Source organism: Nomascus leucogenys, chromosome 10 (genome assembly GCF_006542625.1).
Source record: "Nomascus leucogenys isolate Asia chromosome 10, Asia_NLE_v1, whole genome shotgun sequence".
NCBI lineage: Eukaryota > Metazoa > Chordata > Mammalia > Primates > Hylobatidae > Nomascus > Nomascus leucogenys.
Genome location: NC_044390.1, coordinates 42,879,885 through 42,951,973, shown reverse-complemented (window position 1 = coordinate 42,951,973; position 72,089 = coordinate 42,879,885).

The window sequence follows — 72,089 nt, the reverse complement described above, 5'->3', positions numbered from 1 at the left end:
CTGTGTTGTTTTTTTTCCTTTCAACTCTTCACTTTCTTGTAACTCATGCTACTGAAGCAAATTACTTGTTAAAGAAACACAGCCTAGCACCGAGGCATTCTTTAAATGCAGTGGGACACAGGTTTTAGGCTGAGCACCAATCCCCTGGAAGAGGCCCCAGCCACATGACCCTTCTGGAGGTGCTTCTCTGAGGTGCACTGGGGCTGTGAGTGATCGTGTCAGTGCCCGGCATGCTGCCTGGCATACATAGGTGATGGCTGAATGAATCTTGAAGGATTAGAGATGCTACACATTTTGGGTATTTGACCTTCCAAACCTCATGTTGAAATGCAATCCCCAATGCTGGAGGTGGGGCCTGGAGGGAGGTGTTTGGGTCATGGGGGCAGATCCCTCATGGATAGATTAATGCGCTCCCAGAGGGGTGAGTAAGTTCTCACTCTTCTTAGCTCCTGAGAGAGCTGGGATCATTTGAGGTCAGGAGTTCGAGACCAGCCTGGCCTACTAAAAATATAAAAATTAGCTGGGCATGGTGGCAGGTGCCTGTAATCCCAGCTACTTGGGAGACTAAGGCAGGAGAATCACTTGAACACAGGAGGCAGAGATTACAGTGAGCCGAGATCGTGCCACTGCACTCCAGCCTGGGCAACAGAGCGAGACTCCATCCCCCCCAAAAAAACTCAAAACAAACAAACAAAGAAAATATCCTAACATCTTTCCCCTCTCTCTCCCTTCTTCTCTTGCCCTATGATCTCTGCACACTAGCTCCTCTTTCCCTTCCACCATGGGTGGAAGCTTCTTAAAGTCCTTGCCAGAAGCAAATGCTGGCACCATGCTTCTTATACAAGCTGCAGAACCATGAGTCAAATAAACCTGCTTTTTTTTTTTTAAGAGACAGTGTCTTGCTCTTTTGCCCCAGCTAGAGTACAGTAGAGTGATCATAGTTCACTGTAGCTTCCACCTCCTGAGCTCAAGCAATCCTTCTGCCTCAGACTCCCAACTAGCTGAGCCTACAGGTGTGCACCACCATGCCCAGCTAATTTTGTTTTTACTTTTGTAGCGATGGGGGTCTTGCTATGTTGCCCAGGCTGGTCTGGAATTCTTGGCCTCAAGTGATCCTCCTGACTTGGCCTGGAAAAGTGCTGGGATTATAGGCGTGAGCCACCACACTCAGCTCTCTTTTCTTTAAAAATGACCCAAACTCAGATATTTGTTTATAGCAACATAAACAGACTAAGACAACAGATTACATCCAAGCTTCTTCTCTAACTGAAAACAGCAAAGCTTAATGCTGGTTGTGACCACCATGGAGACAGAGTAGAGCCTTGACCTCTCTTGACCTTTCCTAGGGAGAAGAGACTAAGCAGATTATTTGAGGGCTGCTGGCATCCACTAAGTCAATATTTAGACATCATATTGAGCCTCTCTCTGTGATCTGGAAAGCTCCCTCCACAGACAGGACTTGTCTGAAAAGGAGAAGGTGGTTTCACTTCCATGGAGGTGCCCCAGGGGTCCCTGAGTTAGAAAGGGGCCTGGCTCTGTGTCCCCTGGCAGCCTCTCCCTCATGCTTGGTACAAGCTGGACCAGTCACCATAACAAAGAGGGACTTGCTTTAAAAAAAAAAAAAGGTGGGAGACACACCATATGAAATTGATGGGGATGCCACAGTTTGCAACTGCCATTTCACAACCACTTTAGAAGAAGCAGTGTGTTCTGGTGGTAATGAATTCATCATCGTATTCAGCACCACTTGGACGGTGGGTGGGAATGTGGCTGGATTTTCCATTTCCATGGCTGTAAACCACTAAGCTGTGAAGCAGGAAGTCTCACATAGCTACAAGATGGCAACTGCTAGACTCTAGAATAGAAGGGTATTAATTCACTATTATGCTGTCTCCTGAGCTGGAAGCTTCCTCGTGGATAGCCCTCACCTCTCACGACTCAGAGACCTCAGAATCTTCCCTCAGGCTGCGCTGGTTCAGGCCCTGGTGAGATCTTGCCTGGTTGGTAAAATAACCTGTACCATGGCATTGCACAAAGCCTTAGAAAATAATGTGAAAAGCGCCCCTGGCATTGTACAGCTGCAGTCAGCAGAAGTCTCTTTTATAAATTCAAATCCAAACCTGTTTATACTTGGCCCTAAATGCTGCAGTCCTCATTGCCCTGGGCCCTAACGCACACCCTCCAGGCTCATTCTCTGGGTCAGAACCTTAGTGAGTCCCTGAGCACACCATGCACATTCACCTGGCCTTGCTCTTGAACTTGCTGCTCTTTGTCCAGAGAACCCTTGCCCTCCATTCTGGTCTAATAAGCCCCTATTCATTCTGTAAAACTCAATGCCAGTGCCACGTTTCTCCACAATGCCCCCTGCTCCTGGCTGCTGCTTTCACACTTAACAATGAGTTATCTATCTCTGCAAACATGCATTGCTTCTGCCTGGCTCTTGCAAGCTTCTTACAGGCAGGAGATGGTGTCTTTTTCACCTTTGTAACCCTGGCTATTTGCAACGACTCTAGCAAAGGGCAGGTGCCAGATCATGTTGGAGGAGCTGAACTAGTGTTTGGAAGTGCTGCATGAGGGCCTGTGGTTACAACCTGGATCTTCAGTAAAATTCTCAAGGTCAAACAGGTTGAGGGTCTAACAGAGGTGGCTGCTTTTGTCTATGAGATTCCTGGCAGGTCAGTATCTATCCATCATCACCCTCCCGTTTTTTGTTTTGTTTTGTTTTGTTTTGTTTTGTTTTGTTTTTTAGACAAAGTCTTGCTCTGTCGCCCAGGCTGTAGTGCAGTGGCGCAATCTCAGCTCACTGCAACTACTGCCTCCTGGATTCAAGCGATCCTCCCACCTCAGCCTCCCAAGTAGCTGGGACTACAGGCATGCGCCACCACAGCCAGCTAATATTTTTATTTTTAGTAAAGACAGGGTTTTTATTGGCCAGGCTGGTCTCCAACTCCTGACCTCAGGTGATCCGCCTGCCTCAGCCTCCCAAAGTGCTGGGATTACAGGTGTAAGCCACTGCGCCTGGTGGCCTCCCCTCTTTACTCCCTATATCTGCTGGTTCCTGCACTCAGAGCTGGAACTGTGCAGAGGGAAAATGTATCAAAGAAACCCCACACACTCCTGCATCCTCCTAAAGTGTCCCACAGACCTGCCTGGGCTCCTGCTGAGTCAAAAAGTCCATCTGGGGTGCCCACACGTTGACCCCTCTGCCCATCCAGTCAGAGCTCAGCAGTGTACACGCTAAGTACTTCTGCACCCAGAAGCATGACCAGGTCACATTTGGAGGCTGAATTGGCAGCCCTTTGGGACTTGATCCTATCTCCCTGCCTTTGCAGCCATCTCTCCTCTCACTCACCCATTCTGTGGCCTTCCTAAGCTACTCACACCCCAGAATGGACCATGCATTCCCACCAACTGTACCCCATCCTGCAAGGCCTTCTGCACCTGGCAAGCTCTGCCCATTCCCCAGGAGCCCTCACAAGTGTCCCTCCCTCTGTGACTTCTGTCCTGACTCCCCTCCCCTCTGCTGGCATAAGGGCTTTGGAGCACTCACCACCGTATGCTAGTGATTTGCTGCTCCTCCATTGCACAGGGCCCATGAGGCCATGAGGACAGGAATGGTCTCTGTGTCCTGGGTTTCCCTCCAGGCTGGGGTGGTGTTCTGCATGCAGCCAGTGCTCAATTTGTGCTTGTGGGCACCAAATCAGATGCTCAGAATGGTGGAAAGAACATTCTAGAAAACAGCTGCTCTGGTCCATCCATGCCCTTCCCAGGAAGAGAAGATATCCATATAAAATCTTTTCCTTTCTCTAAAGAAATATTTGCAAATCTTTTGCCAAAATCTCTGTGAGTGAGCATGTACAATTACTGCAAACTGCAATGAATGAGCAGAAAGGTTAGTTTTCACTCCCCTGTCTGGTAACAGGGTTATTGAATCAGACTCCTCAGCAGAGATCCTCTGACCACCGGGCTGAGCCCCTCAGCTTTTTTTTTTTTAAATGGGAAAACCACACGTTTAAGGACCATCCTTCTATTCACCAATGAGAAATCTTGAGCCTCTTCCTAGTCTTGTTTCACTAAAACACTTTATTTTAATCAAGTACTTGGAGAGAAAGCCGCTGAAACTTATTTAACTGCAACACTTAATTTTAATCAAGTAGTTGGGGAGAAAGCCAATGAAACTATTTCCAAAGTATCCTATACAGATAGGAAAGAAGGTAACATACTGTTTAGAGCCACTACTGTTTCTGTGACTGGGTCCGTAGTCTAATACAACCAAAATATTATTATTTAAAATTAAGATGTTTTTAAAAAAGACACAAAACATCTAAAGCCTCAATTCCAAAAAGTGGGGATCTCTATTACAAAAGAATATCTCAATCAAAGTTACCTGCTATGCCCTGTCTCTTCTCGAGCAGACAGGCCCCTGGGGGAAGCTGGGGAGAAGGAGATTGTTACAGAGAGCTCCTCTGAGGCCTGGCTTCCAGAAGCTTCCCCCTCCCTCCATGCAAGCAAACAACAAACCACCGGACCAGGCTCCAGCAGCTAAAATAAAACAGCTGTGTTTCTCACTCAACACCCTCTTTTACCAGATGAAGGGCACTGATTCATGGAAAGGAGACAAATATTTCAAGCCATTTTTTCAGACACTGACAAGGAGTAAATTAGGAAATCATGTAAGTACAATGCGCGCGTCATCGCTTCCTATTGATCACATGTAATTTACATCTTACAAAGATGTGAATTCTTGCATTCTCACTCCACAAGGAAAATCTCGATGATTTATTCATTTCAAATGAAAAATAGAAGGTAGATGAGAAGAATGACTTCACAGACTGCATCGTTCTCGGGGCACTGGTGCGAGGCTTTCTCATACACTGCCCGAAGGGCTCCGTGTGCAAGTCCCTCTAATTAACAAGGTGAATCACGCTGCAGCTCTCTAATTAGTGAGCCTGACAAGCCAGCGGAAACAGCCAGGCAGACTGGTATACATCGCTGGCCGACATAGGCACAGCACATTCCAAGTGAAAAATGCAGATTTCTCCGAAATAACTATAAAAAGTAAGATGGTTGGGGAAAAAAAAGACTCACCTAATTTTAATTCTCATGTTTCATGTGCAGTTCTTATTTGCTCTCATGGGTAACCAGCTCCTTGGTAAGACGAGATTTGCCTACGCTCTTTGTACAACCTTTCCAGGGAAACTATCCTTTAAAACAGGCATTTTTAATGTTATTTTATTGTGGTAAGAACACCCAACATGAGATCTGCCCTCTTAACACATTTTTTAAGTGGACAATACAGGATTTTTTACTACAGGCACAATGTTGTGAAGCAGAGCTCTAGAGCTTATTCATCTTGCTTAACTAAAACTTTGCGCTGCTCATGCCTGTAATCCCAGCATTTTGGGAAGTTGAGGCAGGAGGATCGCCTGAGGCCAGGAGTTCGAGACCAGCCTCGGTAAGATAGCAAGACCCAGTCTCTACAAAAAAATTAAATAAAATAATTAGCTGGGTGTGACTGCATGCACATGTAGTCCCAGTTACTTGGGAGGCTGAAGCAGGAGGATCGCTTGAGCCCAGGAGTTGGAGGCTGCAGGGAGCTATGATTGTGCCACTGCACTCCAGCCTGGGAGACAGAGTGAGACTCTGTCTCAGACAAACAACTTTGTGCCTGTTGATTAGTAACTGCCTGTTTCTCCCTCCCCTCAGGCCTGGAAAACACCCCTCCACATTTTGATACTATGAATTTGACAATTTTAGATACCTCATACAAGTGGAATTATGAAGTATTTGTCTTTCTGAAAACACAGGTATTTTGGCTTGATATAAGAATCAGTGTCTCAGTTGGAAATTCATGATCTTCTGTGTGTATTTTTGTCCAATATGCAGTACCTTCTAGAATTATTCCTACTTCTGCCAAAACCAGAGATGTCTGATGTCAAACCCCTTTGTGATGTACTTGGTGCCGTTCAGTCCCACAGCACACCCTACAAGGAGACCTCAAAAGGCAGGAACAGGTAGGAACTTCTACTCTCCAAAGAGGGGTGGTACCCATGGTTCCTGAGTCACCAGCCTGGCTCACGGGTCCCACTGGAGACAGCCCTGGTGCACTGGCCATTTGCTCTGGTTTTACTTGTCTTTGCTCATCTGCCAACCAGAGGCTCTCCTTCTGTATTAGTCAGGGTTCTCTAGAGGGACAGGACTAATAGTATATATATATACACTAGTATATATATACACTATATATATACTATATATATACTATATATATACTATTATATGTATATATACTATTATATATACTATTATATATTATACTATTATATACTATATATGATAGTATATATATATACTATTATATACTATATATGACAGTATATATATATACTATTATATATATGTGTGTGTGTACATATATATATACAGTCCAAGTCCCCAAACTGAAGAACTTGAAGTCTGATGTTCAAGGGCAGGAAGCATCCAGCATGGGAGAAAGATGTAGTCTAGGAGGCTAGTCCAGTCTACTCTTTTCACATTCTTCTGCCAGCTTTTATACTAGCTGCACTGGTAGCTGATTAGATGGTGCCCACCCAGATTGAGGGTGGGTCTGCCTTTCCCAGCCCACTGACTCAAACATTAATCTCCTTTGGCAACATCCTCACAGACACACCCAGGATCAATAGTTTGCATCCTTCAATCCAATCAAGTTGACACTCAGTATTAACCATGACACCTTCCGTGATCATTAGCTAGGCTTTCTGAGTGGGCCCAGCAGCTTGGGAGGTGTCCTGGGGGCAGCTGCCAGGTGACCTCTGATATGGTTTGGCTCTGTGTCCCCACCCAAATCTCATCTTGAATCGTAATCCCCACATGTCAAGGGAGGGATCTGGTGGGAAGTGACTGGATCATGGGGCGATTTCCCCCATGCTGTTCTCATAATAGTGAGTGAGTTCTCACGAGAGAGCTGATGGTTTGTAAGTGGGAGTTTCCCCTGCACACTCTCTCTCTCTCCTGCCACCATGTGAAGAAGGTCCTTGCTTCCCCTTCACCTTCCACCATGATTGTAAGTTTCCTGAGGCCTCCCCAGCCATGCAGAACTGTGAATCAATTAAACTTTTTTCCTTTACAAATTACCTGGTCTCGGGTAGTATCTTTCTTTCTTTCTCTCTTTTTTTTTTTGAGATGAAGTCTCACTCTGTTGCCCAGGCTGGAGTACAACAGTGCAATCTCGTCTCACTACAACCTCTGATTCCCAGGTTCAAGAGATTCTCGTGCCTCAGCCTCCTGAGTAGCTGGGATTGCAAGCATTATCCACCACACCTGGCTAACTTTTGTATTTTTAGTAGAGGCAGGGATTCACCATGTTAACCAGGCTGTTCTTGAACTCCTGACCTCAAGTGATCTGCCTGCCTTGGCCTCCCAAAGTGCTGGGATTACGGACATGAGCCACTGCACCCAGCCATTGGTAGTATCTTTATAGCAGTGTGAAAACGGACTAATAGAAGCTCTCTCCCTGCATCAGCCAAGTTTCACAGGTGTGGCCTGCAGTCACCCACAGCACAGCTCACCATAGCCCACGACGGTGGGGACACCACCGTTCACGTTCACCTCCTGGTCAGTTACTCCAGAGGACATGGCCACGCGGCTCCCTTGCAAGCTGGTGGGCTTGACCTCACTGAGAACTGGGAATGACCTCTGTGTCCTTTACTTTCCAGCAGCTTCCACAGTGGAGCTTGGAAGGTATTTTCTTTTAGCATTGGAGACCAGTTCTTCAATGGACGCCAAAAAATAAAAATAAAAATAAAAAGTCTTGTGAAGGAAAGACTTAGATTCAGATTCAATGCACTTCTATTGAACCCTCCATGCCAGACACCGTGCTGGGAATTTTCTCTGGAGTAGGCATTGATGTTGCTACTGTTTTATAGGCAGAGACACTAGGTGTTGGGAGTGTTTAAAATTGTGCCCAGAGCAGTTAGGAAATGAAGAGAAGAGAAGCAGAACATGAACTCTGGCGTTTAGAACCCAGTCTGCACCCGCACCTCCCTCTTTGTTCTAAGACTCATGTTCCCTGGCTCTAGACTTACAAACCATAGACTGTCACTTCATAAAATTCACTGCTCTTCTCAGCCAAGACCAGTCACAGCAGCACACTCTAATGCCAGTGAGCAACTCAGCAGTTCTTTGCAATGAATGGTCTTCCTGCCTCTCTCTGGGGAGAAATAGGAATGACAGGTTTAGAAATGTGGGGATGCTTTTAAGGACAGCCTTATCCCTGCACCATGACTCTCCCTGAAAGACTGAAACTGGCAAAACATTATTTCAAGGCAAATATGTGTGAAAGAGATCTGAGAAGCATCACCAAGGAGAGGACCAGTCAAAAGAAAAAGCCAAAGGGAAGCTATGGCCACATAGGAGGCCACATTTGCTCCCACTCTGCCACCACCTGGGGCTCTGCCTTCCTGCTGCAGGCCATGAAGCTCCCAGGTTTAAATTTTCTATGAGTTTTTCTCTGCATCCAAGCAAGATCACCACACACCTTCTCTTCCCTTGAACTCTCCATTCAGAATCATACAGTATCTCATCTTCAGCACAAACTTAACATTTAAGAGTTTCCAGGCCAGGTGTGGTGGCTCACACCTGTAATCCCAGTACTTTGGGAGGCCAAGGCAGGAGGATTGCCAGGAGTTTAAGATCAGCCTGGGCAACATGGCAAAAGCCCATCTCTACACAAAATACAAAAATTAGCCAGGTGTGGTGGTCCATGCCTGTAGTCTCAGCTACTTGGGAGGCTGAGGTGGGAGGATGGCTTGAGCCTGGGAGGTTGAGGCTGCAGTGAGCTGTGACAGCACCTATGCACTCCAGTCTGGGTGACAGGAGTGAGACCTCATCTAAAAAATAAATAAAATAAAAGTTTCCAAGCCAGATGAGGTGGCTCACACACGTAATCCCAGCACTTTTTGAGGCTGAGGCAGGAGGATTGCTTGAGGCCAGGAGTTTGAGACAACCTAGTGAGAGCCTGTCTCTACAAAAAATTAAAAAATTAGCTGAGCATGGTGGCATGCACCTGTAGTTCCAGCTACTTGGGAGGCTGAGGTGGGAGGATTGCTTAAGACCAGGAGGTTGAGGCTGCAGTGAGCCATGATCACACTACTGCACTCCAGCTAGGGGAATGGAGCAAGACCCTGTCTCAAGAAAAAAAAGTTTCCAGCACACACTGGCTCACAAGAGCAGCTGTCACTGAGGGGAGATCAAGGGCAAGAATGTCACCCGTGTTTCTCCGTAGTCTTCACACACTTGCTCCACCAGCTCTGCCTGCAGAAGCCTTCCTGGCCCACCTCCACTGTCCAGTCTTCCATGAAGCTGTCCCTGGTCACCCTTATTGCCAACTCCCTGCCAGAGCAACTTCTCCTTCCTCTGGATCCTGTAGGTTTTCAATGGCTCTTTCTTGAGACATTTACCACATTGGCTTTATACTGTTGTATTTGTCTGTTCTCGCACTGTTGATAAAGACATACCTGAGACTGGGTAAATTATGAAGAGAAAGAGGTTTAATGTACTCACAGTTCCACATGGCTGGAGAGGCCTCACAATCATGGCAGAAGGCAAAAGCATGTCTTACATGGTGGCAGACAAGAGAGAATGAGGACCAAGCGAAAAGGGTTTCCCCTTATAAAACCATCAGATCTCGTGAGACTTATTCACTACCAGGAGAACAGTATGGGAGAAACTGCCCCCATGAATCAATTATTGCCCACAGGGTCCCTCCCACAACACGTGGGAATTATGGGAGTTACAACTCAAGATGAGATTTGGGCGAGGACACAGCCAAACCATATCAACCATCATCCGTGTAACAGAACAAAGATGTACTTTCAGACAGCCAGATCTGGGCTCAGATTCTGCCTCTGTCAATTTCTAGCCATGGGACCTTAGTTACAGCCTTGGGTTTCTGTTTTCTTACCTGGAAAAAGTAGAAATAACCCTCCTACCTGGAAAAGTTATGAAAAGGATTAAATGAGAAAAAGCTATGAACTGGCTTCATGTGATGTCTGGCAGAGAGGTGGGTGCTAAGGAATAATTTAACATTTTTTTCCTTATTTCTTTCCTTCCTTCCTTTCTCTCTATTTTGAGATAAGGCCCCTCTCCTTGTCACCCAGGCTGGAGTGTAGTGGCTTAATCATAGTTCATTGCAGCCTCGGACTCCAGAGCTCAAGCGATCTTCCCACCTCAGCCTTCCAAGTAGCTGGGACTACAGGCATGTGCTACCACACCCAGCTAATTTTTTCTATTTTTTTTAAGCCATGGGGTCTCTCTGTGTTGTCCAGGCTGGTCTCAAACTCCTGGGCTCAAGCAGTGCCCCCTCCTCAGCCTCCCAAAGTGCTGGGATTACAGGCTTGAGTCACCACATCCAGCTAAATATTAACTTCATTTTTGGAATTGCATGGCGATATGGTTTGGCTGTTGTCCACCCAAATCTCATCTTGAATTATAGCTCCCACAATTCCTCTCACGACAGGAACTTGGTGGGAGGTAACTGAATCATGCGGCTGGGTCTTTCTTGTGCTGTTCTCATGATAGTGAATAAGTCTCACAAGCTATGATGGTTTTATAAGGGGGAGTTTCCTTGCACAAATTCTCTCTTGTCTGCCACCATGTAAGATGTGCCTTTTGCCTGCTACCATGAGTGTGAGGCCTCCCCAGCCACGTGGAACTGTGAGTCCATTAACTTTATAAATTACCCAGTCTCACGTATGTCTTTATCAGCAGTGTGAAAATGGACTAATAGACATGGTGTAATGAAAAGGTGATATATTGAAACTTCAATTATGTCCGATACCAAACCCGGGTCAGTCATAAACCAGCTGGTGACCTAGTACAGGACACTAAGCCCATCCGAGCCTCAGCTTTCTCATCCAGAAATAGGGCTAACCGTACCCAATCCACAGATGTGCTTTCCTGAAGTAGCAGGTGCCAGAGCCTTTAGCACAGGGGACATCCAGTAAATGTCAGTCAGAAGCAAGGACTTTTGGGCTGGGTGCAATGGCTCATGCCTGTCATCCCAGCACTTTGGGAGGCCGAGGCAGGCGGATCACATGAGGTCAGGAGTTGGAGACCAGCCTGGCCAACATGGCCTACTCTCTACTAAAAATATAAAAATTAGCTGGGCATGGTGGCGGGCACCTGCAGGCCCAGCTACTCGGGAGGCTGAAGCAGGAGAATCATTTGAACCTGGGAGGCGGAGGCTGCAATAAGCGGAGATTGCACCACTGCACTCCAGCCTGGGTGACAGAGCAAGACCCTGTCTCAAATAAATAAATAAGCACAAGACAATACTCATTCAGCCTGCAGAACATCTGTCCTTGCAGGTAGAAATTCCCCAGGGCCTGAAAGTCACCTCAGGCCATGCCAACTCTGCCCAGGGACAGTTCATATTCTTAGGACAGTGCTTTTCTAGTGCTGTTAGGGACCAGGTCAGTTGCAATCAACCTCCTGAATCCAGCATTCCCTGGTGGAAAGTCTGGCATGGGGTGTGTTTGCTTCCTAGGGCTCAAAATCCCACAGACTGGGCAACTTGAACAACAGAAAGTATTGCCTCTTGGTTTGGCGGCTAGGTAGGCAGCTGCAAGTCCAAGACCAAGTTGTCGGCAGGGTGGGTTCCTTCTGAGAGCTGTGAGAAAGATCTTGCATGCCTGGCTCCTTGCTTCTGGTAGCCGCAGGTGTTCTGTGTCTTGTAGATGGCTTTCTTCCTGGTCTTTATGTGGTCTTCCCTGTGTACCTGACTGTCTTCATGTCCAAATTTCCCCTTTGTTTTCTTTCTTTCTTTTTTTTTAAAGACAGGGTCTTGCTCTGTCACCCAGGCTGGAGTATAGTGGTGTGATCAAAACTCACTGTAGCCTCAAGCTCCTAGGCTCCAGTGATCCTCCCACCTCAGCCTCCCAAGTAGCTGGGACTACAGGTACATGCCACCTTGCCTGGTTAATTTTATTTTTACTTTTTTGTAGAGACAGGATGTTGCTATGTTGCCCAGGCTGTCCTAGAACTCCTGGGCTCAAGCAATCTTCCTTCCTTGGCCTCCCCAAATGCTGGGGTTATAGGCATGAGCCCCAGCGCCTGGCCAAAATTTCCCCTTTCTATAAGGACAGCAATCAAATTGACTTAGGACCCACCCTAATGAACTCATCTTAACTTGATCATCTGCAAAGATCCTATTTCCAAACAAGGTCACCTTCACAAGTATTAGGGGTTAGGACTTCAATATCTTTTGGAAGACACAGTTCAACCCATAATACAAGGAAAACTCTGCCCATAGTCATTTGTTTAGAAGCAAACTCTCCAAGGCTCTGGCTGGGCAGGGAGCTGCCCTGTTCAGGGTGACCGAAGCGTGTGGCTGGCATGCTGTCACCACCCACCCACCCTCCTTCTCTCTGATTTTTCCACACACACAATAAAAAATAGTCTTAGTCATGATCAATAACACACATCTCTATGTAAATAAGTTATCTCGGGATAAGAAAGTGTTAATTTCATTGATTGTGCTCCAAGTTAGAAAACCACTTTAAAATCAGCATTCAAAATGGGGATTGTAGACCATGGAAATAAATAACTGCAAATTTCTTATTAAATAGGAAATGAGCTCCCGAATCTAACCTCTGTTTACTCCATGTCTTAATAAGACGGAACATTTTGATCTTTACCGTCTTGCTGAATACAATTAGCACCTGATTCCCACTTTGGAGTTCAGACTAATTTCCCATTTCTATCTCTGACACCTCCCTCAGCCTAGTTGACTGGTCTGACACATTCACCAGATACTAGGAGGACTGCCAAAGAGGGATTTGCCACCCTTACCTTTCGGGGACAGTAATAGGCTTTTCATGAGGCTTGACATGTGTTTAGAATCTTTGGCAAAAAAAGAGAGGTGAAAAGTGCTCAAAACAGAATTATCACTAGTTTTAATTCAATATCTTTTTTTTTTTTTCCAGACAGGGTCTTGCTCTGTCACCCAGGCTGGAGTGCAGTGGCACAATCTCACCTCACTGCAGCCTCCGCCTCCCGGGTTCAAGGGATTCTCATGCCTCAGCCTCCTGAGTAGCTGGGATTACAGATGTGCATGACCACGCTTGGCTAATTTTTGTATTTTCAGTACAGACAGGGTTTTCCCATGTTGGCCAGGCTTGTCTCAAGCTCCTGACCTCAAGTGATCCACTCGCCTCAGCCTCCCAAAGTGGTGGGATTACAGGTATAATCCACCACACCCAGCCAAAAAGGAATATCTTAAGATCTCCCAGATACTGGTACATTTGAAGGTTTAAAAAAGCGTGTCTGTGACGTTTGTGTGGAACAGCAGAAACTGCATGGAAGATAAAGATCCTTTCATCCTGCCCCAAATAAAGAATTCTATGACCAAGACAAAAGATTCAGAACTAAGCATTAGCCTTAGCAATGATAATTGAGAATCCAGAGGGATTCCACTTGCAAAGGGGCCAACAAAGGACTCAAATCAACCAAAAGGCCTGGGCAGAGGTTAAGAGAATGGGGCTTGCGAGTCACGCAGCCCTGGGTGTGAACTCCAGCGTCTGCCTTCCCCAATTAGTGCTCCCTAATTACTTTCAACTTCAGTTTTCTCATCTGCAAAATGGGACTGATGATAGTGCTAGTGGAGGAATTAAATGAGGCAATACATCCGGAGTGCTCACTGTGGTGCCTGGCCCAGAGTAAATGTTCAAAAGTCTTTGGCCACCACCAATTGCATCATGAAATATGTTAATATGTTCTGTTTGTCTGTAATGATCAAAGTCAACTGCAGTGGGCAAATCCCAGGACCCTGGCCTGGGCCTTGCTCTCTGGCTGTGGGGCCCAAGACTCAGGCCAGCAGGGCCTTGTCTCTGTGTGAATGTTTTAATTTTTTTTTTTTTTTTGAGATGGGGGTCTCACTCTGTCATCCAGACTGGAGTGCAGTAGTGTGATCTTGGCTCACTGCAACCTCTACCTCCCGAGTTCAAGCGATCCTCCTACCTCAGCCTCTCAAGTAGCTGGGATTACAGGTACCCACCACCACACCTGACTAATTTTTACATTTGTATAGAGACAGTGTTTCACCATGCTGCCCAGGGTGGTCTTGAACTCCTGAGCTCAAGTGATCCGCACACCTCAGCCTCCCAAAGTGCTGGGATTACAGGTGTAAGCCAACATGCCTGGCCAATTTTTTAAATTAATTTATTTTATATATGCATTTTTAGAGACAGGGTCTTGCTCTGTCACCCAGGCTGGAGTGCAATGGCACAATCATGGCTCACTGCAGCCTCCAACTCCTGGGCTCAAGCGATCCTCCTGCCTCAGCCTCCCAAAGTGTTGGGATTACAGACATGAGCCACCAGCCACTGTGTGAACTTTTAAACCTTCTCTATCTTTCCTGCTTCTCTGACTTTCTCATATTACTCCATTCTGTTATGTAAATGCTACATTCCTACCCACGTCTCCATTGCATGTGTAATAGTCAAGTCAAAATGAACAGGTCTGAGGCCAAGCCCCTGAAAATTCTCTCTCTAACATTCCCTGCTCACAGCTTCTCCATTTCAGTTAAAGGCGGCTCTCTTTTTCCGGATGCTCAGCTGGAAAAGCTTGGAGCCACTCTTAATTCTTCTTTACCTCACACTCCATGTCCATCAACAAACACCGTCCACTTGGCCTTCAAAATATATCCAGAATCCTGGCCGGGTGCAGTGGCTTACGCCTATAATCCCAGCACTTTGGGAGGCCCAGGTGGGTAGATCACTTGAGGTCAGGAGTTCGAGACCAGCCGGGCCAACATGGTGAAACCCCATCTCTACTAAAAATACAAAAATTAGCCGCATATGGTGACACGTGCCTGTAGTCCCAGCTACACAAGAGGCTGAGGCAGGAGAATAATTGCTTGAATTTGGGAGGCGGAGGTTGCAGTGAGCCGAGATCGCACCATTTGCACTCCAGCCTGGGTGACAGAGTAAGACTCCATCTCAAAACAAAGCAAAATAAAATAAAACAAAAATCCAGAGTTCGACCACTTCTCCCTCCACCGCACCACTTCCACCTGGTGCAAGCTGCCATCTTCTGCCCCCAGGTAAGTGCAGTGGCCCCTGATCAGCCTCTCAGCTTCCACCCTGACCTCTATGGTCTGTTCCCCACTCAGCAGCCTGAACGGGCTGGTGATCAATTGGGTCAGGTCTTGACTGCCCTATGGCTCAGACCCTCCGTGATTCCGCATCCTACCCAGAGTAAAATCTGTCCGTGTCCAAGTCTTAGATGTGTTTTTTATGTTGTTATTGTTTTCAGTTCTCTGCTGTGTTTTGTGAGAGGTGGCTTGGACTGAATGACAGTGGTGAGGATGGAGAGGGGATGAAACAAGAAAAGGGGAAAAAAAGCATGCAGTCATGTCTAACACAAATTTTCATTTTAATGGTTTTTCCACCACTTCTTAGCTTAGAAAGTCTTCCCTTCTCTAGAGATTTGATGCATAGTCAGTTAAAATTTTCATGTGCTTCTTTCTTATAGAGTGAACATTTTTTTTTTAATTGCCTGATGTTATCACCCCTAAGCTGCACAGATCTTAGGAACTTTTGCTTCTGTTGAACCAAATGGCTTTGAAGAGGACAGGAGAGCAAGAATAAGTGTGGGTCATTTCCCCCCCTCCTTTTTTCCCTTTTTTTTTTTTTTTTTTTTTTTAAGATGGGATCTCACTCTGTCACCCAGGCTGGAGTATAGTGGTGCAATCTCGACTCACTGCAACCTCCGCCTCTCAGGTTCAAGCAATTCTCCTGCCTCAGCCTTCCAAGTAGCTGGGACTACAGGTGTGTGCCACTACGTCCGGCTAATTTTTGTATTTTTGGTAGAGACAGGGTTTCACTGTGTTGGCCAGGCTGGTCTTGAACGCCTGTCCTCAAATGATCCACCTGCCTCAGCCTCCCAAAGTGCTGGGATTACAGGCGTGAGCCACCATGTCCGGCCTCATTTCCCCTTTTTGATGCCAACTCACTTTCATGTGCTCAAATAAATCTTATTACACTTTCAACTGGCTTTTTCTTTACATTTATACAGAATCAAAAAAATACAATTAGTGAATGTTTATTAATCAATAGAATTATCTTCCTTTAGCCAGAGTCAAGATAAACACTCTATAACTATCAATGACTTTTAGAAAGATATTCAACAATATTCAAATTTATCAGTTCATTTTGAACATCTCCAGTATCTGATCACTAGAAAGACTGATCATATTTTAACTACTTTGTAAGTCTCACAGAAAAATCCTAATTTAGTGTAGTAGACCCTCTCAAATATGTAAGAAAAAATTCCCTTCCAACTCTCATAAGTTACAAACTCACTCACTGTAAGAGAGACAGCTTTAGGAGAAAATTGAACATGCTGTTTACAGTAAGAATGGAAATAATGGCATTCATTTCTGTTTAAGAAATGTAACTAGGCCAGGTATGGTGGCTCATGCCTGTAATCCCAACATTTTGGAAGGCTGAGGCAGGCGAATCACTTGAGGTCAGGAGTTCAAGACCACCCTGGCCAACATGGCAAAATCCTGTCTCTACTAAAAATACAAAAATTAGCCAGGCATGGTGGTGCGTACCTGTAATCCAGCTACTTGGGAGGCTGAGGCACAAGAATCACTTGAACCCTGGAGGCAGAGGCTGCAGTGAGCCAAGATTACACCATTGCACTCCAGCCTGGGCAAAGGAAGGAAGGAAGGAAGGGAGGGAGGGAGGGAGGGGAGGGGGAGAGAAAGAGGGAGAGAGAGAGACAGAGAGATCACTAGACGGGTAATGTGGTTTGGCTCTGTGTCCCTGCATAAATCTCATATTGAATTATAGTCTTCAATGTTGGAGGAGGGTCCTGGTGGGAGGTGATCGGATCATGAGGGTGGACTTTCCCCTTGCTGATCTCACGATAGTGAGTGAGATCGCAGCAGATCTGCTTGTTTAAATGTGTGTAGCGCTTCCCTGCTCCACTTTCTCTCTCCTGCTCAGCTATGTGAAGACGTGCCTGCTTCCCCTTTGCCTTCCGCCATGATTGTAAGTTTCCTGAGGCCTCCCCAGCCATGCTTCCTGTACAGCCTGTGGAAATGAGTCAATGAAACCTCTTTTATTCATCAATTACCCAGTCTCAGGTAGTTCCTTATAGCAATGCGAGAACAGACTAACACAAGAGGGGGAACACATTTTTGAACAACAACATGCTAAGCAACATCTCATTATTCAATTTTGATGACATCCTTGTAAATCAGAAAGCTCTTTAATAAGCTGAAAGATAAGGTATTTCCCATGCAAAGAGGAGGTTAAAAATAGATCTTCAAACAAGGCTTCTTTAGTCACCTGGACACCAATTAGTGACACACTGCTTAATTTACACAAAAGCCAAGTTTAGGGAGGATGGCTATATCTTCCTTAGCATTAGGTTTTTGATACTTTGGAAAAATGGGAATTTGTACATCTCTTTGGATGACTGGCTATGGGGATGGCAAATAGTGCCCTAGATGTGAGCTTGCTCTGCCCTCTCCCTGAGAGGAAGGGAGTAACTGAGTCAGACTCAAGCCCACAGGGAGGCCTAAGCAGGGGTTCTCGGTCAGGCGTGGGTTTATCCAGACGGGGCTCATCCAACCAAGCTCAGAGGTCAAGGCTGAATCCCAAAGTCTTCTCAAGGTAAATACAATCTTTTTGACAAGTTTTTGTCTTTCAGTGGGCACCACCAAAGTAAAGAAAGAAGTTTAAAAGGTCTTGTACAACGTGGAGTTTTTTCCTCTATCCTAGATTTTTCTCTCTTAAATATTGATTTATTTATTTTTTTGAGACCTGGTCTCACTGTCACCCAAGCTGCAGTGCAGTGATGCAATCACAGCTCACTGCAGCCTCAACTTCCTGGGCTCCAGCAACCCTCCAAAGTAGCTGGGACCACAGGCCTATGCCACCATGCCTGGCTAATTTGTGTATTTTCAGTAGAGACGGGGTTTCACCGTGTTGGCCAGGCTGGTCTCGAACTCCTGGCCTCAAGTGACCTGCTTGCCTTAGCCTCCCAAAGTGCTGGGATTGCAGGTATAAGCCACTGCGTCTGGCGGCCTCTCTTAAATATTCATATTCTGTATTCAAGGAACATGAACTTTGGCAGCACAGGTTCAGGACCCCTCATCAGATGCTCTTGCAGCTTTGCCTTGTCTGTTCCAGGCCTGCCACGCAAGCTGTCCTCCCTCAGTATCTGCCAAATGCAAGTCGCCCCTCAGCTTGTGCTCTCAGCTTGGTCCTTGATGGCACGCCAGCCCACGACAACTGATAACAGCCAGACCTGCATCCCTTTGGTGGGCCAGTATCACTCAGACCTCACTTGGAAAAGTTCAGGTGACCCCCTCTTGCCCACCTATTCCTGGCCTTCTCCACCACCCAGTGAAACCAGCCTGTAATCTCACACCTGTGAAGGGCTTGGCATCCTTTTCAAGCCTAGTGTTGTGTGCTCTATGACCTCCAGATTATGGATAAAGATGTCCAACAAGGGTGACTGTCCTGTAGTTCCAAAGAATCTAACATAAGTAAGGTTCCAGGTCATTCATCTCTATCCTGACATTTCTTTCAGCCCTCTTTGCACACATGCCAAGACATCATCCCCCACCCACAATGGAGCTAGTTTTTAAAAAGCATCCTCCATATGAAATGTTGTCAGTGTCCCCACTGTTAGCCCTGCAGATGCTTATGACACTTAGGGACATCACTGGGTCTGATTTCTTCTTTTCCTCCATCACTCAATCCCTCTTCCTTTTTTTTTTTCAATGCTTTTTATGCATTGGGAACTGTTATATAGTTTATTTTATTATTTTATTTTATTTTATTTTGAGACAAGGTCTTGCTCTGACACTTAGGCTGGAGTGCAGTGGCACAATCTCAGCTCACTGCAGCCTCAATCTCCCAGGCTTAAGCAATCCTCCCACCTCAACCTCCTGAGTTACTGGGACCACAGGCATGCACCACGGTGCCCGGGTAATTTTTTTGTATTTGCAGAGATGGAGTCTCATTATGTTGCCCAGGCTGGTCTCGAGCTCCTGAGCTTAAACGATCTGCCCTCCTTGGTCTCCCAAAGTGCTGGAATTATAGGAGTGTGCCACTGCACCAAGCTTCTTATATGCTTTGTTTAATTAAATTTTCAACTTAACAAAAATATTAACATTACTCCATATTTGTTTTAGGTTTATCTTTTGCTTTTGTTGTGTAAGAAATAAAACATTACCACCACAGGTGAAGACCCCATTTCTTTCCTCTGTCCCACCCCTTACCCCCTAGAGGTAACTGGAAGTTGGTGTGTGTCCTTTCCATAAAGATGTTGTTATATCTTTACAGCCTCTGTATGCGTCTTAAAATAAGTAATAGTATTGTTTTCCTTAGTTTTAAACTTTGGACCAGTCACAGTGGCTCACACCTGTAATCCCAGCAATTTGGGAGACCAAGGCAGATGGATCACTTGAGCTTAGGAGTTCGAGACCAGCCTGGCCAACATGGTGAAACCCTGTCTCTACAAAAATACAAAAAGTTAGCTGGGCATAGTAGCATGTGCCTGTGGTCCCAGCTACTTGGGAGGCTGAGGTGGGAGGATCACCTGACCTCAGGAGGGAGGTTGCAGTGAGCCGAAATTGTGCCACTGCACTCCAGCCTGAGTAACAGAACAAAACTCTGTCTCAAAAAAAAAACCCTACAACTTTGCATTATGTCATACTGTACATGTCACTACTCAACATGTTCTTTCCCCATTAATATGGTCTCAAGATTTATCCATGTTGATGCACATAGATCTAGTTCAATAATTTTTGCTGCTTTATGTTAATTCATTATACAAATATATCTCAATTGTCTTAATCCATTTTCCTGTTGATGAACACACAGGTTGTTTCTCATTTTTTATCATCACTATAGTGCTGTAATAAAGACTCTATAGAAGTCCCCTTTGTACACATTCAAGAGTATCCCAAGGATATATAAGTAAGTTTGGGATGATTGGATCAAAAAGAATGCATATAGTCAACTTTCAGTAGATATTGCCATCTGAAGCACGATTGGCTGTTCTAATTTACACTGTAGCTTACATGGTGACTTCCTGTTTCTCCAATCTATTTCAAACACTTGTCAGATTTTTTTTTTTAATTTTGGCAATATAATGGGCATGAAACATGTCATTGTTTTAATTTTGAGTTCCCTAACTACTAGAGAGTTGGGCATCTTTTCATATGCTTATTGGTTACTAAAACATCCTCTTCAGATCATTGTCTGTGTCTTTAGTCATTTTTATTGAGTTGTTTGTGTATTATGTTTGTTCATTTCTCTTTTTTCATTTTTTTCTTTATCTGGATGCAAATATTTGGTCAATTATGGATATTTTTGAAAACTCTTTTCCCAAATAGGCTTACATTTTAATTTTAGTTTTGATGACTATTGTTGTTAAGAACTTTTATATTCTATTCTGGCTTAATTTATCAATTATTTCCCCTAGATATGCTGTCTGACTACTTCTATCTTAAGAATGTCAGGATAGGATATTCTATTTTCTTACAACATTTTCTTATTTTAGCCTTTAATTTATGTGGAATATATTATTGTATATGAAGCAGGTAGCAATTCAATTTTCTTTTTTCAAGACAAGTCAATTTTGGAAAAACAAGAATAAAACAAGCACTTCTACTTTGAGTAATACAGAACCAGTTTCCACCAACCCTACAACTAAAAACAATTAGATAACCTGGAAAAAAATTAAAATCTGCCTGGAAGCACCAGAGAGGTCCACCATGATAGTGAAGAATTACCAGGCTAGGATCTGGGAAAGGATGGAGACCCCAGGTGTAGGGAATAGCATTTGGGGCCACTTTCCCCAAGAAGGCATCTGCCAATTCTGAGGTGGGAAGTCTGAGAAGCCAAAAGGTTAAGCTACAATGTTGACATCCTTGAGGGTGAAAGGGATTGGTATTCATGCCTGCCAAGTAGGGAGATGAGTGGTGAGCCCCCAACAATTTGCATAGAGCCCCAAGTCTGTATCCTGGGAGTAAGGAACCATAGGTAGGCTCTTGCAGGAACTGCAACTCAGTTACAAATCATCTCAAGCTGCAACTTTGGATTAAAGTAGTCCTGTATGGCTAATGTCCTCAGCTGCTTGGCAGAAGCAAAAAATAAATCCATTCTCCAAGAGGCTAACATGATCCCAGGCCTCAAAACTTTCTATGAACAATATTGTACATACAATGTCCAAGGCACAATAAAAACCAACCAGTCCACCAGAAAATATGAATTAAAATCAACAGAAATAACAGTCAATAGACACATACACACAGGGGCACCAGACATTGAAGCTATAAGACACATACTTTAAAACAACTATACTTGCTGTGCTCAAGAAGATGAAAGATAAGATTGGGGAATTTCAGCACTGATCTGGAAACTAAAAACATAAAGAAATAAAACCCAACTAGGTGGAAATTCAAGAAGTGAAAAAAATCAATCACCCAAATTAAGAACTCGGTGCATTTTTTTTCCAGCAGGCTATACACAGATGAAAAGATAATTAATACACTGGAAGATAAAGCAGAAGAAAATATTCAAAAGTAAGATGAAGTGATAACAGGCTGGAAAATTTTGAAGACAGGATTAGAGATATGGAAAATATAGAAAGAAGGTCTAACATAACAGTGATTGAAGTCCCAGAAGAAAAGAGAGAGAATGATGATAGTGACTGAGAATTTATCAAATCGTTGAAAAACATCCAATCATCAACTCTGTGTCACTTCAACCTGGGAGGTAGAGGTTGCAGTGAGCCAAGATCTCACCACTGCACGGCAGCCTGGGTGACAGAGCAAGACTCCTTCTCAAGAAAAAAAAGGATCATTTAAAGCAAATTTTAACAGACATCAAACAACAGAAATCATAGATGTTTTCTGATTACAATGTAATCAGGCTATTAATAAGAAGAACTAATAAATTCCTATATGTTTGAAAATTAAAAACCCATGAGTCATAGAAGAAATTACATTGTAAATTATAAAATCTTTTAATTAATGAAAATATTACATACCAATGTAGTGGGATGCACAGGAAACCATGTTTAGAAGGAAATTTTTGTTTAAATGCATGTATTAAAGAAATAATATCTAAAAGTCAATGAACTAAGCATTCACTTCAAGAAGATAGAAAAAATTAAACTAAAAAAGTCAAAGGAAATAAACAATAAGAAAAAGGGTAGAAAATAAGGAAATATAGAACCAACATGCAATAAAGAAAATCAACAAAGGTAAAAGTTGTTATTTGAAAAGATTAACAAAATGGAAAACCCCTAACCAGACAAAAAAGAGGGAAAGTGAATGAAAACAGCATGTCACTATAGAGCTTACATTTTAAAGAGGATATTAATACAATATGAATAATTAAATATCTGAAATTATGGAAATTCTTCTAGTTATCCTTTAAAAAATTGAATTCTAGCTTAATTGCACTGTGTCTCTAAATGAAGTGAATCCTTTGAAATTGATGGTCAAGTTTCAACATATTCCAAGTATGCTTGAAAAGAATGGTTATTCTGTAGCTGCTGCCTGCAAGGTTTTATATAGGCCAATTAGGTCAAGTGTATCAATCCTATTTCATATACTTGTTGATATTTTTGTTTACTGTTCTATTAGATACTAAGAAAGATACCTTAAAATCTCCCTCTATGAATTAGGATTTATATATTTGTACTTGCAGTTTTGTCAATTTTTGCTTTATAGATTTTAAGTCTATATTATTAGGTACATATATATTAGAATTGTCATGCCTTGATGAATTAAAACTTTTGTCACTGGGAAGTGGTGCTCTTTGGCTCTGTTTCCTTAAAGTCTACTTTATCTGATGTTAATATATGGCTGTGCTTGCTTTCTTTTAGTGTTTATATGGCATTTTTTTAAATCCAGTGTTTGTATGGCATTTTTAATCCATCTTTTGTAAAAACATCTTTTCATAATTTTTTGTTAATATATAAAGCTTATACATATTTCTCAGGTACATGTGATATTTTGATACATGCATACAGTGTGTAGTGATCAAATCAGCGTGATTGAGCTATTCGTCACTTCAAACATTTATCATTTCTTTATATTGGGAACATTCCAAATCTTTCTTATAGCTATTTTGAAACACACAATAAGCTATTAAGTATAGTCACCCTACTGTGACTATACTTAATAACCAGTAGCTAATGAGCACTAAAACTTACTCCTTCTAACTGGATTTTTGTACTCATTAACCAACTCCTCTTCATCTCCTCCTTGCTACCCCTCCAGCCTCTGGTAATTACCATTCTACCCTCTACCTCCATGAGTTCAACTTTTTTAGCTCCCACATATATGAGTAAGAACATGCAATATTCATCATTCTGTGCCTGGCTTATTTCACTTAACATAATGTCCTCTGGATTCATCCATGTTGCTGCAAATGACAAGATTTTATTCTGTTTTGTGATTGAATAATATTCCATTGTGTATATATACCACATTTTCTTTATCAGTTCATTCACTGATGGGCACTTAGGTTGATTCCATATCTTGACTATTATGAATACTGCTGCAATAAACATGTGAGTGTCAATATCTCTTTGATATATCGATTTCCTTTCTTTTGGATATATACTCAGCGGTGGTATTGCTGGATCATATTGCTGGTAGCTCTGTTTTTAGTTTTTTGAGGAACCTCCATACTGTTTTCCATAGTGGCTGTAGTAATTTACATTCCCACCAGCAGTGTATGAGGGTTCACCTTTCTCCACATCCTCACAAGCATCTGTTTTGTTTTGTTTTGTTTTGTTGTTGTTGTTGTCTTTTTGATAAGAGCCATTTTAGCTTGGATAAGACAATATCTCATTGTGGTTTTAATTTACATTTCCCTGTCATTCTTTTATATTTAACCTTTATGTTCCTTTATGTCTTAAACATGTCTCTTGTAAATACCATATAGATAGATTTTAAAATCCGTTCTCACAGCATTTGGATTTTAGTTGGAACACATTTCATTAACATTTAGTGTATTTATTGATACATTTGGGCTTAAATCTAAAATAGAATATTTGGCTCACATGTTCTATATTCTTTCCTTCCTTGCCTTCATTTGAATTGACACACACACACACACACACACACTTTTTTCTTTCTTTTATTAGCTTAAAAATTATACAGTCTTAAAACTCTTTTTTTTTTTTTTTTTTTTTTTTTTTTTGAGACGGAGTCTCGCTCTGTCACCCAGGCTGGAGTGCAGTGGCGCAATCTCAGCTCACTGCAAGCTCCGCCTCCCGGGTTCACGCCATTCTCCTGCCTCAGCCTCTCCAAGTAGCTGGGACTACAGGCGCCGCCACCACGCCCGGCTAATTTTTTTTTTTTTTTGTATTTTAGTAGAGACGGGTTTCACCGTGGTCTCGATCTCCTGACCTCGTGATCCGCCCCCCTCGGCCTCCCAAAGTGCTGGGATTACAAGCGTGAGCCACCGCGCCCGGCCTCAGTCTTAAAACTCTTTTAGTGATTACCCTAGAGATCAAAATAAGCATCCTTGACTTATCAAGGTCTATATTAATTTATATTAAATTAGCACTTTTACTTCTTTCCGTATAATTCAAGAACCTTGGAAAACTTTAACTGCCTTTATCCTTCTCTAGACTTATATGTTATTCTTGACATGTACTTTATTTCTCTTTATATTTTAAACCTTAGGAGACATTATTATAATTGTTTAATACAGGTAAAGTTTATTTATATTTACTCTCATATTAATTCCTTTTTGTCATTGTTCTTCACTACTTCCTGAATGACCAAGCTTCCATATGGGGCAATTTTTTCCTTTAGCATGTCCTTTAGTGAAGATCCGCTAGTATTTAATTCTCTCCATTTTTTGTTTATGTAAAAACATCTTCAATTAATCTTTATTCTTGAAGGATATTCTAACTGTGTATAAAATTCCAGGTTGACAGTTTTTTTTTTCTCCCTAGCATTTTGAGGATATCATTCTAGCCCAGTTCAAATTTTTCATTACATGATTGACAAGTCAACCATTAGTCTAAGTGTCACTTCTTTGAAGGTAATCTTTATTTTTTCTATAGCTGCTTTTAAGATTTTCTCTGTCTTTAGTTTTTAACAGATTAGCTAGCTAGCTAGCTAGCTAGCTAGATAGCTAGCTAGCTAGATAGATAATTACAGGCTGTAGTTTTAGTCATATTTACCCTTCTTGAAGTTTCAGACTTCATGAATCTGTGGCTTGATGTCTTTTTGACCAATTCTTAGCATTATCTTTTCATATATTATTTCTATCATATTATTTCTCTCCTTTTCTTGGAATCTAATTACATATATGTTGAGCTTTCTTACTATATCCACATTATCTCTTACCCTTTCTTCTGTTTTTCCCATTCTCTTGTTTTTATCATTCATTTTGGGTATTTTCTCCTGGCTTAACTTCTAGCATCTTGCTATTCAGATGGTCTATGACAATATTGACGTATCTGGGAGCTCGTTAGAAATGCAGCATCCCAGCCCCACCAAAGCCTACTGAGTCTTTGATAAAGGAATATTAAAGTCTCCTACCATAATTGCAGATTTTGTCTATTTCTTCTTGCAGTTCTATCAGTTTATGCTTCATGTATTTTGAAGCTTTGTTATTGGGTGCATAAACACTTAGAATAGTTATTTCTTCTATCATATTTATCATTGATAAATGAAAATGATAATGATAATCCCTGTTTTTCTAAAATCTATTTAATCTGATATTAATATAACAATCCTAACGTTCTTTTGACTAAAGTTAGCATAGTATATATTTTTCCATTCTTTTACTGTTAACCTATTTGTGTCTTTATATTTAAAGTGTGTTTGTAGCAAACAGCATATAGTCAAGTCTTGCTTTTTTAGCCAGTCTAGGAATCTCTGCCTTTTAATTGAGGTGTATAGACCATTTACATTTAACGTCATAATTGATATGGTTAGATTTAAGTCTATTATCTTGCTACTTGTTTTTCACTTGTTCCTTCTGTTCTTTGTTCCTCTTTTTCTAACTTCTTTTACATTAATTGAATTTTTATTCCGTTTTTTGGCTTATTAGAGACAACTCTGTTTTATTATTTTCACAGCTGTTTTTGAGTTTATAATACATCTTTAACATATTACAATCTACATTTAAATAATAATGTACCACTTCACATATAGTATAGGAGCCCTACAATAGTATATTCCCATTTCTCCCATCAAGGCCTTTATGATGTTGCTGTCATACATTTTATTTAAGTTTGCATTACTCTGTAATATTTGCTTCTCTTATTCTGCTATGTATTTTTCTGCTGGCTCTTTCTTATGATGCTTTGAGTGTGTATGTATTTTTTTCATGTTTTTATTTATTCTTTTTTACCCATGTGCTCATTTTTTTAGAACTTTATCCAGGCAAATTCTTGAGATTGTAATGAAGGTGGATTCCTCTAGAAAGAGAATTTGTATTTGTTTCTGTCTATTGCACTAGAGTACTACCAGTATGACAATATTTTATACTAAAACTTCAGATTAAGATTTTTTTGGGCGGCACTATTCACAATAGCAAAGACTTGGAACCAACCCAAATGTCCAACAATGATAGACTGGATTAAGAAAATGTGGCACATATACACCACGGAATACTATGCAGCCATAAAAAATGATGAGTTCATGTCCTTTGTAGGGACATGGATGAAGCTGGAAACCATCATTCTCAGCAAACTATCACAAGGACAAAAAACCAAACACCGCATGTTCTCACTCATAGGTGGGAATTGAACAATGAGAACACATGGACACAGGAAGGGGAACATCACACACCGGGGACTGTTGTGGGGTGGGGGGAGGGCGGAGGGATAGCATTAGGAGATATACCTAATGCTAAATGACGAGTTAATGGGTTCAGCACACCAACATGGCACATGTATACATATGTAACAAACCTGCATGTTGTGCACATGTACTCTAAAACTTAAAGTATAATAATAATAAAATAAAATAAAAATATTTTTTGGACCATCTAGACAGTGTGAATTTTGGGTGCAAACTAGCATGAGAATCTGTTTGTTATGGCAAATTTTCAAGGGAGATTGAACCCTGACCCAATCCTATACTAGAACCATTCATATTTTTTCATAAAATTCCCTGAGGATAGCAGGACCGGTTTATTTCTAGTTTGTCCTTGCTTTAAGGATATAATCTTGAAGTCTCAGCTTTATGATGGATGTCTTCCATTAGACTCTCTGTTTTGGATAGGCCCCAAGCTTTGTGTCCTGCATTCCACAGCCCAAAAGGGAATAAAACCCAACTTCAAGTTCATCTTATCTAGTAAATGTTCTCAAGGTAAAGAGGAAGCATCTATGCTTCCTTTTCTGAGTTCCAATCTTCACTTGATTTTTGGTTTGAGCGCTTCTTACTTTCTTGCCAGATCATTGACTCATTTAATAATTTGTTAAAAATTTTTTTTCTTCTTCTGACATTTCTAGTTGTTTTCCACTGGGGATGTTGGCCAGGGTCCCTCATCCACTGAACTGCCAATAATGGAAGTCTTTCATAGCAGTGTTTCTGAGACACCAACCAGATCACTTAATTTTACTCCTTATACATCTTTAGCAGCTCCCGACTGCTCTCGCAATCACACGGAAACTCCTTAGCTTGATATCCAAAACCTTCTGATCTGGCCTCTGCTTGCCTCTCTAGCCTCTCTGAAAGGTCATTATGAGAAACATTGTACCCTGCACTGCATTCTCACACCTCGTTGCCTTTGTGTGCATACTCTTTTCTCTACTCCAACTTTACGGCTCAGCTTAGGTACCATTCCTCAAGGAATCTACCCACAACTCAGTCTGGATTTATGCAGTCATGGTCTGTTCACAAACACTACCATGCTTACCCTTACTGCACTGTAAACCAACTAAGTGTTAGATCAGCCCCTACAGAAACCACATATGCTAGCCCATAATAGGTATTGCTCTATTTTGAAGGTTTGTCCCCTAAACCTCATGTAGAAATTTGATCCCCAGTGTTGAAGGTGGGGTAATGGAAGGTATTTGGGTCATGGGGGCAGATTCTTCACAAATGACTTGGTGCCATCTGCATGGCAGTGACTGAGATCTCACTGTATTAGCTCTCATGGGAGCTGGCTGTTTAAAAGAGCCTAGGACCTCCCTCCCCCTCTCCTGTTTCTCCCCTCTCTCCTGCTTCTCTCACCATGTGGTCTCTGCACACACTGCCTCCCCTTCCTCTTCTACTAGAAGTGCAAGCAGCCCGAGGCTTCACCAGGAGCAGATGCTGGCACCATGCTTCTTGTACAGCCTGCAGAACTGTGAGCCAAAGAAACCTATTTTCTATCTCAATTACCCAGTCTCTGGTTTTCCTTTTAGCAACACAAACAGACTAAGACAGATATTTAACAAATATTTCTTGAATGAATGAAGAAATGAATGAATGAGCAAACCATTATTGCCATGGTGCAGATGTTACTGAGTGTTAGAGTGGACGAAGAAGAGTTTATAAAGGATAGGGGATTTGAGCCAGAAAACTTTATCATATTTAAACTTAAAGGAGCTTTAGGTAACCCTAACTGAATATTAATTTTTAAAGAAGTTCGACATCTTAAAATTTCTCACCAGTCATATGTTTTGAACCTCTTCTGCAGGAAAGCCTTAGTCAGTTAAATTGAAGAAGCATTGTCTTCACAGGCTGGCATCCTCCTAACAAAATTCTGAGCAGCACAGGTTGCCCATTTCTGACTTGCTTAAGAAAACAACACAGTCAGGTCAGGTCTTACCAAGCACAGCAAAAATGAAGCAAGAATTGTTGTTGGGGAATAGGGTGGAACTGGGACAAGTAGGAGGAGGTTTGACCCTTTTTCATAAATAAGGTGGTTGATTTTGTCACTGGAGCTGACATGAATATAATGCAGTTAGTAGTGTTGATCTTTACTTACACCGGCTGCAGAGAACTGTCCTTGCTCTTTCTTTCCCCTTGCAGGACTGTCTACCAGCTGGACTTTTACCATCCAAAACAGTCCAATCTGAAATACAAAGCCAGGACACGTGAAAACACCAATTGGGACAAGAAATCATACGCAAAGACATTAATTTTCACTTTTATTGTTCTAGCTGTTTTACTGTTAATTGATTCAACCTGTTTATTCATAAATAAATGTATTCACAGCAAAATACATAATCAAACCTGGATAATCAAACCTGATATAACCATCTGCCTAAAGATTTAAATTTCTTCAACCTTAGAAAATTCTTAAATGCAATGATTATTCAGTGGCTGGAAAGGACTCTTCTTAACTTATAGTACTTTCTGCAGTTTGGTGAAGATAAGATTTCTTAATTTGGTAATTTGGGGTAGATTAGAGTGTTTTCATAATGTCAAGCTGAAGGGTCAAAAATAATTAAGGATACAAAGTATTATTCAATTATTATGCTAATACATGTATCTGGTGACCACTATGAAGCAAAAAAAAAAAAATTCCATACATTCAATGGCATTTGTGATTTTATATATTAAAGCTTATGGTTACTATATTGCTACTTACTAAAAACCAGTAGCAAATAAAGCAATATCAATATTCAAGAAATGAGCATGATAAAATGATGTGATTAAAGCCAAATGGAGGCCAGGCACGGTGGCTTATGCCTGTAATCCCAGCACTTTGGGAGGCCAAGGTGGGTGGATCACCTGAGGTCAGGAGTTTGAGACCAGCCTGGCTAGCATGGAGAAACCCTGTCTCTACTAAAAATACAAAAATTAGCTGGGCGTGGTGGTGCACATCTGTAATCCCAGCTACTTGGGAGACTGAGGCAAGGGAATTGCTTGAACCTGGAAGGCAGAGATTGCAGTGAGCCAAGATCGCGCCACTGTACTCCAGCCTGGGCGACAGAGCGAGATTCTGTCTCAAAAAAAAGAAATTCACAAGTGAGTAGAAGCTCACAAATGAGTAGAAACTTACAAATGTATAAAATAAATGTTAGTTAAATGCTCCAGTTCTGTTTGGTTGCATAACAAATTACCCCAAAATTTAGATTAAAACAACAAACATTTGTTATCTCCTACAGGTTCTGAAGATCAAGACCCTAGAAGTAGCTTAGCTGGGCAGTTCCAGCTCAGAGTTTCTCATGAGGTTGCACTCAAGCTGTTGCCTGGGGCTGCAGTCATCCTGAGGCTTGACTGGGGCTGGAGAATCCACTTCCGAGCTCACTCACATGCTCTTGTTAGGCCTCAGTTTCTCACTGGCTGTTGGCTAGAGGCTTCTTCTCAGCATAATACTCTGCTTAGGACTGCCCACAACATGGCAACTGGCTTCCTTTGGCCTGAGCCAAGAGAGAGCCCCCAAGGTGAAACCCACAGTGTCTTCTATGAACTAATGTTGGAGGTGACACAACATCACTCCACCATATGTCATTGGTCACATGGACTAATGCCAGTACAGTATGAGAGAGGACTACACAGGGTGTGAATACTGGGAGCAGGGGTCATTGAGAACCATCTTGGAGACTATCACATCAAATGAATAAACACATCCTTTAGGAAACTCGTGTAGCCTATTTATCTGGTTTCCCTGAGGAATTTACCCCCAAGATACTCCTGGCCCCTTACCCCCTTCTCCCACCCTTTACTACTTAAGGGGTACCTGGATAGTGGGTCATAGGCACTGGTCCACATTTCTTGCCTGGATGGAGGTCATCTATTAAAATTTATGAGTAAAACTACCTTCTTCTCTCTGAGCTAGTTCACGACAGAAATCTTGGTTAAGTGAATCCACTTTGCAGACCAAACTTGCCTTCAAATGGAGAGTTCCAAGGTCTAAACTGGCTACAGAGAGTCACAGAAGCCACTGGCCAGGATGTCTGGCCACTCTTTTCAATTTATTGTTGTGATGGAGATGATATTTAATCTCCATTCATCTGATTCTCATTTCTTCCCTTGGTTGGTTCTGAACTCAGCTAGGGAACAAAGGCATTCTTTATCAGCAACTCAGACCCCAACTAGAAGGAATGCCTTGACAGAATGAGAAAACATCATCCAATGGCACTGGGACATTTTATATAATTGCAGTTGACTAGATCCAATCATCAGCTTAGGAATTTTATTCATTGATTGTTCTCACTGACATGGAGGAAATTTTTAATATATTAATTAGGCTATTTTTTTTTCCTGGAGGTTCAAACCCTTAAAATTGTCCTTTAGTTTCGTAGGGGTGCTTTCTCCCTATGGGATGCAAAATTGGAAATGAAGCCATGGCATTGTAATGCGTGCAGAGTTTTAGTTATTTGCACTCCAATTGCCACAGAATAATCAAGACATGCAAAAGGACTGTTACTTTATAACGTTCAGTCACTTCTGCTTCTGTTTTTGCATAACACTGGACTCCAGCTGAACCTACCTTTGTGATCTGATTCATGGGTTTCTGTAAGATATTAATGTAATTCCTCAATTTTAAGATACATTTCCTCCCACCTCTTAGTGTTTCTGGGATCAAGATGTCAAAAGAAACTTGCCAGTGCTTTCTTTCACTATTAAAGGTAGGATGCATTCTAAAACTAGCGATGTTTTGGAATCAAAGAAATGTAAATGTAAGGCACCTGGGCTGATGGCAATCTTGCATCTTGAACTGTCTAGGTGACAGTTGTTCAACAGTAACATTTGGTATGTTTTATCTGATGGTGTTTGATATGTAACGTGGCTGTCTCCTGGCAATCTTGATTGGTTTTTATTTCTAGGAGGGTTGACGGTTTCTTGGGAGATTTGGAGAATACTAAATCAAGAACTTGTCTAGCTGGATAGGCCATTCTCACAGACATGGGTGGGAAGTTCACTGGAGGACACCTGATACCCTTGGTTCCTAGGCTGTCCTTAATTCCTGCAGGGGCTATCTAAAGAGTGAGCCTTTCATTTTGTGTCTCTGAGCCCTCAAACTTGACCTTACTGTACTTCCTGCTAAGTGACATGGAACCAGGACACCCAGAGAAGTGTTAGAGGGAAGCAGTTGCTTAGGATATCTAAAGCCTAGAAACACAGCCTGGAGGAGGGCCTTTGGTTGGAAGAGTGGAATATGCTGTAATATGTCTAAGAAAGCAGCAGTGAGTGATCCTACCTGTGAAAGAGAATGGAAAATGACAAGTTGCAGCCCTTAGGAATTAAGTATAGTAGGTATGTCGGAGGCATTTGAACCAGAGCAACTCCATCTTGAATAGGAGCTGGGTAAAATGAGGCTGAGACCTACTGGACGGCATTCCCAGATGATTAGGCATTCTAAGTCACAGGATGAGATGGAAGGTCGGCACAAGATACAGGTCATAAAGACCTTGCTGATAAAACAGTTTGCAGTTAAGAAGCTGGCCAAAACCCCAAGATGGCTGCACGAGTGACCTCTGGCCGTCTTCACTGCTACGCTCTCACTAGCGCTATGACAGTTCGCAAATGCCATGGCAACATCAGGAAGTTACCCTATATGGTCTAAAGAGGGGAGGCACGAATAATTCACCCCTTATTTAGCACATCATCAAGAAATAACTGTAAAAATGGGCAACAGCAGCCCTCAAGGCTGCTGTATCTATGGAGTAGCCATTCTTTTATTCCTTTACTTTCTTAATAAACTTGCTTTCACTTTATTCTATGGGCTCGCCCTGAATTCTTTTTTGTGCGAGATCCAAGAACCCTCTCTTGGGGTCTGGATTGGGACCCCTTTCTTGTAACACATATATGTTTGTGTATAAAATAGGGAATGAGGTCAGCAAACAGCTGACATTCCCAACTACATCAAGCATTACTACACCAATGCAAGGAAAAGAAAGAGTCAGAAAAGAAAAAAGATGGGGGAGAAGATTGGATTCACCCTGGAAGAGCAGTATTCATGGCTTAATGTTGCTGGCTAGGAAATATGCTCCCCTCATTGGAAAGTATTTATATTCAAAAGAATTTCTGCATTGGATTTATCTAGAAGCCCAGGCAGAGGTGAAGGTGAATATAAATTAGAGACAAAGAGTCTGCTGTAAGCCATAACATGACCCAAGGCAGAGCAAAGGATTCACTAGCAATAAGACAGCACCACCCAGCTCAGAAAAGGGCACAACCCCAGGCCAAATATTCTTATGGCAATTTACAGAAGCTTTAATTTGGATGTGCAATGTAAGGGCAGTTATCTGAGCAATTCTATTGTTGCGTGTGTAAAATGATCCCTTATGTGGCCTGTGTAGATTTATGTTATTCCTGCATAATCAGATAGCATAAAGAAAATGCCCATTCCATCTTTTGGGGTGTTACCTACACCCAATATAAAGGTGATTCCCCACCAGTCATGTTTATACCACATGACCAGGCTCTCTCTGGCCATAGCTGGCTAGATCAGGAGCAGACAAGTGTCTGGCTGAGCCAGTCTGATACTGAGAATGAGATATGTGATATAGAAGAAAACAACTAATGTGCTTTTTTTTTTCTTATTCTCATACTCAACAATCCACACAGGATATTTTTGTGGCTAGGTACGTGGGTGTACTTCCCCACACACCAAGCAGACAATTTTGCAGTTTCTCCAGGAGACACCAGCTGGTTGTCCTCTAATTCAATTCAATTCCATCCTGACTCTATCTACCTAGAGATAGCATCAGATCGTACAGGGTGAGGACTCAGTCCCACATGGCAGTCACAGCCAGGCAGACACCAGTCGCAAGCACAGGCTGTGACCTGTGCTTCTCACCAACGAGCTATAAGTCAGAGCTCCCATAACTCTCTTGTGGGGTTTGATTAATGTGCTAGAGTGACCCAACAAACTCAGAGAAACACCTTCCTTACTTTTACCAGTTGATTAATAAAGGACACAGGCGGACAGTCAGATGGACAATGCCTTTCCACAAGGCAAGGTATGGAAGGACAGACATGGGGCTTCTATGTCCTCTCCAGATGTACCACCCTCCAGGAGCCTCCAGGTGTTCCACCATCTGCAAGCCCATCTGAACCCCGTCCTTTTAGGGTTGTATGGAGGCTTTATTACATAGGCATGATTGATCACATTGTTGGCCACTGGTGATTAACTCAACAACCTTCACCCCCTCTCCCATCCCCAGAGGCAGGGGGAGGGGCTGAAAGTCACAACTCTCTAATCATGCCTTGGCCTACCCAGCGACCAGCCGCCATCCTGAAGTTACCTAGTGGCCCCCAGCCACCTATCTTCACATTAGCATACAGAAGATACTCTTATCATGCTGGAGATTCCATGAGTCTTAGGAAACCTCTGTCAGGAAACAGGAAGAAGACCAATATATATAGATTGTATAATTCCCAGTATCACAGAGGAACCACTTCTACCTGGATTGCCACCTTAAATGACAAGACATGAGACCAGGTATGGTGGCTCATGCCTGTAATCCCAGCACTTTGGGAGGCCGAGGTCGGAGGATCACTTGAGGCCAGGACTTTGAGACCAGCCTGGGCATCATAGTAGACCCCATTGCTACAAAAAAATTTTTTTTTAATTAGCTGGGCATGGTGGTGCACACCTGTGGTCCCAGCTACTCTGGAGGCTGAGGTGGGAAGATTACTTAAGCCCAGGAGGTGAAGGCTGCACCGAGCCATGATTGCACCATTGCACTCCAGCCTGGGTGACAGATCGAGACCCTGTCTCAAAAAAACAACAAAAAAGGAAAGACATAAACCTGGAACTTGGGGTGTGTCTATCACAGCCCCTGCGGCAGGAAGAGAGGAATGAGCACACTCCCCAGGGGAAGTAGAGGCTAGGGACCTAGAGAGAGGGAAAGAACATAGGTATGAAGGGTCCTGGTAGATCCTGGCTTCAGTCCTTTCTGAAGCTGCATGGCCATCTCTGGACTCTCTTAGATGACCTCACAACTGTACAATGGATGTAGTTCCCCCATTTACTTATGCTAGCTTTAACTAGTCTATGTTACTTGCCACCAAGAGACTAAGATTCTTAACTAAGACAGGCCACAGGACTTACTATAACTTAATATACCTCATATTCTCCTTGTCTAACTTCAATCCACATGTTCCTTCCTCCCCTCCCCTTACCCCTCTCCTAGTCCAGAGTGGTCAGCAGGATGAAAGAATGGGAGAGGCAGTGTTAATATAGAAATGGATCTTGTAGGCCAGGCGGTGGCTCATGCCTGTAATCCCAGCACTTTGGGAGGCTGAGGCACGAGGCTCACCTGAGGCCAGGAGTTCAAGACCAGACTGGCCAACATGGTGAAACCCTGTCTTTACTAAAAATACAAAAATTAGCCAGATGTGGTGGTGTGCACTTGTAATCCCAGCTATTTGGGAGGCTGAGGCATGAGAAGTGCTTGAACCCAGGAGGCAGAGGTTGCAGTAAGCCAAGATCACGCCATTGCACTACAGCCTGGGTGACAGAGTGAGACCTTGTCTCAAAAAAAAAAAAAAAATGGATCTTATAGTAAAAAAGAAAGATAACTTTCAATATAAGAGAAAACTATTATGACCTCAATTCCTGCTAGCTATGTTTCAGCTTCAGAGCAGTGACTTATACATGGTGGTACTACTAAATATTTATTCAACTGAATTTAATGTAACTGAATTTAATGTCTCAAACTAATGTCCAAAGCTGAGCATCATATTTCATAGGATAACATTAGAGACATTCTCAGTGAATAGGGAAAGAGAAAAGAATAGTCGTTATTCCTGTTATTTAATGCTGTCCCAGAAATACCATTTAGTATACTAAGCAAGGAAAAGGTTTGAAACAAAATGCTATATGAAGTTTCAGAAGGATGGAGTAGATGTACTTTTCCTTACTTCTTCAGCTAAGTACAACTTAAAACCCTTGACATTATATATAAAATGAACAGAAGAAAACCCCAAAAGGTGGAGAGAGAAAAAATAGACTCTCTAGGGACCTCAGGACCCAAGGAACAATATAGTAATGTGCTTTTTGGATTTCGTTTTACCTTAAATATCCTAGACATGTAGCTAAAGAACTCACAATCCAGAAACACCAAAATGCACAGACAAAAAACAAAAAAGTTCCAATAAAACATCTGCTTTTTCTAGCCAAAGGCCGAGGAAAGAGACAGGCTAGCGAGACAGAAAACTTTTAGACAAAAACCACTCTACTCCAGCCACATACCACAGAAAAAGCCTCACCATGCCTGGCCAGCAAAGGGTGAAGAAGAGCCTAGACCTCCACCACCACCAGGCTGTAATGGGGTGCCCCAAGCCACCTGCCAGGGTGATGTCAAAGAAGACCGAGTAGGGAGCTGATATTTTCATCCCCATCTGGCAGTAATGAGGCATTTCTTACTGTCCCCACTGGAGTGGTATCAGACAAGACCTAAAGAAGAGTCAAGACTTTCACAACTGCCCAGCAGTAATGAGGCCACCTCTACCTTTCCCCTGTGGTGTCATAAGAAGTCACATGGAGAGCAGTAATGAGACACCTTTATCCCTTCCCAGCTCGTGGGAAACTTGAACTCTCATCCCCAACCAACAGTAATGAGGAGTCTCTCTATCCTTGGATGTCAACAGAGGTCACGTAGAAACCTGCACTTTGGCCAACTTTTGGTAGTAATGAGGCAGCACCCTTTCTCCTGCTGGAGTGTTGTCAAAAGGGACGGTCTAAAACAGAAGGTTTAAATAAGACCCAGATTCTCATAACATAATACCCAAAATGTGCAGGTCTCAATCAAAAATCACTCTTACCAAGAACCAGGAAAATCTCAACTTAATGATAAAAACACAATACATAGATGCCAACACTGACAGGACAGATGTTAAAATTATTTGACAAACCTTTTAAAGCAGCCATCATAAAATGTTTCAACAGGCAATTATGAACACGTTTGAAATAAATGAGAAAATAGAAAATCTCGACAAATAAATAGAAGATATAAAGAAGAAGCAAATGGAAATTTTAGAACTGAAAAATACAATAACTGAAATTAAAAAATTCAATGGATGGTCTCAACATGAAGGGGACAGAGGAAGAGGGATACAGGAAGGAATCAGTAAACTTGAAGTTAGAACAACACAAATTACCCACTCTAAACAACGGAGAGAAAACAGACCAAAAGAAGAAAAAAAGAAAAAAGACCAGAGACTTAGGGACTTTTGGGACTCTAACAAAGATATAACATTCATGTCATCAGACTCTTGAAAGGAGGGGAGAAAGAGAGTGAGACTAAAAAGTATTCAAATAAATAATGGCCAAAAATTCCAAATTTGGCAAATGGCATATGCCTATAAATTCAAGAAGCTGAGCAAACACCAAACAGAATAAACTCAAAGAAATCCACACCAAGATACATAATAGTCAAACTTCTGAAAGTGAAATGCAAAGAATGTATCTTCAAAGCAGTGAGAAAGGACAACTTACCTATAGGGGAAGAACAATTTGAATGACTGCAGATTTCTCCTCTGAAACAATGGAGGTCAAAAGAAAATAACATGACAAATTTCAAGTGCTGAAAGACAGGGACTGTCAACTCAGAATTTTGTATCTAGTGAAAATATCCTTTAGGAATGAAGGGGAAATCTGGACATTTTCAGATGAGGAAAAGCTCAGAGGATGTTTTGCTAGCAGGCTAATATAAAAGAGTGGCTAAAGAAAATTCTCCAAGTAGAAATGATATGATAAAATAATGAGTCTTGGAATATCAAGAAGGAATAAAGAAAAAAGGAAAGAGTGAAAATTTGGATCAATACAATACATTTCCCTCACCTCTTCAGTTTTCTAAATTCTGTTTGATGGTAAAATAAGAAATTACAACATTGTCTAATGTTATAATTGAGATGAGAGTTCCAGTTCCCCACTAGCTTTAAATGTGTGTACAGGAATATTTAAGACAGTTACAAATAGGGGAGGGCAAAGGGGCATAAAAGGAGGTAAGGTTTCTATGCTTCACTTGAATTGTTAAAATGTCAATACCAGTAGTTCTGTCTATATAATGTCTATATAATAAGTTATATCTATATAATATAATACCTCGAGCAACCACTAAGAAAGCTACACAAAGAGACATCCTGAAAAAACTCTATATATGAATCAAAATGAAATTCAAAAAAAATCCACAGGAATACAGGGGGAAAAAAAGAGAGAAAGAAAAAACAGAAGGAACAAACAGAAATTAAAATAGTAGACTTAAGTTCTAATATGTCAATAATTACAATTAATGTAAGTGGCCTAAACATGCCAATGAAAAGAAAGCGATCAGCAGAATGGGTTGAAAAATATGGCCCAACTATATGCTGTCTACTAGAAACTTACTTCAAGTATAATAATGTAGGTAGGTTGAAAGTAAAAGGACAGGCCGGGCGCGGCGGCTCACGCTTGTAATCCCAGCACTTTGGGAGGCCAAGGCGGGCGGATCATGAGGTCAGGAGATCGAGACCACGGTGAAACCCTGTCTCTACTAAAAGTACAAAAAAATTAGCCGGGCGTGGTGGCGGGCGCCTGTAGTCCCAGCTACTCGGAGAGGCTGAGGCAGGAGAATGGTGTGAACCCGGGAGGCGGAGCTTGCAGCAAGCCGAGATCGCGCCACTGCACTCCAGCCTGGGTGAGAGAGTGAGACTCCATCTCAAAAAAAAAAAAAAAAGAAAGTAAAAGGACATAAAAAGGTATATACCATGCAAACATTACTTAAAAGAAAAAAGGAATGGGTATAATCATATCAGAAAAAGTAGACTTCAGAGCAAAGAAAATAACCAGAGACAGAGAGGTACATTACATACTGATAAAAGGGTCAATTCACCAAAAGGACATAGCAATCATGATTGTGTATGCACCACACAAAAGAGCTGCAAAATATGTGAAGCAAGAATTTATAGAACTGAAAGGAGAGATACAAAAATTTCCAATTATAGTAGGAGACTTCAGCACTTCCCTCTCAACAATTGATAGAAAAATGAGACAGAAAATCAGCAAGGATATGGGAGAACTGAACAATACAACCAACCAACAGAACCCAGCCAACATTTACAGAACACCCAACAACAGCAGAATACACATTTTCTTCAAGTATCCATGGAACATATTCCAAGATAGACCATATCTTGGACCACAAAACAAACTTGAACAAATTTAAAAGAACTGAAATTTTACAGAGTATAGTTTCTGACCACGATGGGATCAAACTAGAAATTAACAACAGAAAGATAACAGGAAAATCTTCAAACATTTGGGAACTAAACAACAAACTTCTAAATGATCAGTGGGTCAAAGAAGAAGTCTCAAGAGCAATCAGAATCCACTAAAAAAGAACTGTTAGAACTGATAACAAAGGCCAGGTGCGGTAGCTCATGTGTGTAATCCTAGCACTGTAGGAGATCAAGGCAGGCAGATCACTTGAGGTCAGGAGTTCAAGACCAGCCTGGCCAATATGGTGAAACCCTGTCTCTACTAAAAATACAAAAATTAGCCAGGCATGGTGGGGGGCACCTGTAATCCCAGCTACTCGGGAGGCTGAGGCAGCAGAATTGCTTGAACCTGGGAGGTGGAGGTTGCAGTGAGCCAAGATCGTGCCATTGTACTCCAGCCTGGGCAACAGAGCGAGACTTCGTCTCAAAAAAAAAAAAAAAGAACTGATAACAAAATTTTGCAAGGTAATCAGTTACAAAATAAATACATAAAAAGTGATGGCTCACGCCTGTAATCCCAGCACTTTGGGAGGCCAAGGTGGGTGGATCACTTGAGGTCAGAAGTTCGAGACCAGCCTGGCTAACATGGTGAAACCTCGTCTCTACTAAAAATACAAAAAAGTTAGCCAGGCGTGGTGGTGCACACCTGTAATCCCAGCTACTCAGGAGGCTGAGGCAGGAGAATTGCTGGAACATGGGAGAATCACTGGAACCCAGGAGGCAGAGGTTGCAGTGAGCAGAGATGGCACCACTAGGAGACAGAGCCTAGGAGACAGAGCATGACTCAGTCTCAAAAAGAAAAAAAAAAGAAAATATGAAGGCAAGATAATCCTAGTCACATCTTCTGTATAGCTATAGTAACCAAGTCTGTATAGTATTTTCTATATTCTTGAATAAATAGATGTAATATGGGAAGAAATCCATTAATCCTCAGATAAATCTGTAAATATAAAGCAATTCCAATTAAATCCTTATGGAATTCGCCTGGAAAAGAAACACCTGACTCAGGCATGAACATTATGTAAAATGGGGTGAGAGTCACCATAACAGATATAGACATGACTTATAAAGTTTCAATGATTAAAGTATTTTACTGAGAGAAGATTGAACAGACAGGCCAGTGGAACCGATTAGAAAACCTAGAATCAGGTCCAAGTGTACGTATGAATTTAGTATAAGTACATAAATGTTTCATATATTTTGACTGGTTTTCTAGTTATTCATGGCAGAAGGGTAAATCGGGCCTCTTTATCTCCCTTAGGCCAGAAACAGACATCCCTGGCTGCTTTCAGAGAGTAGACTGCAGAAGGCCTGGGACATAATGGGGAGACCCACTCTGAGGTCTGTGGGGATCCAGGTGAGAGTTGACCACAGTTTGGAACAGGAGAGTAACAGGTCTCTACGAAATGTGCTTTGATCCAAATGAGTTTGAAAGACAGAAAAGACAGAGCTTGCTGATGAATTACATAGATATGGGGATGAAAGAGAACCCATGGGTTCCAGGATGACACAGCTACTGGAAGAATAGAGGCATCCAGTCCTGAGATGGGCAAGTCTTAGAGTGATTCAGGCCAGCACCTATTAGACATCCAAACGAAGATGTGGGGTACGCAGAAAACACAGCGCATGCAGATGAGCAGGCGCATCTGTTTTTCCAACTTTCCATCGTGCATTATTCTATTTTTATATGATTTTATTATCTGAAAAAGTTACTGAAAAAGCCATTGTCTATATTTCATTGAATTCAGAACTTCAGGATTATCCTCATTTCTCAGGTTAGCAGATTTGCCCTTTAACAGTTCAAAAGAGATTGAGAGTGGCTCATGCCTGTAATACCAGCACTTTGGGAAGCTGAGGCGGGTGGATTGCCTGAGCTCAGGAGTTCAAGTCTAGCCTGGGGAACATGGCAAAACTCCATCTCTATGAAAAATACAAAAGATTAGCCGGGCGTGGTGGCAGGCACCTGTAATCCCAGCTACTCGGGAGGCTGAGGTGAGAGGATCACTTGAACCCAAAAGATGGAGGTTGCAGTGAGCCGAGATCATGCCACTGCACTCCATCCCGGGTGACAAAGCAAGACTCCATCTCCAGAGAGAGAGAGAGAAATGCATGTGAATCTATGTGAGGACGCAGACTCAGAGTTTAGAGTCCTGGAGAAACCCTCCCTGGGAGGAAGTGGGGACCACGCAACACAGCTGACAGGCCCACACTCCCACTGAGGAAGACCCCCACCCTCCCAAGTTTTCCTTTTTCTCCTTTTTTAAGTGCAGAAACCAAAGAGGGAGAAAGACTTTCTCTCACTCTGTTCACAAAGACAAAATGGCAGCTTAAACATGGGAGAGACTTGGTTAGACCAAACATTCCAGACAAGGAAGTGGGTTGAATTTCATAAACATTTATTGAGCCCTTGCTACTTGCCAGGTATAGCAGCTACAAATAGGAATATAACAAGGAATTTGTAATGCGGTAGGGAGAAAAATTAACATCATGAGCAAGAAGGAGAAAGGATTTGCAACTTTATCAAATGTGTAGCTTTTAACTATCGCCACTACCGAGAACCAAAACTTTTTCATTAACAAGTTTATCTCATGCCACCCCTTTAGAGCCACATCCTAACCCTTGATAACCACTAGGCTGTTTTGTTATTTCAAGAATATTATATGAATAGAATGATACCGTATGTAACCTTCTGAGATTGGATCTTTACATTTACCATAGTTCCCTTGACATCCACCCAAGTTCCAAGTCGTTGCATTAACAATGGTTTCTTTTTTAAAAAATTTCAACCTTTATTTTGGATACAGGGTACATGTGCAAGTTTGTCACATGGCTATATGGTGTGATGCTGAGGTTTAGGGTACAGATCCCATCACCCAGGTAGTAAATATAGTACCCAATAAGTAGTTTTTCATCCGATGCTCTAGTAGTCCCCGGTGTCTATCGTTCCCATGTTTACGTCCAATGTATGCTCAGCGTTTAGCTCCCACTTACAAGTGAGTGCATATGGTATTTGGTTTTCTGTTCTGCATTAATTCACTTAGGATAATGGCCTCCAGATGCATCCATGTTGCTGCAAAGGACATGATTTTGTCCTTTTTCAGGGCTGCATGGGATTCCATGATGTATGGATGCCATATTTTCTTTATCCAGTCCACCATTGATGGGCACCTGCATTGATTCATGTCTTTGCTATTGTGAATAGCACAGGGATGAAGAGAGCACATGTCTCTTTGGCAGAATACCTGTGTCTTTTAATTGCTGAGTCTCTCACTCTGCCTTATGCCCCTCAAATGAATTCTTTCCTTCAAGGAGGCAAGAATCAAGTTGCTACAGACCTGTATGGATTTGCTGCTGCTCACAGTAGGAGTATGCCTGGACAATTCAGGTCTAACTCAGGTCTAACTACAGCATCTCATATTGGGAACCTTGCTCTCTAAAGGCCTCTAAGCTCACAAATATTGTGAAATTATAGGGAAACTCCAAGATACCCTAAATAACGATGAAGCAGAGTGGCAATAGAGGATTAGGACCTAAAAGTTTCACATGAGCTACAAAAGACACAGACAGTCTACATGAAAAAAAGCTATGTGCTTTAAGAACTACCTAAGATTCCTGTGCCCAATAGAGTGAACCAGCAGTTATGATTTATGTTCTCTTTGCCTTAGCCAGAGACCCAACAGGAAATAGAAAGATATTCAAATCGAATCACTTGAGGAGAGTTTAATAAAGGGATTACTTACCAAGATGTGGGCAGGGTATGGAGAAACACAAAGCATGGGCAGTACCCCAGGGCCAGAAAAAGCAGGGATCCTTTGCCATGACTGGCCTGGAAAGGTGAGGCTCCCGCCATCTCAAGCCAGAAGGCTGTGTGAAGAGGCCACCATGAAAAAGCTGTGGCCCTTAGTAAGGGACTCAGCTAGCCTGAGACAACCTCACAGGGAGGTTGTTGAAGGTATAAATGCCCTGGCCTCACTATTTCCTCTCTCTGACATTCTGCTGGGACTCCCCATTGGCTGACTCCAACCAGAAGGCAAAGGGAAGGAAGCTGGTTAATATGTCTATACGATCAACCTCCTCAAACAAACACAATGGTGGGAAAGGATGAAGAAGAGATGGGAGGAGCGGCAAATGGAAGACACCTGGCATACCCTTCCTCCTGACACCCAGGGGAAATGATGGTAAAAGAACAGAAAAGATTCACTCCCACACTGTGAGAACAGGAGAGGGATCGCTGGTGGGCCATTGAGTTCCCCCAAAGATTTAGTTGAAACATATAGACAAGTGTGAATTAGCTGGAGAGGGAAGGCAGAGAAAGCCACAGCTTGAACACAGGTGGGGGGTCTGTGTCTGAGAGTAGGAAACTGCCCATGAGAGGTTCTAGTTTCAGAATCGTCAAGCTTGACAACCACAAAGCGAGCAGTGGGGCTGGAAATAGGGGAAATAATTAAAGGGTCTGTATTCTGAATAATCAACCCTGCCATATGCCTCCTCAATTCCAAATGCTAAAAAGGCCAGCAGCCAGGTAATAATTCTGCGCTTGGCAGATGGGCATAACATCAATCTTCAAGGTAACAGGGGCTCTCATCAAAGGCTGGGCAAGCTGAATGCAGAAGGCCCAACCTGAATTCACCATTGTGAAATTTCAGAATACCAAGAAAAGACTCCGGAAAGAAAAAGTCAGCTATGCAAAATAAAAGAATCAGAGTCAGGTTACATTTCCTGTGAGCAATACTAGATGCTAGAGGACAATGTGGTGTGACCTTCAGATTTCTGAAGGAATTTGTTTTATACCTAGAATTCTATACCCAGCCAAATTATCCACCAAGTTCAAGGAAAAATAAAGGTAGTTTTCAGACATGCCAATACTCAGAAAGTTTCTCTCCCACATACCTCTTCTGGGGAAGTTACTCAAGGATTTAGTCTTGCCTCACAAAGATCTAGCTGACATGGAAGAAGACAAGGAACTTGGAGAGCAGGGAGGAACCCACATGTCAGTTGTATGGCAGCCAGAGGAGCCACCAGCCCTGCCTGGAGCAGCAAAACAACAGGCTTCAGATGGGAGATGTCCAAGGGAAAAAGTGAGTGAATTCCATGGGAGCCTATGACTAGCCTTTGTAACAGTTGAGAATGTGAAAAATGCATAGAATGCAAGGCCAAAAAAAAAAAAAAAAAAAGAAAAGAAAAGATAGCTAGAGTCTCTAGGAAAATCTAATAGATGCACAATAAAGTCATAACAAAATATTATGAAATCAGGACAGATCTGAGCAGAAGTCAGTGGAGTTAGAATACAATAAATTATATGGAATTTATTGGTAATAGGAAAAAAAACCCTGGAAGTTATTAGTGATACAATGAAAAAAAACACGTTTCTTCCCTCATCAAGAGCAAAGAAGGGTGACCAGCAAAGGGGATGGGGGAAATTATAAAAGAAAGGTGTCATCTAAACATGATGTAGAAAATATGTCATGAATGTGAGCAATTAATCAGGTGCAAGAACAAATTCTTTTGGACATTCTTCTGTGAGTAGCACAGAAGTAGGAATATTGAGATAGCTGGGAAGAATGTAGTCATCAATTCTTCTTGGCTCTGGAGCAAACAATACTGTTTATAACATACATGTACTTCAATGGCCCACCAGTGATCCCTCTCCTGTTCTCAAAGTATGGGAGTGAATTTCTATTCTCTTACCATCATTTCCCTGGGATGTCAGGAGGAAGGGTATGCCACATATCTTCCATTTGCTGCTCCTCCTATCTTCTCTTCATCCCTTCCCACCATTATCCTTGTTCCAGGAGGCTGACCACATAGACACATTAACGAGTTTCCTTGCTGTGTGCCTTCGGGTTGGAGTCAGCCAATGCGGAGCCCAAGCAGATAATCAGAGAGAGAAAAGAGTGAGGCCGGGGCATTTACTTGCTGCCTGGAACTCCCCCCAGATATCCTCATGGCGTATTCCCTTATCTTCTTCAGGGCTTTCCTCAAATATCACCTTTTAGAGAGAGCTTTTCTGACTATTCTATCTAAATTGTGACCCACACACATTCCCTATACCCCTTATAGCTTAATGTTTTTCTAAGCACAGCCAGTATACTACATATTTTGCTTCTTCATCTTATTTTTTGTCTCCCCCATTAGAAAGTAGGCTCCATGAGGACAGAGATTTTCTACTCTTATGTTTATTGTGGTTTCTCCACCACCAGGGACAGGGACTTGCTCATGGTAGGAACTCAATAAATATTTGTTGAATTAACAAATGTTGAATAAAGTTATAGGCAAGTCACATAAGGCATATTTGGGTTTATGTGACAGAAAGTAAAAGTCATTACACTTGGCAATGTAAAGGTAAAAGCATAGGCCAGGCACAGTGGCTCACGCATGTAATACCAGCACTTTGGACGCTGAGGTGGGCGGATCACCTGAGGGCAGGAGTTCAAGACCTGCCTGGGCAACATGGTGAAACCCCGTCTCTACTAAAAGGACAAAAATTAGCCAGACATAGAGTTGCACATCCATAGTTCCAGCTACTTGGGAGGCTGAGGCATAAGAATCATGTGAACTCGGGAGGCGGAGGTTGCAGTGAGCCACGATCATGCCACTGCACTCAAGCCTGGGCAACAGAGTAAGATTCTGTCTTGATAAAATAAAATAAAATAAAATAATGGCACAGCTCACAGAAGTTGGGGGATGGGAAGGCAAAAAAATGCGAAAGGAAGAAGGTTAGAAGTGCTAATATTCTCAATTTATTATGTGGACAATCAAGATACTGTTGATAAAATAAAAAGTAGAGGTTTAATAAGGTTACTTGACCTTATCAATAACCTTATAAAAGTAGCAATTAAAATATTCAAACATAATAATGTAATCATATTGGTATGAGTGAGCCAGAGAAGGTGAAAGACATAGATTGAGTTAAATTTCATCCAAATTTCAATTCAGCATAGCAAAAGGCTACTAGATAACTTTTAAGTTGAGACATCCAGAAGTATAAGCATAAGAGCAGTATTTAGAGCATGGCAATGAACTTAACAACCTTATACTAGAAATAGTTAAACACAGTGGCTGTGATATGGTGGTTTCAATAATGAAAGACTACATTTTATCAAACTAATACTTCTGTGGATAATAATTATAAACTCTGGACAAAATGTAAAGAAACTATCTGAAGGCATTAGAAAGTGACCCAAAGCACACATAAAAATGGGAACTGCAATGGGGAAGATCAATGTCCTTAAATTTTCCCTGAAGGCCCTCCCTAGTCTGCAAGAGGTAGAGAAGCTAAAAATGAAACAGAAAGCCTGAGCAGCAAGAGAGGCTGAAAATTGAGGGGGAGAAAACCCACGGGAAAAAAAAGAATCCAAATAAAGAGTCCCTAAATTTGCATATAAACTCCTCTCAAATCCTTAGCTGAACTATGCACATTCAGGGAAACTCTAGGAGGCCTGCTGAAAGGCAACAGCTGGGAGACTGAAAAACTTGAGCAGAGATTTCAACTGTCACCCACTATAGGAGAGACAGTTTGGATATGGAATCCTACCAAGTTAGAGGGACTTAGTAAAAACTCAGGCTTTCCATCAAAGCCACAGAAGGGCTATGATTTAGAAGGTAGAATATGCCCCAAGACTGAGAGCTTACCCTGAGACTAAGAGGAAAACTGAAACACACTTACCTAACAAAGTCTGAAATGAAGAATCCTCAAGTTCATGGTGACAGGCCACTAATTAAACCGCTTGATAGAACAAAAAGAAACAAACTTCAGAGAAGTATAAAAGAATCTAGAGTTTCTACAGTGTGTCATGCAAAATATCCAGTATACAATTAAAAAAAAAAGACATACAAAAACAGGAAAATGTGGCCAATAGTCAGAGGAAAAACCTTACTCAATAAAAGTAGATGATCTTGTTAAACTTGGTAGACAAAGATGTTAAAGCAAAGATGTTAAATATTCAAAGAATTAAAGGAAATTTCAGGAGAGAAATGCAAACTACAGAAATTTTAGAACTGAGAAGTGTAGTATCTGAAATAAAAAATTTACTGAATAATTTTAACAATAAATTAGATACAGCAGAAGTGAGAGTAAGTATAGTTTAAGATGGATCAACAGAAATTATCCAGTATGAAAAACAGAGATAAAAAGTTGAAAGAAGAAAAAACACTAGTCTCGATGAATTCTGAGAGAATATCAAGTGGTCTGACAACATGTGCAATTCAAGTCCAAGAAGAAAAGAGCAAAGAGCAAAGAAAATTTGAAAAAATAATGTCCCAAATCTCTCAAATTTGGTAAAACAAAAAACAAACACACAAACAAAGCTTATAAATTCAAGAAGCTCAGTATGTACCAAAAAGAACAGATACAAAGAAAATCAGGCTTAGTCACATCATAACCAAACCACCAAAGCTAAATATAAAAAAAATTGTTGAAAGCAGCCAGAGGGGGAAAAAAGACACATTACACACAGGGTACAAAGATAAGAATATTCACTGGTGCCTCATAGGAAATAATGAAGTCCAGTTGACAATGGAATGATATCTCCATAGTGTTGAAGAAAAATGTCAACACTGAGTTCTATATTCAGTGAAATAGAGATGGAATAAAGTCATTTGAAAATATCTTTATTCCATCCCCAAAATGAAATTGAGTAAAGATATTTTCAGATAAACACAAGCTAAAAGAATTTATCACCACTAGACTTGTACTACAAGAAATGCTAAAGGAAGTTCTTCAGGCTAAAGGAAAATGATACCAGATGGGAACTTGAATCTACAGGAATAAACAGCACACTAAAAATGGTAAACAACTAGGTAAACATATCCAGGTTTTTTCATCCCATAACTTGCTTTTAAAAATGATTATTTAGGCCGGGCGCAGTGGCTCACACTTGTAATCCCAGCACTTTGGGAGGCCAAGGCGGGTGAATCACGAGGTCAGGAGATCGAGACCACGGTGAAACCCCGTCTCTACTAAAAATACAAAAAAAAAATTAGCCGGGCGTGGTGGCAGGCGCCTGTAGTCCCAGCTACTTGGAGAGGCTGAGGCAGGAGAATGGCGTGAACCCGGGAGGTGGAGCTTGCAGTGAGCCGAGATTGCACCACTGCACTCCAGCCTGGGTGACAGAGTGAGACTCCGTCTCAAAAAAAAAAAAAAAAAAAAAAGATTATTTAAAGCCAAATAATAGCACTGTAAGGCGGGGCTTATATAGTATGTGGAAATAAAGGACATGACAACAAGAGCATAAAAGATGGCCTAAGAGACTAGATAAATAAAATGAATCTATTGTAATGTTACTGTATTTGTGACATATGAGATATGAACTCTGAAGTGGGAATGGTAAGATATGAAATAAGAAGTGGTAGCTGTGAAATTTTCAGTGAGAAATGATACAATATAAATCTAAATAGGCTTTGACAAGAATGCACATTGCTAGTTTTAGAGTAACTATTAAAAAATAAAAACAGCTTTAAAAACTGTAGCTAAAAAAAACAGTAAAGGAAATAAAATTCAATTCAGAAAACATGCAATTAATCCAAAAGAAGGAAGACTAAAATGATCAAGGACAGAGGAAGAAAACAAAACAAATAACAAGATGCTAGACTTACACTCAACTACCCAAGTAATTGCATTAAATGTAAATGATATATTTATTTCAATTAAAAGGCAAAGAATGTCAGACTGTATACAAAAGCAATATCCACTTAAAACTACCTATATAAGATGAGCTTTAAATATAAAAATAAAGTGTGGCTAAAAGCGTGGAAAAATACATTCCATGTACACAGTAAACATTAAAAGGCTGCCATACCTATTTTAACATCAAAAAAGTAGACTTCAAGACAACAAGCATTACTAGAGACAAAGTGGTATATTTCATAATGATAAAAGAGTAATTCATTAAGATAGTATAATTGTACTAAATGTGTGTGTACCTAATAACAGAACTTCAAAACGGATGAAGTAAAACCTATCAGAAGTAAAGGGGAAATCAGTGTATCGAAGAGATATTTGCACTCCCATGTTTGTTGCAGCCCTGTTCACAATAGCCAAGATTTGGAAGATTTTAAGTGTCCATCAACAGAAGAACAGATACAGAAAATGCGGATATATACAATGGAGTACTATTCAGTCATAAAAAAGAGTGAGATCCTGTCACTTGCAATGACATGAATGGTACTAGAGATCATTATGTTAAGTGAAATAAGCCAGGCACAGAAATGTTATTTTGGGTAGCTAGTCTGGTATGAGCAGGGAAGGAGGGTCCTCCCCACAAAACACACACACCAGGAGTGTCAAGCAACTATCGGGTGATGGTCAGTTGGTTGTTAACTGGTCTCTCTAAAGTAATAATTGGTCACAGACAGTGCTAGGGAAAGGCAGTCTCCTAATAGGTTAAAAAAAAAAACAAAAAAAAAAACACCTGAAAGGTGATCAGCAGCTTCCTGATAAGATCTCAGGAGTTGGGCAAGTGGGGAGAAGTAACATAAGACTCCAGAAGTATGAGAATGTATAAAGTCAAAAGGTCAAGCTGTACACTTGCCTTTCAAGTTGCCCACTTGGCCCTCTTCCAAGTAGCCAAGTACTTTTCTTCCTTTCATTACTGTTCTAAAGCTTTTAATAAACTTTCACTCCTGCTCCAAAACTTGCCTTGGTCTCTCCTTCTGCCTTATGCCCCTCAAATTCTTTCTTCTGAGGAGGCAAGAACTGAGGTTGCTGCAGAACCGCACGGATATGGTTTCACCACCGGTAACATATTTTGGTGCTGTGTGATTCAGATACCTTCCACCAGTAACATAAAGACAAATATCACATATTTTCATTTATTTGTGGGAGCTAAAAATCAAAACAATTGAACTCATGGACACAGTGTAAAAGGTTGGTTACCAGAGGCTGGGAACGTAGTGGGGCAGAGTGGGAAGGAGGTGGGGATGGTTAGTAGGTATAAAAAAAGAAATAGAAAGAAGGAATAAGACCCATGATTTGATAGCACAACAGGGTGACTATAGTCAATAATAACTTGTTTGTACATTTTAAAATAACTGAAAGAGTGTAACTGGATTGTTTGTAACACAAAAAATAAATGCTGAGAAGATGGATACCTCATTGTATGAGTCCCTTTTTACACTGCTGATAAAGACATACCCAAGACTTGGTAATTTGTAAAGAAAAAGAGGTTTGATGGACTCATAGTTCCATGTGGCTGGGGAGGCCTCACAATCATGGTGGAAGGTGAAAGGCACATCTTACATGGCAGCAGGCCAGAGAGAATGAGAGCCAAGCAAAAGGGGTTTCCCTTTATGAAACGGTCAGATCTCATGAGACTTATTCTCTACCACGAGACTTATTCACTACCCCTCCCCATGGGGAAACTGCCCCCATGATTCAATTATCTCCCACCGGGTCCCTCCCACAACACATGGGAATTACCGGAGCTACAATTCAAGATGAGATTTGTGTGGGGACACAGCCAAACCATATCACTCATTCTCCATGATATGATTATTACGCAGTGCTTGCCTGTATCAAAACATCTCATGTACCCCATAAATATATACACCTACCATATACCCACAAAAATTAAAACTAAAAAAAAATTTTGAGAAAAGAAGTAAAGGGAAAGTCAACAGCCTCTGACAACGTAGTTGGCTATATTGACACCCTTCTCTCAGTAACTGATAGAACACATAAACTGAAAATCTAAAGAACACAATCAAATAATTTTATCTAATTAACATTTACTGACCACCATTCTTACCAAATTCAGAATGTACACTGTTTTCAAATGCATGTGCAACATTCACCAAGATAGGACTGTATGCTGGGCCTTAAAATAAGGCTCAATGAATGTCAAAAGAGAGGATGGTCTTACCACACAGAACACAATTATGTCTTACAATTACGTCAATAATTTTAAGACATTTAGGAAATCTCCAAATGTTTAAACAGCATACTTCCAAACAAACTACAGCTCAAAGAAGAAACACAATGGAAATTATAAAGTATTTAAAAGTGAATGATAATTCAAACAACACACAAAGTTAGAAAACATAGTTAAAGCTGTGCTTAGAGAGCAATTTACAAAGTAAATTCTATGTTAGGAAAGAATGAATTAAAATCAATATTTAAAGTTAGTATTTTAAGAAGCCAGTTAAAGAAGAACAAACACAAAACAGACAAAAAGAAAAAAATGACAAATCCAAAATGTAGTTCCTTGAAGTGATTAATAAATTGATAAAAATAAGTAGGACTAATCAAGAAAAAAAGAGAGAAGACACAAATTACCAATATCAGAACTAAAAGAGAAAGGTCAGGTATGGTGGCACATGCCTGTAATTCCAGCACGTTGGGAGGCTGAGATATGAGGATTGCTTGAGTCCAGGAGTTTAAGACCAGCCTGGGCAATACAGTGAGACATCATTTCTTATTTAAAAAAAAAAAATTTAATTAGCTTGTCATGGCAGCACAGGCCTGTAGTCCCAGCTACTTGGGAGGCTGAGATGGGAAGATGGCTCCAGCCCAATTAAGTGAAAGGACAATTAAGTAGTGGATAAATTTCGTGAAAAACACAATTTACCAAGGGACATTTAAGAAGAAATAGAAAATCCGAATTGACTTCTATTGGTAAAGGAAATTGAGCTCATAATCAAAAATCTTCCCACAAAAAAATCTCCAGGCCCATGTAATTTCACTGGTAAATTTTATCAATAACTTTAAATGAAAAAAATAATACCAATTTTATAGAAACCTTTTCAGAAAATGGAGAAGGAAAGAATGCTTTCAAACTCACTTTATGAGGCCAGCATAACTTTTATATATTTGTAGCACTGGTAAATACAAGTTCATTTTTCAATAAAGATGCAAATGTTATTCAATGAAGTAATGAATAATCTTTTCAATAAATGATATGAAACAACTGGATTTCTATATCTACATGTCTTTTTATATATAAATACGGTTATGGATTTTTTTTTTTTTTTTTTTTAGACAGACTCTTGCTCTGTGGCTCAGGCTAGAGTACAGTGGCTCAATCTCGGCTCACTGCAACCTCCGCCTCCCGGGTTCAAGCAATTCCCCCTGCCTCTCATCCTCCCAAATAGCTGGGACCACAGGCACCCGCCACGCCTGGCTAATTTTTGTATTTTTTAGTAGAGATGGGGTTTCACCATGTTGACCAGGCTGGTCTCCAACTCCTGACCTCAGGTGATCCACCCACCTCGGCCTCCCAAAGTGCTGGGATTACAGGCATGAGCCACTGCACCCAGCCGGTTATGGATTTTTAAAGAGAACTTCACTTACTTCCTCACACATATGCAAAAATTAATTTGAAATGTATCATAGACCTAAACTTACAAGATAAATTACATAACTTATATAAAAAATTGTGATAATCTTGAAGTAGGCAAAGATTTCTTAGAACACAAAAAATACTAACTGTAAGAGAAAAAAATGATAAGTTGAACTTCATCAAAATTTTAAACCTCTGCTAAGCAAAAGATTGCCAACAAGACAAAGATGCCTACTTTTACAACTTCTCTTCAATGTTGTACTGGAGGTTCTGGCCAGGGAAGTTAGGCAAGCAAAAGAAACACAAGACACCCAGACTCGAAAGTCTGAAATAGAACTATCATTATTTTCAGACAACATAATCTCATATACAGAAAATCCTTTAAAAAATATATTTTTAAAACATGACTAATAAATGAATTCAGCAAGGTGGCAGGATAAATTAACATAGAAAAATCAATTGTATGTCTATACATTAACAATGGCAATCTAAAATGAAATTAAGAAAGCAGTTCCATTCACAATATGGAATCAAAAAGAATAAAATATTTAGGGACAAATTTAACAAAAGAAGTGCAAAGCTTACACTCTAAAAACTACAAAACTACAAAACTTTGTTGAAAGAAATTAAGAAATTAAGAAGATCTAAATAAATGGAGAGAGACATTACATCTTCAAAGGCTGGAAGACTTGGTATTATGAGGATAACAATTCTCCACAAATTGATCTAAGACTCAATGCAATCCTTATTAAAACCTCAGTTGGATATTTTTGTAGAAATTGACAAACTGATCTAAAATTCATAAAGAAATGCAAAATCCACAGAATAGCAAAAACAATCTGGAAATGAAAAACAAAGTTGGAGGACTTATTCATCCTGATTTCAAAGCTTAATACAAAACTCCTATACTCAAGACAGTGTGGTGCTGACATAAGGGGAGACATTTAGATCAATGGAAGAGAATTCAGAGTCCAGAAATAACCCTTTACAGTCATCATCAATTGCTTTTCAACAAGGGTACCCAAACAATCCAATGGGAGAAAGAATAATCTTTTCAACAAATGTTGCTGGGACAACTGTACAGCCACATGTAAAAGTATGTGTGGACCCTTCCCTCACACCATACACAAAATTAAACTTGAAATGGATCATGGACTACAATGCAAGAGCTAAAATTGTGAAACTCTTAGAAGAAAGCATAAGAGTAAATCAGTGGTCTTAGGTTTCTTGAATAATGATATCAAAAACACAAGAGATAAAATAAAAAATTGATCAATTGGACTTTATTACTCCCTCTAGTGGATCCAAAATACAGCCATCTTTATAACTATTTCATCTTTTAAAAACAATAGTAAAAGATATTTCCATAACAATTCTTCTATTCAGTGGTCATTTTCATGGTCATTATAGTGAATTACTTTTGCTTTCCTGTATAGCATGGCCAAGGGGCATGAAGGTATTTTCAGGGGTGATAGAAATGATCTGTATCTTGAACGTGGTGGTAGTTACACCACTGCACCGATTTTTATCAAAACCACTTGGCTTGAAGACTTAAAGTCTGTGTACGTATTGCACCATATGTAAATTTTACCTCAATAAAAATTTCATTTTACAAAGCGATCGCTCTGAGGAGCAGAAGATGAGCTTTTCACTACAAGCCTTTCAGTACTTCTTAAAATTTTTAAAAGTGCACGTATAAATTACTTTAAGCTCTTTAGGTTTTGAAAAATAAAACATGTTCCAATTTGAAGCTTCTTATTATCCTTGCTTCATAGAAAACAGAAGATGAGAAGAACTCTCTTGTTTGAGAGGGTATCATTTAGCATCAATAACAAGGTTTTCCTCTCTTCCTTCCCTGGCATTCCCCCAGAGTCACAGCACCAGTCCAGGGAGACCATGGGGAGGTCCGGGAGCAGGTTCTGAGTCAGAAAAAGGCTTGCTCTTAAAAGCTGTGATGGAAACGAAGTTGTAATCATTTATTCCCTGTTGTGGAGCTACTGTACTAAACACAGAATCTCTAGGAAATGAAAGTCAGAATCTCAAAAGCTTCAGTTTTTGAATGCTAAAGCTTATTTGCATATCAATATTACCTCAGGACAATACGCAGAATTAGAAAATTAAGGAACTACATTAGAAGGGAGAGAAAGAAGTAGGACAAATGCATGGAAGTATAGAGCTCTCCTCTGTCATCTAGCAAGAGTCATAAATAAAAAGCCACACTCAACTCCATGGCTGGTGAATTTTGATAATACTATTACCAAAATTTTATTTACAAACTCAATGACAAACAAATTTTTTTCATTTAAAAAAACACATCTGTACAGCATTACTCCCTCTAGTGGATCTAAAAAAATAACCATATTGATAAGAATTTCATCCATCTTTTGGGGAACAATAGTAAAAGAAATTTTCATAATAATCATCATGCTGATCAGTGTTTATTTTAATCGTTAATCTGAATTAATTTTTCTTTTTTGTGTAGTATACTTTTTCTTTCCATACACTCTCCTGTAAAAAAAGGTACTTAACATTTACCAGAATAATTAATTACTCAAATTAGAAAATGGCAGACGTTTCAAACATTACTTACAAGGATAAAAATTTGAAAACTACTGAAGGTAGTGTTATACTCAATATAAATCATAAATATTCAATGAGTTTCGCAGTCACTTTCAACTAATGTGCAACTGAGAGGGTCATTGTAATAGCCTATTCACCCACGAACTGTTCAAAATCAGGTTAGTGATCATTTTTAACCCATTTATGCCGGAGGTTGCAATTTTTTGAATTTTTGCATAAGTGAAAAATCAGACCTTGGCGCTGACCTTGAGCAGTAGGATATAAATAACTCCCACAAGCTTGGTGTTCCAATAGTGGAACACTAGGCATAAAATAATAAGTAATTATTCAAGTTTCATGTCTACTTATTTTATAAAGTAAATTTTCAAATATAATGCAAGTATTCATTAGATCCTTAAATCTCATTTGTTGCTTAGAGGGTTTTTGTGAACATTTTTTCATGCCATCACTGCATCTTATATTTGGGAGCAGAGAGGTAACATATAAATAAAAAGATGACACATGTGTGTTGGCTTAACTTTTGAGTTTGTCACAACTCAGTCACAGATGTTGCTACTAGGGAACAGACACCTAAAAAGGGGTAAAAAAAAAAAATAATGACGTTCAGTTGAGCTGATCTCTGCAGCCTAATCCAAGTGAAATTTTAATAATTAGACAGCAATCCCTGCTGTTAGATGGTCTGGGACTGGTTTTACTATCGCAAATAACTGAATGGAGTTTCACATATCTTTTTAAAATGAAGAATTTGAAATGACAACACCACCTTAGAGGTGTGGGGCTCTTGCAGAAGTGAATTTAGGTAAAAGACTGATGACAAGATTTCGTTTTGTCTGAGAAGTAACAATTAATGGCAGGCAAAGAGATACGTTTCCCACCAAAATCGAATGCCACTACCATCTGCAACCCCACAGAGGCTCAGCTACCTAAAATGGAAATGAAAATATAATGTATGGAAATATTCTCTTAGAAAAACTCCTTAAGGCTTCACATGTATTAATGTATTAGTTTGCAAACATTAAGATCAAAGCCAAAGCAACAAATACATCCTAAAAAGTTTTTCGTCAGATTTTTATTAACGATATACAAGTAGCAGGGCATAAAAAATTAATAGGCCCAAGCCTTGAAATGTCAAACCCAATGATCTCTTCCATGCTCACCTCTTTTGCTTTTTTGTTTCAGTCTTGCTGGCACTGGGTCTCCTTGCCTTGAGCAACTCTACACGGTTAAAAACAGGAGAAAGAAAGGTTAACAGATGGTTTAAGAGCCCCTCATCTGTTGCAGTAAGTTAAAAAATAGCAAAGGAAGGAGAATAGGATCCAAGGTGTCAAAAACGCAAGGCCTAAATTCATAGACATGTAATTTCAAGCCTTTAGGCTTACCCAATAAACCGTTAAATATTCAGTTTTAAATAAAATCTACTGTAGATTTCTTTAAAAAAGAAAACCAATTTGCTTATAATATTGCTAACTCTAGTTTAAAATTCAGTTTCTCTTCCTTTTTAAGTCTTTAAAATGCTGTACATTGTCCTTCTACCCTCATTAGCCTCTCTATATAATTCCATGCACCCAAATCTTTTATTTCCAAGAAGCCTAACTAATCTGACGGAGCAGCCACCACAAAGCAGAGATAGAAATGTGGTACTCATGCCTGTAGTCCCAGCACTTTGGGAGGCCGAGGTGGGCGGATCACTTGAGCCCAGGAGTTCGAGACCAGCCTGGCCAACATGGTGAAACCCCATCTCTACTAAAAATACAAAAAACATTAGCCAGGCATGGTGGCGCATGCCTGTAATCTGAGCTATTCGGGAGGCTGAGGCAGGAGAATCGCTTGAACCCGGGAGGCGGAGATTGCAGTGAGCCATGATTTTACCACTGCACTCCAGCCTGGGTGACAGAGCGAGACTCCGTCTCCAAAAAAAAAAAAAAAAGAAAAAAGAAATGTGCCTAATACACACTTCCCACTTCCTGGATTCCAAAATATCCCATGGTGCCAAACTTTTAGACCCCAAATCACTTCAACAATGAAATCAAACCTGAATTGCTAACAGTTATTTGCACAACATCTGTCTCAGATATAAGCCAGCAACACAAGGCCGGACTTCCTCCTTCCATGCAGTTTAGCATGTGCTGATATAGGAAAGGCCTAAAGAACTATGTGAATGCTGGGTGTGGTGGCTCAGCCTATAATCCCAGCACTTTGGGAGGCCAAGGCAGCCGGATCACTTGAGATCTGGAGTTCGAGACCAGTCTGGCCAACATGGTGAAACCCCATCTCTACTAAAAATATAAAAATTAGCCAGGCGTGATGGTGCATGCCTATAGTCCCAGTTACTCAGGAGGCTGAGGCAGGAGAATCACTTGAATCCGGGAGACAGAGATCACACCACTGCACTCCAGCCTGGGTGACAGAGCAAGACTCCATCTCAAAATAGATAAATAAATTTTGACTTGAAATTCCAAAAGAAAAATTTTGCCTGTTTCTAATCTATATTGATTAGCAATATATTGTAAACAGATCAAATGAAGAATGACCATACTAAAGCTGAAACACTCTGCTTAAAGAGAGAACAATGGCAGACACCATCATCAGAGGGACCTGGATGAGGACATTGACCCCAGCAGGGAGTTGTGATGGGAGAGGAGACAGCTTCACCATGTACAGAAGAATAAGCTTCCTACTACTGGACTGGGGGTGGCCCCTATCCCTGAGACCACTGTCTGTCTCCAGTCCTGAGCGAGTCAAGGTAGAGACACTGAGTATGCCTAGGATTGGATGGTCTGAATAATTCCAGCTGTTTCTGGGCTATAGGAAAGATCTCTGGTTGTCCTGTACCTGGCCCTGGGGTGACTTAGTACATGGGGAATATTGGCTTGGTGTGTGAGAATTTGATAAAGGAGATGGTTGTGGGTTGGGCTCTGGATTAGTTGGTTTGTATGTTAAAGGCATGCTTGCAGGGGAGTCCTTGGCTATCTCTAGGAATTAGCTAGTGCTGGAAGGGGCAGTCTCTCCAGGATCAACGCCCCCAAATGCTAGAGCATGAAGAATCTAGAAAATGAGAAAATACAGTCAATACAGAGTAGAAATGTAAGTCTATCTAACTCTTGAGAAATTTTGCCATAAAGGGGAGCAGGGAAACATGGTTATAGATGAGGCAGACATGATACAAGAAGTGCTTTTTTTTTTTTTTTTTTGAGATGGAGTCTCACCCTGTCACCCAGGCTGGAGTGCAGTGGCATGATCTTAGCTCACTGCAACCTCTACCTCCCAGATTCAAGCAATTCTCCTGCCTTGGCCTCCCAAGTAGCTGGGATTACAGGCATGCACCACCACTCCCCACTAATTTTTGTATTTTTAATAGAGACGAGGTTTCTCCATGTTGACCAGGCTGATCTCGAACTCCTGACCTCAAGTGATCCGCCCACCTCGGCCTCTCAAAGTGCTGGGATTATAGGCGTGAGCCACTGCACCCTGCCAAGATGTGCTTTTGAGAAGAGAGAGAGTATAGCATGCTTTTATGCTGCTGGGAAGCAAGGAGTTGAGAGAAAAAGCGATGAGTGGGAGAATGAAGAGAGGAGCCACTGAGCGGGAGGAGAGATGGGGCGCAGTGCGTGAGTAGGGGCTGCTTACAGCCCCAGGAGAGCCAGGGTGAGGACAGAGGCAGGGAGGCTGGTGTTTTTGATTTGATGGCTGGATGATGAGACAGTTCTCATTTAACTGCTTCTTGTTTCTCAGTGAAACAGACAAGGTCATCTACTGAAACATGAGGAAAGGAAAGGAAAGGGTGTTGATGATTGAAGGAGAAGGCATGAAACAGCAGTTTTGGAGAGTGGCAGAGTGAGCCAACTGGAGAGATGGATTTGTGTCACTGAGCCGTGCTACAGGCCCGCTTGTGGTTTGTGGTCCTAAAGTTAAAGTTGGGCTAAGTTAGGATGGTATTAGTTGAAGGAGTTCTGAGTATTCTAAGAAGAGGGTATAGCTCTGAATATTCTAAGAAGAGGGTATAACTCTGAGTATTCTAAAAAGAGGGTATAACTATCTACACACATATAGATAGTTATATTTCTGGCTACCTAAAGAGGACCAGAATGATTTAGCTCAAATGAGAAAAGAAATTGTCTCCACGAAGTGAAGTTATGGGTAGTCTTTCTTAACCTCTTTACATGTTTCAGAATTTTCATAAGATGTTCCAAAGAGTATGTATTTCAATATATAAACAGATGAAAACAATAAAGCTATTTCAGAAATCGGGGAAAAAAATTAAAAACCCAACAAAATGAGGTTTTGCTGGGAAAGAAAGCAGCTAACCTAATTTCCTGTAGAAAAACCGCTATCCTAAATGTGAATGCTTTCTTGACTATTAATTTGGATATAATTATAACCCTCTACAACAGGAGAAAGACTAATGAATCACAGGGGAAAAAATGAAGGAAAAGCACAATACTGCAAAAACATACCAAAGACAAATCTGCAAAGCTACTGAAAACATAAAAGGATGTCTTAACAGGATATTCATGTTCTCTTGGGAGACTTCCAGGTGAAATGATTGAAGATGATTTTCCAGCCGTTCCTGGAAGGTGGGGTAAAGAAAGAGGAAAAATTCCCTGCCAGGTCAGTCTATGAAATAATATAGTGAAATATGAGGGGAATCTTGGACAGGCTGATACGAAGTCAGAAACCCATGCGAGGGTTGCAATCTGTTTCCTGTTTCTCTGCAGTCCTACTCTGTTCTGTGATGGCCGGGACAAATGGGGCCCCACAGCCCCTTCCCTGTCACACGGCAGACTGAGCAAAGGGGACTGATTTGGGAGGGAATGGGGGCGCCTCCAGCTTTCTGGGAACTGCAGGCCAGCGGGTTATGGAAGGTCCCGCTTGCCCTGGGCAGCCATGCCAGCTGGTGGCTGGTGCTTTGGAAAGGTCCTCACTGTCAGCCACAGTTGCTTCATCTAAAAACCCAATCTTCTGAAAGTGTCAGTGCTGTTGGAGCTCAACGTCTGTAAGCTTGGCCAAATACGTCAAGAAGGACCGACCTGTGGGCTTAGGGGGAAAAAAGCAAATGCATGCTAAGTTTACACAGATAGACCACATTTTAGTTTACTTTTACTAAATCTTAGCCTTTCGTTTTGTTGGAAGACATGGAGAAGGCACACGATGCAAAGACCCTTCACCTCCTCCCACTTTAAATTTTAGGGATGATAAATTACCGTGAAATTAATTTAGTTTTGCTATTACACTTTTACCGTGAATCCCAAGCCAAGGATATTTTTATGTTAAAGTCTTTGTAGATGTAACGTTTTTGTATGCCTGAAATACCTCTGTGTATAATATTGATATTGGAAAAATCTATTAATATTTTGTAAAATGATATGTCTGGGATGGCATTTGACTTCTTCTGGGGAAAAAGAACATAATTCTGCAAAATGTTAGAAATTCTACTAGCGAGACTGCACAAGCATGACAGATACACTAATTCCAGTAAGTATAGGTAGAGATCTTCATGAATGGGGAACTACGTTTGAAAAGATCATTTCTGATATAATTGGAAATTAGGGGGATTCTTAAGACTCTCCAAAAAACCCCACTTTTCCTGAGTACTTTGCTTTTTAGGCAGAAAAATAATTAATTCCTAAAGCCATCCCATTGGCACAAAGAGAGTCAGGGGTTCTCTCCAGAATTTTGTTATGATAGGGCTCAGCACATTCTAGCGTGGTGTTAGTTTCAGACACTTGCCACCTGTGTGTGGTTGGTGAAAGTAAGAGGAATACTACTTTGCCTGACCTCGTTTAAGAACAAGAACGCACATTCTTTTAGAGTTTAAAACTCAGGACTCATGCTTTAATCTTTCAAACTCCCATCTTCCCAGGGCGCCCTCAGCTTTCATCAGTGCTTTTCTCATAGTCATGCCTCTTATAGTTTTATAATTTTTTAAAAGGCAATATTAGATGAGTTTAAGACCCTGGTATCCATTTTCCATTAAATAAAGTGTCAAAACTTCTGATGCTATACTGTGGAGTCACCACCAAGCCAACAGTTTTAATTTTAAACCCGTTTTCCCCATTCTGATGATATTAGAACTTCACCCATGGCACTACTACCTTATAACTTTCATTTTTAATTAAAGAAGTTAAATTGGCAACAGAAAACACTTTGCTTTCACGTTAGCTTTGTTAATAAAAAGTGAAAGTTTAAAGCAGTGTACCTGTGGATGAAATCAAGTTCCAAGCTCCAGTTTCCCCTTTACCCCACGAAGGCATCAAGCTAAAGGTCTATGCTTATGACAATCTTAAAACAAAAGGAACAAGGAAAGATGAAAATATTTAATACCCAACTATTTTCAGCTGATGGCAAGTCAAAAAACTACATGAGATATTTTAATACAGCAAAGATTCCATCCTTCTAGATGCTTTGCAAAATGATATTAGATAACTAATCATGAGGGGCAGCGAAAACCTCAAAGCAAGTGAAATAAAAATAATCATAATTAAAGACCGGGCGTAGTGGCTCACATCTGTATTCCCAGCAATTTGGGAGGCTGAGGCAGGCAGATTACTTCAGGTCAGGAGTTCGAGACCAGCCTGGCCAATGTGGTAAAACCCTGTCTCTACTAAAAATAAAAAAATTATCCAGATGTGGTGGCAGGCGCCTGTAGTCCCAGCCACTCAGGAGGTTGAGGCACCAGAATCACTTGAACCCGGGAGGCACAGGTTGCAGTGAGCTGAGACCATGCCACTACACTTCAGTCTGGGTGACAGAGCAAGACTCTGTCTCAAAATAATAATAATAATGATTATTATCATTATTATTAAAGGGAAACATGGTAGATATTGATACATAAGAAGGAAAACCTACAATTATCATCTAATTAAAGAAGTAACATTGAGGCAATATAGAACAATATACAGAGGTAAAACATTTCCATTATCATAGTAGAAACAAATTAAAATACTTTTGGTTTGGTTAACATAAAGGGAGGAAAACAATCTGGATGTCTTTTTTACCAGTTTATTATTATTAAAGCATGAATACTTAGGGTTTATGTAAACTGGTAAAGAAGATATTCAGATTTTCTATATATATATATCTAAAGATATATATATGTATATTACATATATTCATTATATATTATCATATATTACTATCACTTATATATTATGTATATATTCATTCATTCTAAAATTGGAAAAACGCTCTATTTCTAATCAAGCTGGAAAAACAAAATACCAGATTTCAAATTATTCCTCTAAACTTCTTCCACTTTTAAAAATAGATACCCTTGTTTATTAAAAAAACAAACAAAAAGCCTTAAAGCTTGAAGTGATACTAAAAACACAACTATCATAATAACCAAGAAAATAGTCGAAATTTTCTTAAGACACAATTTTATTAGACTTCATGAAGGAAAACTGGAGGATTGACCATGTGGTCACCTCCCCTCTCTCTCTCCCTCTTAAAACCATGCTACAACTGTAAGGAACTCTAAACAAACGTGTAAGTTCATGAAGATGAAGAGAACCGAAAAGAAATACATACACATGTAGATAGATGTGTCAAGTGTGGGCCAGATGCGGTGGTTCATGCCTGTAATCCCAGTGCTTTGGGAGGCCAAGGACCTCTTGAGTCCCAGAGTTTAAGACCAGCCTGGGCAACTAACAAGACCCCATCTCTTTAGAAATTAGTTGGGTGGGGTGGCATGCGCCTGTAGTCCCAGCTACTCAGGAGGCTGAGGCTGGAGGATGGAAACATGGTAGAAGTAGATGCAGAAGGAAAATCTACAATTAGGCTGAACTACAATTAGGGTGAGCCTCCTAGGCTTGAGTCCAGGAGTTGGAGACTGCAATGAGCTATGATCGCACCACTGTACTCTAGCCTGGGTGACGGAGGAAGACCCTATCTTTAAAAAAAAAAAAGAGAGAGAGAAAGAAAGAAAGAAAAAGTGGATGAAAGAGTTCCAGTTTTACTCTTGAGATGGAGAAAGAACACTCTAGCCTATCTCTCCCACTGAACCGAGCTATAAAACATACACAGCACCCACGGATTAGTTCTTTGAGGATTCCAAAGGGAACACGATAAATTGAAGAAAAATAACATAATTTGAAGTACCATCAAACTTTTTTTTTTTTTTCCCTCCAGTATCCCCCAGCCTGGATGAGACATAGCTGGAGCCTGGAATGGACATGGAGCAGACAGAGAGCTTCAGGACACACCCCCTCGTTCTGGCTTGAGGAGCAGGAAAGGCATCTGCCAACACTCCGAGTTAAGTAGGAGAAATATTGCCCACACCCCATCATCAAATTTTTGTCATTCATTCCCTCACAGCTCAGCCCAGAGCTACCCACAGGTGCCTAAAATTCTGAGGGAGAGGAAATTTCCTCTCTAATCAGCGGATGTCCCAACAAGAAGGGACAAATCTTGTGTCTACTTGCTCTTCCTTCTCTCTCTCCTTCTCTCTTCCCCTCTGTCACTCTTTCTCTCTCCTCTCCCACCTCTTGGCCATGGGAAGTGCATGGCAGAGCATGATAAATAAAGCCTCCACTTTCTGACCTGAGAACTGAATATGGAGCACCCAGAGAACAGAAAAGTACCTGAGAGATGGTGAAGAAATAGGAGTTGGAGAAGACCACCCATAACATCATTTATGAACTCCTGGGCAAGCTCCTGAGCTGCACATGCATGGATCTAATCCCAAACCTCTCACCATAGACTTTGTGAACTGAACAACAGAATAAAGCACAGCCCAGATCTGAGACTGACAATTGGTGGAGCACATCTGGGACAGATCTGATAGCACTGCAAAGACTTTGAAAATCCAATTCACATTGACCTATAACCTTTACATCTGGTTGGAACATGCAGCCTGAATCCAACTAGGTAGGTAAAAGTTTGATATTTGAAAATAACTATAACATAAAGGGCGGGGACAAGGAAAGTAATAGTAGGACCTATATGGTGGTTAGGTTTCTTCTACATTGCTTCTGGCAGAGTAAAATATTGATTCTAAATAGACGGAAAAGTTAAGTATGTTTATTGTAATCCCTGGAGCAATGAAACCATACTGAGAAATAGATATCAAAAACAAAATAGATACATTAAAATGGAATATTTAAAACCTTTAGATATTACACCAATATTTGTAGCAATTTTATTTTTAATAGCCAAAAGCTGGAATCAGCCTAGATGTTCTTAAATAGGTGAATGGATATCTTAGTCCATTTTGTACTACTATTACAGAAGACTTGAGATCAGGTAATTTATAATGAACAGAAATGTTTCTCACAATTCTGGAGACTGAGAAGTCCAAGATCAAGGGGCCAGCATCTGGCAATCTGGTGAAGGCCTTTTTGCTGCATCATCTCATGGCAGAAAGGCAAAGAGAGAGAGAGGAAGAGGGAGCAAAACTTGTACTTTTATGAGAAACCCACTCCTTTGATAAAAGCTTTAATGCGTTCATGAGGGTGGTGTCCCCATGACTGAAACATCTTTCATTAGGCCTCACCTCCCAACAACACCACATTGGAGATCGAGTTTCCAACATGTGAACTCTGGGGGACACATTTAAACCAGTGCAAGGGGTAAGCAATCTGTGGTCCGTATCTACCATAAAATATTACCCAGCAATAGAAAGAAACAAGCTATTGATACAAACAACTTAAATGAATCTTCAGAAATTATGCTGAGTGCAAAAAGCCTATCCCAAAAGATTACAAAATATATTATTTCACTTATATAACATTTTTATTTGTTTGGTTATTTATTTGTTTATTTCCTTACTTATTTTAGAGACAGGGTTTCACTCTGTTACCCAGGCTAAGGTGCAGTGGCATGATCATAGCTCACTGCAACCTTGTACTCCTGGGCTCAAGTGATCCTCCAGCCTCAACCTCCCAAGTAGTTGAGACTACAGGTGCACACCATTATGCCCAGTAGAGACAAGGTCTCACTATGTTGCCCAGGCTGATCTTGAGCTCCTTGGCCTCAAGGGATGCTCTTGCCTTGGCCTCCTAAAATGCTGAGATTACAGGTGCAAACTACCATACCTGACCAACATTTTTGAAATGAGAAAATTTTAGGAAAGGAATGAAAGATTAATGGTCGCCAGCAGTTCAGAATGAGGAAGCCAGAAGAAGGTGGGTATAGTTTTAAAAAGAAAGCACAAGAGCTTCTCAGGCTCTTTTTGGTACTGGATCTGTTCAGAATCTTGAGAGAGTGATGGGAACACAAACATATACAGGTGATTAAATTGTGTAGAACTGAATGCGCACAAATAAACACAAGTAAAACTGGGAAAATCTGAATAAGATTAGTAGATTGTACCAATGTTGAATTCCTGGCTGTGATGTTATATTATAGTTTTCCAAAATGTTATCACTGAGGAAAACTGAGAAAACTGTACAAGAGATCTCTTCAGATTATTTGTTACACCTTCATGTAAAACTATAATTAATTTAATAAAATGTTCAAATAAAAAATTTAAAAGTGTTTTAAAAGCCCAAAAGAAGGCAGGAAGAGGTAAACAGAGGAAATAAAAACAGAGGGAATGAACAGAAAAAAAATTAAATGGTGGGCCAGTTAACATGTATTTATAATTGATTAACTGTAAACAGTTTAGATACACCAATTAAAAGATATTGCAGAATAGATAAGAGTGGTCAAACTATATGCTGTTTACAAGAAACTTACTTTAAATATAATAGCATAGGTAAGTTAAAAGTAAAAGGATGGAAAACAATATACCATGATAATACTAATCAAAAGAAAGCTCAAGTAACTATATCAAAATTAGACAAAGTAGATAGTAGGCCAAAAATTTGGTCCTAAAAACAGAAAGGCATTACTTTTTTTTTTTTTTTTTTTTTTGAGACAATTTCTCTGTGTCACCTAGGCTGGAGTGCAGTGGTCCAATCTTGGCTCACTGCAACCCCTGCCCAGAGAGACATTACTTAATGATTAAAGAATCAATTTACCAAGAAAATGTAGCAACCCAAAATATGTATGGAACTAACAATAAAGCTTCAAAATACATGAAGCAAAAACTGAACTCTTGGAAATTTAAAATATAATGATTAAAATAAAAAATTCAATCTATCCCAAAATCTGGAAGTTTAAATCAAAGAAGTTTGATATACTTACAGAAAAATGAAGGAAGGGAGGAAAGAAATTAAAAGAAAGAAAATAGGAGAGAAATTTTAAAAGAATTAGATCAACTAGGGTTGGAAACTATCAAAAAAACAATGCAAGAACAAATTCCAAAACTAAAGACAATGAGTTGCCAAGTCAAAATGTCTCCCTGAGAGACCAGCACAATTAATGAAACAATCCTTACTCCAAGGTTCATCTCTATAAAATTTCAGAACTCCAAGGATTAAAAGAAAATTCTAAGAAAAACAGGTCACATACACAGAAAAAGCTGAATGGTATTGGTCTTCTTAATAGCACCATTGGCTTCCATTATTGCTATTGAGAAGTCAGCTGTCCATCTAAATTCTGTTGTTTTTATGCAATCTGCCTTACTCCCTGGATATTTTTAAGATTTTAAAGATCTCTTCATATTGAATTATCTGTTATTTCATCATGAAGGATCTCAAGTGGAGTTTTATTTTGTTTTGTCCTGTTCTCTATCCTACTTGGGATTCATTATGATTCCTGAATGTGAAGTTTCATTTTTTTTCATGAGTTCTAGAAAATTCTAGTATATAGCTCTGCCATTTTTCTTTTGGATACTGCTTCTTTTTCATTCTATTTATTCTCTTTTTCTAGAATTCCAGTGAAATGTATATTAGGCATTCTTACCTATCCTTTATGTCCTTTAGCCTGTCCTTCATATTTCCTATCTCCTTGTTTCTCTATACTGGATTCTGGATAGCTGAGCTCTGCTTTCTTATTTGCTAGTTCTCTCTTCAGCTATGTCTAATCTGCTGTTTAACCATGAGGTTCTTATTTCAATGTGGTTTTTTTTTTTTCATTTTTAGAAGTTCTATTTGAATATTTTTCAAAACAACCTGATCTTTTTTCTAAGTTTACAATTCTGTTTCCTTTTATTTCTTTTGACATGAAAGCACATTTATTTTATATTCTATGTCTTAAAATTTATAGTATCTGAAGTCTTTGGGGAACTAATTTCTACTCTTTTTTGTTTCTGCTAATTTTCATTTGTGATGGAATGTTTGCTTGTGTTTTTCTTGATTTTTCAATATCAGCTTATGTTCATCAGGACTTTTCTGTGGGGATTTCATGAGGCCTGGCTTGGGAGTGCATTCCTCCAGAAAAGATCTGCATTTGCTTCTTTCAGGTACCTGAAGATATTCCCAATCCAGGACCACTTTACATTAATTTCTTGGCTTGAGGGTTATGGACTGTGCCAGTGCCATAAATTAGAATGTCACACCTTATGAAGGCTGATCTGAATTCTAAATTATCAGGGGAAGTTTCTTTTTCTAATTCTGCCCAGGATCCAAGCTGAAAAAACCACGTTTCCTTACTGGATCATCTCTTTTAACTGCACAGATGTGTCTCTAGATCAACACCGTTCAAACCTCTCAACTTTCACAAGCCAAGGCCCTTGCACCCTGCAGGTAAAACTCAAGACTCCAGGTGGTGGGAAATTACCAGGCAACCTTAGATGGCCACTTTGTGAAAAAAAGGTTTTGGGATATCTAGTCTATCATATTGTCAGAAATGGAAATAACCAATCCTTCTTTTCACTTCCTCTAGATTTTGAGTGTAGAACTGCTGAGTGACTCTAAGTGAGACAAAATCCTCTTCCCACACAGGAAAATACAATTTGGCATTTGGAAAAAGGAAATTGGGCCACCATCTTTTTCTTAGATTAGAGGAATCTAATTAAACTACTATCTCTTGTAATCAAGAAACATTTACCTGAAGTTCAATAATTTCTACCATTTCATTTTGTTGTATTTTGAATATTACATTCAAGCAAAATTACATAATTTTTAAAAATAAACTTTATTTTTTAGAATAGTTTTATATTCATCGCAAAATTGAGAGGAAGGTACAGAGATTTCCTATATACCCTCTACCCCCACACACACATAGCCTCCCCTATTGTCAACATCTCCTACCAGTGTGGTACATTTGCTATAACTGACAAACCCACATTGAAACAGTATTGTTGCCTAGAGTCCATGTTTACATTAGGGCTCATTGTTGATTTATACATTCTGTAAGTTTGGGCAAATGTGTAATGACATACATCCACAATTGTAGTATTATACTAAATAGTTTCATTGCCCTAAAAATCCTCTGTGCTCTGCCTATTCATCTTTCTGTCCTTACTAACCCCTGGAAACCACTGACTTGTTTACTGTCTCTATAGTTTTGCCCTTTTCAAAATGTCATGTAGTTGGAATCATGTAGTATGTAGCCTTTTCAGATTGGCTTATTTTACTTAGTAATATGCATTTAAGCTTCCTCCAGGTCTACTCATGGCTTGGTAGCTCATTTCTTTTTAGTGCCGAATAATATTCCATTGTCTGGATGTACCAGTCTATAAAGACTGAAAGAGGTGCCTACTTCTTCAAATGCACAGACACTAACACAAGGCCACAAGGAGCACGAGTAATCAGGGAAACATAATACCACCAAAGGAATAACATAAAGCACCAGTAACCAATCCTTAAAAAATGGAGATCTAGGCCTGGCGCAGTGGCTCACGCCTGTAATCCCAGCACTTTGGGAGGCCGAGGCAGGTGGATCACGAGGTCAGGAAATCGAGACCATCCTGGCTAACACGGTGAAACCCCGTCTCTACTAAAAATACAAAAAATAATTAGTCAGGCGTGGTGGCGGGCGCCTGTAGTCCCAGCTACTTGGGAAGCTGAGGCAGGAGAATGGCGTGAACCTGCGAACCAAAGCTTGCAGTGAGCCGAGATCAAGCCACTGCACTCCAGCCTGGGCGACAGAGTGAGACTCCATCTCAAAAAAAAAAAAAAAAATGGAAATCTATGAACTGCCTGATAAACAATTCAAAATAACCACTTAAAGAAACTCAGTAAGCTGCAGAAAATCCAGATAGACAACTAAACAAAATAAGAAAAATAGACTTAGAAGCTTAACAAATAGAATAGAAGCCATTGAAAAGAACCAGTAAGAAATTCTGGGCCTAAAGAACACATGACTGAACTGAAAAATTTCATATAGAGTTTCAACAGCAGACTTGGTCAAGTAGAAGAACATATGCAAATCAATAAATGTAATACACACATTAACAGAATAAAGGATAAAATCACATGATTATCTCAAAAGATGCAGAAAAAGCATTTGGCAAAATTCAACATCATTTCATAATTAAAAACTCTTTTTTTTTTTTTTTTTGAGACAGAGTCTCGCTCTGTTGCCCAGGCTGGAGTGCAGTGGCGCAATCTCGGCTCACTGCAAGCTCCGCCTCCCAGGTTCACGCCATTCTCCTGCCTCAGCCTCTCCGAGTAGCTGGGACTACAGGCGCCCGCCACCACGCCTGGCTAATTTTTTGTATTTTTAGTAGAGACGGGGTTTCACCGTGGCCTCAATCTCCTGACCTCGTGATCCGCCCGCCTCGGCCTCCCAAAGTGCTGGGATTACAAGCGTGAGCCACCGCGCCTGGCCCATAATTAAAAACTCTTAACAGATTAGGTGAAGAAGGAATATACCTCAACATGATAAAAGCCATATGTGCCAAGCCCACAGCTAACAACATACTCGATGGCAAAAAACTAAAAGGTTTTCTTCTAAGATCTGGAATAAGACAAGGATGCCAATTCAATTTAATAAAGGCATTCAAATAAGAAAGGAAGAAGAAAAATTGGCTCTGTTTGAAGAGGTTGCATACAGAAAATTCTAAAGACTCCACCAAAACATGTTTAGGACTAATAAATGAATTCAGTGAGGTTGTGGGATACAAAATAAACACAGAACAATCAGTAGTATTTATATACACTAACAACAAACTATCCAAAAAGAAGCCAAGAAAATGATCCCATTTATAATAGCAATAAAAGCATAAGATTCTTTTTTTTTTTTTTTTTTTTTTTGAGATGGAGTCTTGCTCTGTCACCCAGGCTGGAGTGCAGTGGCGCAATCTCGGCTCACCAAAACCTCTGCCTCCCGAGTTCAAGCAATTCTCCTGCCTCAGCCTCCTCAGTAGCTGAGATTACAGGCATACGCCACCATGCCTGGCTAATTTTTTTATTTTTAGTACAGACGGGGTTTCACCCTGTTGGCCAGGCTGGTGTCAGACTCCTGACCTCAGGTAATCCACTGCCTCAGTCTCCCAAAGTGCTAGGATTACAAGCGTGAGCCACTGTGCCTGGCCAAAAATCGTAAGATTCTTAAGAATAAGTTTAACCAGGGAGGTGAAACATCTGTACACTGAAAATGATAAAACATCGATTAAAGAAATTGAAGAGGAAACAAGCAAGTGAAAAGATATCCTATGTTCAATAATGGGAACAATTAATATTATTACAATGTCCATAATACCAAAGCTGCCTACAGATTCAGTGCAATTCCTATCAAAATTCCATTGGCAATTTTCAAAGAGAAAAAAGTATTAAAATTCATATAGAACTGCAAAAGACCCCAAATAGACAAAGCAATCTTGAGGTAAAAAGAACAGAGCTAGAGCAAGAACACTACCTGACTTCAAAATATACTACAAAGCTATAGTAATTAAAACAGCATGGTACTGGCATAAAAACAGACACACAGACACACAGGAACAGAATAGAGAGCCCAGAAATAAACCTACACATTTATGGTCAATTGATTTTTGACAAAGATACCAAGAACACATAATGGAGAAAGGGCAGTCTCTTCAACAAATGGTGCTAGAAAAACTGAATATCTCCATGCAGAAGAATAAAACTGAACCCTCATCTCACACAATTACAAAAATCAACTCAAAATGGACTAAAGATTTAAACATACACCTGAAACTGTAACACTACTAGAAGAAACATAGGGAGAAATATCCTTGACGTTGGTGTGGGCAATGATTTCCTGGATATGATCCCCAAAACAAAGGTAACAAAAGCAAAAAATAGACAAACGAGATGACATCAAACTAAACACTTCTGCACAGAAGAGGAAATAGTCAAAGAGTGAAGCAACATCCTACAAATGGGGAGAAAATATTTGCAAACAACACATCTGATAAGGAGTTGATAGCCACACTATATAAGGAACTCAAACAACTCAAAAGCAAGAAAACAAATAAACTGATTAAAAAATGGGCAAAGGATCTGAATAGATATTTCTCAAAAGAAGACATACAATGGCCAAAAAGTGTATGAAAAATGCTCAACACAACTAACCATCAGGGAAGTGCAAATTAAAAGCACAACGAGATATCAACTTAACATCTGCTAGAATGGCTGCTATCAAAAGACAAAAGATAACGAGTGTTGGTGAGGAATTGGAGAAAGGAAACTCTTGCACACTGTTGGTAGGAATGTAAATTAGTACAGACATGATGGAAAACAGGATGGACAGTCCTCAAAAACTTAAAATAGAGTTGTCATATGATCCAGCAATCCTACTACTGGGTATATATCCAAAGGAAATGAAATCCGTGTGTCAAAGAGATATCACACACTGCCATGTTTACTGCAGCATTATTCACAAAAGCCAAGATATGGAATCAACCTAAGTCCCTCAAAAGATAAATGGATAAACAAAATGTGGTGTGTGTGTGTGTATGTGTGTGTATACATACAATGACATTCTATTCAGCCTTTAAAAGGAAAGAAATCATGCCATTTGCAACATTATGGATAACCTGGAGGACATTATGCCAAGTGAAATAAGCCAGGCACAGAAAGACAAACACTACGTGATCCCACTTATACACGTGGAATTCATAAAAGCAGAGGATAGAATGGTGGTTCCCAGGGGTGGGGTGGGGCAGGGGTATGAGGACATGTCGGTCAAAGAGTACAAAGTTTCAGCTACACAGGATGAATAAGCCCTGGAGAGTTAATGTAAGAATGGTGACTATAGTTAACAGTAATGGATTGTATACTTGAAAATCACTAAGAGCATAGATCTTAAATGTTTTCACCACACAAAAAAATCGCATGATAACTAAGTGAAGA